The 72,089-nt window shown below is 44.6% G+C and overlaps 1 protein-coding gene across 2 annotated transcripts; it reads right to left on the reverse strand.

Annotated features, from left to right (window-relative positions):
- Positions 1 to 314: 314 nt before the first annotated feature.
- Positions 315 to 48,399, reverse strand: LOC147879628 (uncharacterized). 2 transcript variants are annotated; one of them, XM_087371353.1, is made up of 9 exons: positions 47,390 to 48,399; positions 47,180 to 47,267; positions 46,930 to 47,015; positions 46,651 to 46,729; positions 43,352 to 43,411; positions 35,098 to 35,219; positions 34,884 to 34,955; positions 989 to 1,106; positions 317 to 836 (listed from the first exon to the last, which is right to left on the reverse strand). In XM_087371353.1, the coding sequence occupies exons 1-8, from the start codon at positions 47,710 to 47,712 to the stop codon at positions 1,007 to 1,009; spliced, it is 930 nt and encodes a 309-aa protein (XP_087227479.1). In that variant the 5' UTR covers positions 47,713 to 48,399; the 3' UTR covers positions 317 to 836; positions 989 to 1,006. The 2 variants fall into 2 exon arrangements, with proteins under 2 accessions (XP_087227478.1, XP_087227479.1); XM_087371352.1 differs by having other exon boundaries at positions 315 to 1,106.
- Positions 48,400 to 72,089: the final 23,690 nt, after the last annotated feature.

Raw genomic sequence — 72,089 nt, forward strand, 5'->3', positions numbered from 1 at the left:
GCCAAATGGCACCATTCTATTGGCCTCTCTCATCGATGTCCACAGAGCCACCTCTCAATTCTAGGTCTTGCTAGAGAATAAGAGAAGCACATTTGGAAACACAAATCTGCTTTTTCTTTTCTGTCAAAAGGATCTGAATGTGAAGAACTTATTTGCCTTGGTTTGCTAGATGAACACTTGCTCGCGTCACCGTACTGTGAAGGTTTGAACATGAGCTTGATTCGTGGCCACCCACATCCTGGTTCATAATCAATTTACCAAACACTTTCAAGTCAGCTGTTGAATGTTCAACCATTTGTGCTTTTTATGCATTTTAAGCCCCATGCGCTCCACTCTTGCACTCCTTTGCTGTTGAGAGATAAGGGTCCTGCAAGGAGGCAATTACAGTGGTGTATGTCTTGTTCCAAAATATAAAACCATGCTTCAAAGTCTTGTAACAATGTCTTCAACCACTGAAATGAGATTCTTATTAGTATGACATCTCTTAAGTCAGCAGAGTTTCCTCGGGAATTAATTGCAATGTCGTCATATTTAGAAGATGTTGAAGCTTGAATACCCCAAATGGTGGTCATGAGTTCTCTTAAAATGACATTCAATAATCACAGCCCGCCATCCTTAGACTAAGCTAATTTTTTGCCTTCTCAATTATGCAGGGCAGCACTCTTCATTTACGGTCTTTGAAGCAGCACATGTTCAAGGGCTTTTGGCATGGCAACACAAATGTAAGTTATTGTGAGTCTAGCCTTAATTTCCATGGGGTCATCTTAGAATGCCACATGGTAGCAAGGGTGATAAATCAGTCATTCGGGAAAAAAAATCCACATTAATGCTCCATTCTGCATAAGAGTCAAGGCAAGCATCACATTCTTATGCTCTTAATTGCATAAGGCAAGCATCACATTCTTGATCTCCCTCATCTATATACAAGTTCAAAAGTTAATCCATTGACAAAAAACACCAAAGGAGCTACAGCAGTATGAAGCTGTACATATATCATTCAGCAGCATCAAAGTTTGTAAGATTTGTAACCATCTTCCTCTGTCATGTCTTCATTCCAATTCCCAAGTTGTTTGCCCCCAAATGTAAGCTCTTTGATGCCCACATAACTGCAATGTATGAGACCTGAATTAATCTCTCTCTCTCTCTCTCTCTCTCTCTCTCTCTCTCTCTCTCTCTCTCATACACACACTCCTTGCCAGCGAACAATCTACCATCACACCAAAGGACAGGCCGGCTATGTGTTTTGACATTACGTGTGAAAATTGATACATGTCAAATAAATGTCACAAGCCACAACTAAAAATTGAACCCTTAATACATTCAGTACGTAGTTGAATCCAGAGCCAGTGTTATTAAGGCAAAAACCTTCCCCTAAGGGAAAAAGACGAAAATGGGAAGAAAAGGCAAGATGGGGAGAAGGGGGATAGGGGGAAATGCAAAATTTAGATGAAGGATGGGATGGGGGAGATAAAAAGAAGGGGGATGGGAGGAGGAGGGGCTGAATGTATGGAGTTGGGTTGAAAGAAGGCCAAAAAAAGGCGAGAAAGAGGGGCAAAAGAGGGCAATGGGAGAGATAGGGAAGAGAGGGCAATGACAAATTTAGAAGGGGGAGAAAGAAAGAAGGGGGGCGAGATTGAGGGCTGAATTTATGAAGGGGATGAGATAAAGAGGGGGAAAAGAGAATAATGGGAAGGATAGAAAAGAGAGGGGGAGAAGGGGGATGGGGAAAATGCAAAACTTATCTGAGCAATGAGATGGGGGAGAGAAAAAGAAGGGGGATGGGGGGAGGAGGGGCTGAATTTATGAAGGAGAGTGGCTGAAGAAGGCATAAAAGAGGAGAGAAAGAGGGGGAAAGAGGGCAATGGGACGGATACACTGGCACCACCAATAGTGGCCTTAGTTCAAGGACATCTTGAGCCCCACAAAAAGACAAATGTAGTGAACAAAGACACAGGAGCAAATCACAAGAGGTAACCAATCCATTGTGCAGTTACCTCACCTTGCTACCTGTCAAAAAATTCATAGACATCTGGCTGCCTTTAGGTTCAGTCAGGGCTTCGGGAGTAGCAAAAGGCAGCCAAAAGGCCAGACAGCATGCCACACAAGCATTGACTAGACTGCCACATCAGCAATATGGATGCCACCATAAGACAGACAAGAGCAGCAGTATGTGCCTGCCACATGGCACATATGCAGGCCATAGGGCCAGCAGCAACCCATTCAGGGGCTCTACAGGTGGAACCACATATGTAGCAGCATATGCCATGCCAGCACAGCAGCAATGCAGGCTGCCAACCTTGCCCAGTAGCACGTTGATGTTATGTCGACCATAATTACAAAAGCTAATAGCTTGGTTATGTAAAGGCAGGAGACCATGAAAGCTCGACAATGTTTGCATAGATGGGACATTAATGGACAATGCCACTTATTGGGCCTGTCATAGTATGAAATGGCTAGGTCTAGGGAAAATCCTAGGCCTAGGCAACAAGCTTAGGGTGCATTGGTAATGCCTAAGAGGGCATGGAGTACTAAGTCCCGAAAGAACACATGGCACCATTATGGGTCCCAAGCATCGGGTTAAGAGGACAACTTTACAAAGGTCTAGAAGAGGCTACCAAAAAATGATAATTTCAATGAGGGGAAGATGAAGGGTGGAGTTCGTGGTTGGGAGGAAAGAATGTTTTGAGCCTTCATCTTCTAGATAGCACCGTAACATTTGATGTTTTACTAGTATTAGAGCCTTGGAAAACATTCATGTTCAGTGGTTGCTCATTTACAGCAACGGTTTGCCTTTCCTGCTCGAACATTATAAAATTCATTCCAACCACGATTGGCTCTCTTTTGAGGTTCCTCAGCATCAAAGAAGAATTGCACCATCGAATTCACAGTTGCCTGTGTTCCAGAGAAAGAAAGAAAGAAAGTTTATTAAAGTCTTTGGAAGACCAATGGGTCCATGAGACTGCGGAAATCCTAGTACAAACAAGCTGTGAGGGTGGAGCTACTAAACGAGCATCCACACCAATGCAGAATGCAAAAAAGCAAAATGATAGTACGAAGTACAACATAGTCATGTCAATAGTCGACTACATATCAATCTCATCATCATCATCATCATCATCATCGTCAGGACATCAGGGTGAATGAGGCAATGGAGGCATGAACGGCAGTAGAGTGTTGTCTGCTGTTCACAAGTGTGGCCCTGTGAAGAGGAGGACAGTGCTAGCCATGGTAGTTTGCGGTGCCCAGAAGTACTAATCCCCGTACTCCCTAACTCGATATACAGATACGTGATGATCTGAAATGCCGCATCTAGTTGTAATGGGGATGACCCAAACTCAGCCTAATTGATCTAGTGAGGAATGGATGGCTTACCGTGAATCATCACGCGATAATATAAGAACCTGTAGCCGCTCCACACGAGCCCACTCTATATCCGACAAAGCTAGCCCCCAGCAAGGACTGCCATACATCCCCCCTGGACGGACCAAGGAGTCAAAAAGCAGCCCCTTGGTTCGTGGATCCTCAAAGTGTGAGCCAAAGCACTGCCTCTCAAGTCTGGCCAATGAACCATATCCCCTGCCCAGGTGGGCCTGCATCGTGGGTCTCATAGTGAAGATAGGTCCGGAGAAGACAACCCCAAGATACATGTATGACAAAACTATCTCAACACGTGACCCATCAAACATGAACTGCTCCTGCACATGACGGCTCGAGATGTATTGAAAATCATAACCTTGGTTTTACCAAGGTTGACCCTCAAATCATGAGACTCACAAAAAAACGGAAGTTCGTCAAGGTGTCTCTGGATCCCCTTTGCCGAGGAAGTCAAAAGTGCCACGTCATCTGCATACAGCAATATCCGGATCAGCATGCCAGCAAGAGAGCATCCATGCCCCCCTCCGTGTCTACATCACTATCTCGATCTCGTCAATGTAGAGGCCAAAAGGGGTAGGTGATAAAGGACACCCTTGTTTGACCCCAATAGTGCTCATGATCTCATCTGTCCACCACGACCCTGCTCGGGCGGGACTCTGACTGAGACTCTCTCGTAAAGTGCCATTCTCCTGGTCAACACCCAAATCCTGTAGGCACTGGAGGAGGCAAGCTCTTGGAACCATATCAAATGCATTGCGGAGATCCACAAAGCAACAGTAAAGCCTCTGTTTCCGTGCCCTCGCCTCCTCGATGATACACTTAAGCGAGAGAATGTGATCCATGGTTCCATGATCACGTCGAAAACCAGCCTGTCCTGCTGCTCTACACTCTGCAAATCGACTAACCTCAGAATCAAGCATCGATGCATAAATCTTGGACATGACATATCCAATCATAATGGTCCTGTAATTCTCCGGGCTTATGGGATCCCCTGCCTTGTGGATGGGTGAAATAGTGTTAATCGTCCAGGTGCGTGGAAACCCCAAACAAACAACTTCATTAAAGAGATTTGCAAAGATCGGGGCTAGGAGATTAATCCCATATGCAATGAACTCAATGCATAGCCCCTCATGATCCTTCGCTTGGCCATTATGAAGTTTCATTACGGCATCCTTTACTCCTCCCTTAGTGAAGAGTGTGCAGGATGTGGGACATGGCATATGTGAGAGGTCAGAAACTGGCTGATTTGGGATATCTTATAACGTGCGTGCATAGTTATACCACACCTGAGTGTCAGTGAGTGGTGAGGGAGACCGTCCCTCCTCATTTCGGCGAACGAAATCTAGATTCTTTCTACGTACTAGTCGACAATACTCGCGTGGCGTCTCTAGTTCATTCGAAAGATTCTGTTTGGTTTAGAATCGTTTTTTGTTTCGAATCTGAGCTGCCGGCATAAAGCCTTACACTCATCATCGAACCAACTATTACAAGGTACCATCCCAAGTGGTGGTGGGCGGCGGGTGGAGCAAGTGGTGTGAGGGAAAGCATGAAGGGCAGCCTCGTGTAGTGAGCGGGTGATCAAGGCAGTGTGGATCTCTAATAGGAATATGAAGTCAATCGAAGCGTATACAGAAGGCCTGAGTAAATAGGTGAGAGATCGTGGTCGAAGCGTATGTCATGATAGGTGGAGTAAGGAATCTGTGGGGTGGAAGGTGTCATGCGACGGGGAGTGAAAATACTAAAGAATAGGCAAATATGATTAGCCCTTGGAGGAAGAGATGCTATAGTAAAATCAATGATGTAATCAACAACGCTAGAGCCCCCCCATGTGGAAAGCATGTGAGACCACCTGAGGCGGGCCATCTATCAAAACCATTATAAATAATGAGATCATGCATCCTGCCTAGATCCAATAGCGCATGCCCATAAGATGTGACCGGTCCTCGCCTGTCAGCGGCGACCCATAGCATCTCTGCTCTCTCAAGGTCAACGTCTGGCAGTAGAATGGAATCATTCCTGAAGTCGAGGAGTGGTTCCTAACCGGCGGCTGTCCTCATGTTGAAGTCCCCAACTAGGAGGACTTCCCCGTGGCTCAAGAAGTCAACAATAGACTAATAAAGAGCTGCAAATGTAGATGTCTCAGCCTCATCTCGAATATCTCTAGCAAAGTGGGAGGTCTCGGGAGGGAAGTAGCATATTGCAACAAGCAAATCCCGCATGTCCATGTATCGGATCCAGATCCAAAGAAACCTAGGATGTGCATCTCTCTGCTCTACTGAGATGGTCCCCAAAAGGGTGGATCTATATAGAACTGCTGCTACTCCTGACCCTCGTACTTTCCCTCTGTCCCTCGTCTCATCTCTGAAAGAAAACTCCAATGTGTACCCGCTAACTACTAGTAGTGGGCGCTCTCGACTCTAATGTGTATCTGTGTAAAAGACTATATCGCGACCTGTATAAGATTCCAAGAAGTTCCCTAGTTCTGACAATAAGGTACCATTACAGTTCCAAATGGTGCAGGATAGGGTCTCGGAGATTTGAGTCTCATAGACCCCATCTCCCTATGTGGGAGGAGGGGTTGATGCCCGACAAGGGCCTGTAAGAAGTCGTCAATCCCGCGCCACCGCCCACTTCCCATCCTTGCGGGCCTGATTACGCTACTGCAACAGGGAGCGCCTCTCCTCAACCTGTTGGGGGATGAGGTCCTCATTCATGGAGATCGTTGGCTGATCTCGTAGGACTGACTAACGCCGTAAAGCCGAAAGTTGTGCCTGAGCGTCATGAAACCGTATAATCAAGGGCTGCTGCTCTCAGTTGGGATCTCTCCCCACCCGCCACGCCCTCTCAATCATGTGCTCAGCTATACCTAGAGTAAAAGGGTGCGCCTCTCCTCAACCTGTTGGGGGGTAAGGTCCTCATCCATGGAGATCGCTGGCTGATCTCGTAGGATTGGCGTGTGCAGTAAAGCCGAAAGTCGTGCCTGAGCATCATGGAGCCGTATGATCAGGGGTTGCTCTCGCTTGGGGTCTCTCCCCACCCGCCGCGTCCTCTCGATCATGTGCTCAGCTACACCCAAAGTAGTGGCCACAAAAGCCGTCGCATCTATCATCGGTGTAGACTCAGTGCACGGGATCCCACGGACTTTGATGTTGAGAGCCTTACCGGCTCTCTTCTGTTGCTCCATGATGGTAGCCGAAACGGTTGCCTTTGCAGGTTCCCGTTTGGCCATGTCAACCCATCTGGAAGTCTCCTCAATTACAGATTGCATGCTCGCAATCTGTGCCTCAACAACTGGAGTGCTCCCTAGGATTGTGCATATGGCCATGAACTCTTGCCGGAGCTGCGAGATAATACGTCTGAGTCAATGAATGAGATCAGCCTACTCCCGAGTGGCGCGAGCCTGCTCCTGAATGACGCGGTCCTACTCCTGGGTGAAGTGGACCTGCTCCTGCGCGAAGCGTGTCAGCTCCACCTCGCACACACGGATATTGTGTACCTCCATAAGCAAGGTCTCCCAGGCCTCTAGTGGGTCAGCTCGTCCATGTCCTAGCTGAAACTGGAAGGGTTGTGGCACAAAAGTATGAGGATGAGGCCGAATAGTGGGTGGTGACTGGGTGAGTTGCGTAAGATATGGAGACGACAGTGGCATGGATGAGGCGATCCCAACTGGGTGTGGGAGCACAGGCTAACTGAGAGGGAGGGGAGAGAGAGGTCGAGGCGTAATGCGGAGCACTGTATGACACCTCCAAAGTAGGTGTCATAAGCGGTGAGAGAGTTGTAATGGGAGAGGAAGGGAGGGATGAAATCTGTGACAATCCCCCTATCCCACGGGAGAGGAAAGAGGCCGATGTCATGGGTATGTCATTGGCAGTAACTGTAGCTAAAGATGTACAGGCTGCAGCTGAAACTGAGGCTGAAGCTGAAGATGAGGATGTAACAAGGGCTGAAACTGAAACTGAAGCTGAAGCGGGTGCTGAAGTAGAAGTAGAAGTAGAAGCAAAGCCTAAGGCTGAAGCTGAGGCTAACATCTTTTCTTTGCTATCAACCCCAAGTCCACTTCGATTGTAGCGCGTGTTCACATCCCTGAGTTTTAGTTGTGTTTGCTGTTTTTTTTGGTCGTCTTTCTTGGTTTTGTCCATCTCTTTATCTCGTTCTCCCTTTCCCATTCTTGGACTGACTTCTAGCTGTTTTCCTGTATAGGTCCTAGTGCAAGAGCAGGAGCGGGAGCACGAAGGTGCCCCCCATGGCGGGAGGCAATCCCGAAGCTGGACTCTGGGCCTACGTGGGGGGGGGGATTTGATGAAGAGGCAGGGGCCGCGCGGGGGGGGGGGGGGGGGGGGGGGGGTTGCTGTGTAAAAGCAACAGCAACATGCCGCTGCACGGGGGGGACTGTTAGAAATGGACCAACAGAGGGTACGCACAGCAAAAGATTGATAGAATAGCCCAAGAGCTCTCACAGTGTGTGTGGGGTGTGGAATCACAAACTTCTTAACTTAATGTGCATCACATAGATGTGCAGACTCATCAATAGACAATGAACCAGCCCGATATAGAAACCACCAAAATAACATATTTTCGTCCAAGGCTATGGACATAATACAAAAGAGGTAGATCCAGAGTCCCACTAATGGTGTGGTTCTCTGATCTCTAGACTCCAGCCCGCGTGCTCCACCTCGAGCGTCTGTAGACTTTCTGTCCAGAATGTTCTTCTCCACCTTACTGCCTGGATACAGCCTAGGTGGGCAGCCTCCTATGAGCTAGGTCTGCAGCTTCAAGGTCTCCTCCTCCTCCTGACTATAGAGCCAAAGGTAGCCCTGCTGCTGCTCCTTCTGCTGGTGGACTGGCTGCTCCAGAAGATGTTATTGAGGGCCTGGAGGCCCTCCTTTCATAGGCCCCCAAGGGCTGCTGCAAAAACCGACCAGGCAGCTTCATTCTGGCCGACCAGTCAGCTGCTGGTCCAGCCCTTTGAGGGCTCACAAACCGGGGGCCCTTTGGCCCACTCTTCTAGGGCTTTAGCCCTCCTTTCAAGGCAGGGTCCCAGCCCCCTTTGTCTGCCTATATAACGCCTGGTTGGCTGGCTCCAACCAGCCCAACCAGTCCCTCCATATGGCCACCCCCACTGCTGATCTGCCTCGCCCTGTTGTGCCATCTCCAAGGCCCTGCTGCAGGTCGTACACCTGCCCATAGACCCACCAAACAGTTCACCTCCAGGGCGCCTATCCCCCGGGATACCTTCACCCTCTGGTGCTGCTCCAAACATGCCTCTGACAGGCCAGATCCAGGCTGAACCTCCATATCCCATGAGCTTCGTTTGTTGCAGCCACCATGGCTCCTCCAGGTTCTTCTTTCTTTCTCTGATCTCTGCCCCCATGGTAGGTTAGCTGCGCGGGGGGGGGGGGGGGGGGGGGGGGTAGGCAAGCTGCACGCGGGGGTGGTAGGCTAGCTATGTGGGGGTCCGTGTAAGTGATGATCATAAGAGGCCCGTTTGATTTGGTTGAGAAGTTCTATCAGGCTGACTTGAGCCTTTGTGTTTTACAGATCCAACTCGATGAGGACAAATTTGCAGTGAGGCCCACTGCAAAAATGAGGGTTTCGATCTGTTCACAATTATTTCTTTACCTATTCTATTCACCCATTCGCTTGATTTGCCTAGTCACCTATCGACCCATGGTCGGCCACTCCCACACCCTCTTCTTTGGTGATTCGATTGATTTGTTTGTTCCCTATTGTCAATTCTTTATCCATGTTTACACTATGTTTCTTCCTTGAGCATCCGAAGTGCTTAGAAAGAAGGCCACCCATCTATGCTCCATTAATGCCTTCTTGACCACATGGGTTGTCTTGATGCAGCAACTTGGAGTTCCTCCTATCATACAACATGTTGAAAAAGTATTGGAAGGCAAATTCCTATCTCAACTCCTCTTGGATTTTGAATAGCTCAAGGATACAGTTTAGATTTCTAGGTCATTGAAGGGCACTAGGAAGCTAACGTGCTCACTGAAATGTCTAGTCAACAGGCCTTGCCCCTACATTGTGACGAATTTTCAAAATGAGTGGTGGTTGGAAATAAATACAAATATATATATATCCCAAAATGTTTGGTATGATGAGTGCAAAGCACTTTGCGAAGTGAGTGCTTATTTAATACCAACACTCCAAGATCGAACAAGGAAATAAATTTGAGCCAAGAAATGATCGTGAAAGAGTATCGACATTGGTACTATGGAACCATTGATACGTTCTTGTTCACCATGAACAAGAGCTCATAAGTGTCCTTTATAATATTAATTCCCAAGAAATATGGATGAAGCTTCTAGAAAGGTCACCATGAATAAGAGCTCTTAAGTGTCCTTTATAATACTAACTCCAAGGAATTTTGGATGAAGCTTCTTATCACCTTTGCTATTGAGGATCTTAGCCTTTGGAAAGCTTTTCCGAAAGCACTTTATGATGTTCCTCACTAGCCCATACCCTGACTTATAAGACATACTTTGTATCATCACCTCCATGCTCTTCACCATAGTGCATCTAACAGAGGCTATCAAGAAGTTATACGATGAAAAAGCCAAGGAATAAGAGGGCCCTCAAGGAGAACTCCTCACCATGGGTGGGAATACTTTTGCCAAACTTTAGTCGGACTATTCACAACAAAAGTTTTCCCAATTCTTGCACAAGAAACACCATCATATTCATTAAGTATGGGATCTTGTAGATGTTTGTAACTACCAGGCTATTATGGTGGGCCATTCATGGCTAAGATGTATGGGTCAAATCAAGAGAAGAGATACATGTCAATGAGCATGTTGAATGATTAGGCACGAAATCGACTGGAAAAGCAAATTGCAAACAAGACCAATCCACATTAGATCACATCTTCACCCTTAGAACTCTCATAAAAGAGGCTCATCACATAAAACAAAGAGTTTAATATTGCCTTGCAGACTTTTGGAGACCCTTCAATTGATTTTATATCACATGCGCATGACTCTAAGCTTTGGATATTGCACACAACGTTATATATGTATTCATGGCTTTGTATGAGAGAGTTAAAGGAGGTGAGTAGCACCATTAAAGATGAAGTAGGATGCCATCTATCACCCTCTTTGTCTCTATATTGATGAGTTGGCATCTTTTGTAAACACATCACGAGGTCGAGCATTGACCCTTGCACAATCGCTCATACTTATCTTGCATGTAGATGAGGTGTGTTGATCTCAAATACTTCAGAGGGGTTATTGCTGCACTTAATAGAGTTGTCGGATTTTTCTAAGAGCCAAAACATGGTCATCTTGGGTAAAACCACGTGCCTTGGCTTTAGCATGAGACTTTTACACCTGGAGAGGAGGAAGATAGTCACGGCCTATGAATACATGGGGTGCATTTTTTAAGGCCTCAAGTTTCCCACATAATGTACAACACACGGATGCTTAACTAGAGGTCATGCATCTATATTGAGACTAGAAGGATAGTGGTTCTTAGGCACACTTTTAGACATGAGCATAAATCCAATTTTGTTTGATTATTTGGTTTGACTAGTGGCCCTTTATGTCGATTCTTTTTGGGTAGTTGACCTCAAAGAGTATGAGTGGACTAATTTTAAGTGACTCCAATTAAATTTATTCAAGAATTTCTTGTAGAGAGCTTTTGTGGCCATATGAAATGCTTGCAACGATAAGATTTTCTTTTTACGTCAAGCCACAAGGCAGGGCCCTCACAAGGTCATCGGAAGGCGATGCTGGGGATCGAACTCAACACATCCAACAACAAGAGTCACTCATGTATCCAACAAGTCTACTCACCAATGGGTTGCCCGATTTTGAAAAATTGTAACTACACTACATGTAATTTTGACATACAACCACTTGGAGATTGAAGGTAACTTTGCAAAGACAATTCAGGCTCCCCTCTGCGCCTTGTCTTCATCTTGGCCGTAGACCACGTTGTTGGGCACCCCCTATTTCCTTACTTTTGCATGAAAGTAGTGGAAACTTCAAACAACACAGCCCAAAAGTGGGTTATCAAAGGCAAGGAACGGAGATCCATCAGATGGCCCCTACGCGTCAAGGGCTGGAGTCTTTAATGTCCCTCTCCCTCGCTCTATCTCTCCGTCCCCCTCCCTTGCTCAGCCCACCCATCCTCTCCCGCTCTCCCTCCCCATCTCTACCTCTACATCAATCAGCAAACCCCCTCTCTCCCTCCCCAGCAGCCAGCATGCTACAGTTTAGCAACCCCAATGCTCTCCCAAGCTGAAAGGTGGCTGAGAGGCTGAGTGAATAGCAAGCACGGAGGGGATGCCGCTAAAAGACGGATGGGCTGGTACAGAGGGGAGACGAATATGGGCAAGGGAGCAGCATATGAGCAGGTTGAGCGGGAATCACTTGCAATTGAAAGCTAATTTTCTGAAAAATTTTCCTATCACTAAACCTTTGCGCCTCCTCCCTGCGGTCACCCTCAGCCCACTCTCCCCCCCTACACTTACCCTAAGCCCCCCCCCTTCCGCTCACCCTCAACTTAGCCTTCTTCCATCTCCCTTCCTCCACTCAGCCCCCTCTTCCCTCCTCTCCTCTCCCTCAACTGATCCCCCTTCCCTATCGACTCAATATTATCCGGATTTGTTGTTCCAGATCCCAGCAAATCAAAACAGCACGCTGTTGTTGCACAACTCTGCTTACACTCACCAACGAAGGAAGCACGGACTTCCAAATGGACTGATTGGAGCATGAAACCATGAGCTAGGACGAGAATTTGGTTTCAAACCCAAAGACTTTGACATTTAGACAATTGAGCAGCGTCTTCAATGCTTGCTGGGTCAGCAAGACAATGAGAAGAGGGGAGGAATCATAGGTGGCGATGGCACAATAGCAGCTGCTCTAGTGACTGGGTGATCGGAGACATCTCCCTCCCTCCCCTTTACATACTTGCTCGGGGAACTTTCTAGACTCAGCCGAAACTTCTGGAATGCCCCGTGTAGCTACTTTGCTTAATCGAATTGCCAATAATTTGCCCATAAACGCCTAGGTTGATTCGCACCTCCCACCACCATAAAATCGCCAACTCCTCCATGTCAACTTGAAGCCTCTACCTCTCAACGTAGAGAACCTCAAATATTTTAAAGGACCTAAAGCCACCAATTTATAATGGGGAAGAAAAAAAAAGAAACAAGGATGCTATAATTATGTTCTTGCAAAATCAAAAGATTTCAATCGACTTACATGAATACCCCTTCCTGAAAATCAAGTCATGGAAGCCAACCTTTCCCTTGGGAATAAAGCATATAGTTGGTGAATAAGCCTTAGAGAAACTCGTGAAATTTCAGTATTGGGCTGAGTTCTAACAAGCTTTTCTAAAATAATTTTTACATAAAAATAAGCTAGAAAGAGCATGGGAAGCTTGGGATAATTGTAATAAGGGTAAAGATACTCTAGTCCAATATAGCCAAGAGGTAGTCCTTGAATGGAAGGGCATTGATGAGTTTCAAAAAACAGAGGTTTCATGAGGGGTTTGAAATACAATTATAAGGTTGAGGTGAAAGAAATTCTCCCAAAACTTTTGAAGAAGCTCTCAAGTATGCCCAGATATATGACGATACGATGGGGAGATCTAGAAGTGGAGCTGCAGAACAAACCCGTTTTGTTTCCAGATTCTCCAATTTAAAATGAAGGGGGCAATTTTAAAAGGGGATTTTTGAGGCACACTGCAAGAAACTCCGAATACAAGTTACCCTCTTAGAACAAGGGGATTATGAAAATTCTAGGCAAAAAAACCCTCCCACACATAATTTCTTAAACTACTCTTTAGTCAAGCAATTGAAGTTGCTTGAAAGTCCAAGAGCCCATAATTATGTAGTCTCTCTTACAAAGCTTGGGACACCATGATATATTTGCAAAGGTAGACATTCAAGGCTTTCAAGATGCTTTGGATTTTCAAATTATGCATCTCGATAGAACAGATGTTCTCCTAGGTCAAGAATGGCTTTATACCCTTGGGCATAGCTTGCAGTGGAGTTATTTACACGACTCAATCATCTTTGAAAAACACAGTAGAATCTGCAAGAAAAATGTAGAGTACATCCAATTTTTCATTTAAGTAGGCTTAAAAGGAAATTAGGAAATGCTAATAATCTCATTGGAAATGAAATCATAGTTGAACCCATTGGACCTACAATCTTACAACAATTTTAGATAGACAAAGAAAAAAGGAAAAGACATACAATATATCAAGAATGTCTAGTTAAGTGGAACAATAGGTCTGAAGAGAGTTCAACATGGGAGGGGAGGTGCTGGACAGGGTGCCACAACTGCAAGGGAGGGATTGGAGAGCTGCGTAACTGAGAGGTAGAAGGATGGAGAAAGAAAGAAAGAAAGAAAGTTTATTAAAGTCTTTGGAAGACCGATGGATCTATGAGACTGTGAAAAACCTGATACAATGAGCTGTGGTAATGGAGCTACTAAACAAGCATCCACACCAATGCAGAATGCAAAAAAAAAAAGCAAAATGGCAGTACTAAGTCTTTAGTACAACATAGTCATGTCGATAGTCGATTATATGTATCAATCTCAGCATCAGCATCGACATCATCATAATCATCATCATCAGCACCAGCACCAGCACCAGGACATCAAGATGGATGAGACAGTGGAGACATGAGGTCAGCAAAAGAGCGCTGTCGTCCCCTCAAGGGTGCAGTCCTCGTACATCTCCTGCTCGTAGCTCTGCGTCTAACCAGGGCCAATGTGACCCCCGTCAGTCGAGCACTGATCCTAAATAAGGAGGGGATGTTCCCAAGTATGATCTATGTGTCAACCCTCTGTTTGAGCTGTCGAGTCACAGGCTCCGAGTCACGGTCATGCCGAGGTCTCGTCTCATGGGGGTCTATGTGATCTGGCTGAAAGAACTCCGTGATAGAGCTTTGAGAGGTATCAGGCAAGGAAGAAGTCTGCTCCTGTCTCCGTGCTCGGAGTATCCTCTCGGGGTGTCTAAGCATCTCATGAATGAAACCAACCAAACACCGCTGGTCTGGGTAGGAGAGGAAACAAGCCAAAACCCCATAGCTATCTCTGAAGAGATAGAAGAAACACCCTCAAATCTCATAGTAAACAGGACACCTGAAGATGAAATGCTCCTCTGTCTCAACCTCCTGCATGTCACACAGTGTGCATATGCACCTTGGGTTACCGCTCTGCTCTGCCGCTCTCGATACGGAGTCTGTGTGAAGAGACCCGGAACTGCCAAGAGAGATCCTCAACGAGTAGGGTAGGTGAATCTACGTGTATCCTGGTGGATCAATGAAACCCTCCGCTGTGATATGTAAGAAGTGATCTCTATAGAAGCCCAGCTTCACTAGAAGATCACTCAGGCCCAACCAAGTCCGGAATGTGTGTAGCTGTAGTAGATCCTCACGGATAACCTAGTTGGCCTCATGTGATAGGAGGGGAGAGAACGGAGCATCCATGCTGCATTGGAATGGAGGTAGTCTGTCCATGTGGAGCCCTAGTCCTACAAACCATCTCTCTGTGCGTGCATACCAGCACCTCTAGTCTCCCCCTATTGTAAGTTCCATAGAAGACGACAATGCTAGCCATGGTATCCTGTTGCATCCGGAGGTGTAATCCCCATACTCCCTGACTCAGTACAGATACGTAATGACCTGAAATGTAGCATCTAGCTGTAATGGGGGTGACCCAAACTCCGCCCGAATGATCTGGTAAGGAACAGATGGCTTACCACGGATCATTTGTGATAACATGAGACCCTGTAGCCGCTCCACCCTGGCCCACTCTGTATCCGACAACTCTAGCTCCCAGTATGGACTGTCATACATCCCTACTGGGCGGACCAAGGAGTCAAAAAGCACCCTTTGGTCCGTGGATCCTGAAAGTGAGAGCGGAAGCACTGCCTCTCTAGTCTAGCCAATGAAGCATGTCCTCTGCTCAGGCGTGCATGCATCGTGGGTCTCATAGTGAAGATGTGTCCGAAAAAGACGACCCCAAGATAAGTGTATGATGAACTATCTCAACAGGGGACCAATCAAATGCAAACCGCTCCTCGCGCATGACGAATCGAGATGTATTGAAGATCATAACCTTGGTTTTATCCAAGTTGACCTTCAAATCATGACAACGGGGTAGAAGGTGCTGTGCGGCGGGAGGTAGAAATGCTAAAGAAGAGATAGGTATGATCAGCCCCTGGAGGGAGAGGTGCTACAGTAAAGCCAGTGATGCGAGATGTGAAGGCAGGGGATCTCATGATGTAGTCCACAACACTGAAGCCTCCCCCATGTGGAAAGCACGTGAAGCCACCTGATGCGGGCCATCTGTCAAGACCATTATACATAATGAGATCATGCTTCCTGCCGAGGCCTAATAGGGCCTACCCATAGGATGTGAACGGTCCTCGTCTATCAGTCGAAACTCGTAGCATACCGACCTCCTCCAAGTCAATGTCTGGTAGTAGAGTGGAATCATCCCTGAAGTCGAGGAGTGATGCCTGACGAGCGCCTGTCCTCGCGTTGAAGTCCCCAACTAGGAGGACTTCTCCGCGGCTAGAGAAGTCAACAATGAACTGATAAAGAGCAGCAAATGGGAATGTCTCATCCTCCCCTCGAATATCTCTGGCAAAGCGGGAGGTCACGGGGTGGAAGTAGCAAACTGCAATAAGCAGATCCCGGCTATCCATGTGCCGAATCCAGATCCAGAGAAACCTGGAAAGTGGATCTCTCTGCTCCACTGAGATGGCCCCCAAAATTGTGGATCTGTAAAGGACTGCAACTCGTCCTGACCCTCGTACCCCTCCTATATCCCTCGTCTCATCTCTATAGGCAGACTCCCATGTATACCCACTGACTACTGGTAGTGGGCACTCTCGACTCTGATGTGTCTTTGTATAAAAGACTATGTCATGACCTGTATAGGATTCTGAGAAATTCCCTGGTTCTGACCATAAGGTATCATTATAGTTCCAGATGGTGCAGGATAGGGTCTCTGATATCTGAGTCTCATAGACCCTGTCTCCCTATGTGAGAGGGGAGTTGGGTGCCGGACGGGGGCCTGTAAGGAGTCATCCATCTCGTACTACTGCCCACTTTCCCTCCTTGCGGGCCTGATTCCGCTGCTGCAACAGGAAGCACCTCTCATCACCTTGTAGTGGAGTGAGGTCCTCATCCATGGAGATCGCTGGCTAGTCTCGTAAGACTGACCTACAACGTAAAGCCGAAAGTCGTGCCTGAGCGTCATGGAACTGTATAATAAGGGGCTGCTCTCGGTTGGGGTCCCTCCCTAGCTGCCATGCTCTCTCAATCCTGTGCTCAGCCATCCCTAGAGTAGTGGCCACAAAGGCCGTCGCATCTGCCATCAATGTAGCCTCAGTGCGTGGGATCCCACGTACTCTGATGTTGAGAGCCTTGCTTGCTCTCCTGCTGCTCCAGGAGGGTAGTCAAGACGGTTACCCTTGCAGGTTCCTGTTTGGCTACATTGACCCATCTAGACGTCTCCTCAATGGCAAACTGCATGCTCGCAATCTGTGCCTCCACAACTGGGGTGCTCCCTGGGACTGTGCGTATAGCAGTGACCTCCTGTCAGAGCTGCGAGACCTGCTCTTGGGTGAAGCGTGTCTGCTCCTGTGCAAAGCATGACAGCTCCATCTCGCGCTCTCAAATGCTATGTACCTCCGTCAGCAAGATCTCCCAAGCCTCTGATGGGTCAGCTCGTCTATGCCCTAGCGAAAACTGAAAGGACTGTGGCAAGAAAGTGTGGGCATGAGACTGGAGGCTAGGTGAGGACTGGGTGAGATGGATGTGGTATGGAGATGATAGTGGCCTGAAGAAGGTGATCCCAGCAGGATGTGGGAACGTGGGCTGACTGAGAGGCAAAGGGGAGGAAAAGGTCGAGTCGTGCGGAGCAGTGTATGACCCCTCCAAAGTAGGTGTCATAATCGGGGAGAGAACTGTAGCGGGAGAAGAAGGGAGAGATGGAAGAGATGGTGTCAATGACAACTCCTCGATATCCTAGGGGAGGGTGGAGCAATCGATGCCATGGGTAGGGGTATATCAGTGCCAGTAGCTGAAGCTGTGGATGTAGAGGCTGTGGATGGGGCTGAAAATGAAACTGAGGCTGACGCTAAAGCTGAAGCTAAGGTTGGCACTGAGGCTGATGTAGCTGAGACGGAAGCTGAGACTGAAGCTGAAACTGAAGCTGAAGCTGACGCTGAGGCGAGCCCTGCCTTTGCTTTGCTGTCAACTCCAAGTCCACTGCGGTTGTAGCGTGTGTTTACATCCTCGAGTTTCAATTGTGTCTATTTCTTGTTTTTGTTGTCGTCTTTCTTAGCGGCTTTATCCGTATCGTTGCCACCTTTCCCCATTTCTTTGTTTGGCTGATCCCACGTTCGGTGCAGGTCTTAGTGCAGGAGCGGGAGCGAGAGCAGGAGCATGAGCGCCCCTCCCATGGGGAGAGGCGCACCTAGTCCTAGAGCTGAAAATGGCGGGGAGCAAGAGGGCTAGAAAGGGGGGCAGAAGGGGAATGAAGGCGGGGCTGCAAGGGGCTGCAGGGTGGAGCAGCAAGGAGGGGAGATGGAGCAGCTAGGGGGGAAGGAGAGGTTGGAGCAGAGAGCAGTGGGCGGGGGGGCTGCAAGCAAGAGAGCCGCGGGGGAGGCGGAGCTGCAAGGTGGGCAAGGAGGGAGCCGCACGGGCGGGGAGGAGCTTTGAGGGCGGAGGAGCTACAAAAGGAGGGGGCGGAGCTGCAGGCAGTAGCAGCAAGCAGGAGAGGAGAGGAGAGGAGGGGGCGGAGCTGCAGCGGGCAGCTAGCAGGAGCGGAGAGAAGGGGCGAGTAGGAGCGGGGATGAGGGAGCCGCGCGGGTGTGGAGGGAGCCGCGCGGGTGTGGAGGGAGCTGGGCAGGCAGGCAGGGAGGGAGCTGCAGGGCAGGGCAGCGAACTGGAGCGAAGAGGAGGGGCAAGCAAGAGGGGAGAGGAGGGAGCTGCTGAGGGGCTGCGAGGGCCGAGAGGCAGCCGGGCGGAGGAGCTGCGCGGACGACGTAGGAGCTGCAGCAGGTGGGGGGAGTTGCACAGGAGCTTTGAATGATCGTTGGTAGTTTTCTGGAATTTACATCGACAGCACCTGAAGTGGACCGTCAGAGGCAATGGATAGAATCGTAGAAGTTAAGTTGGTGATGACGGAAGTTGTACATCAAAAGTTGCCGCTAGAAGCAAGACATTGGAAGTCCTAGGATCTTGCAGTCACTTTCAGTACGTACGTTGCACAAGAACATTCGAAGGATTATGTATTGCGGACAATAGAAGTGCACGTCCATAGCAAATGCAGCAGAGGATCGACTAAAAGTCGCAGTGACATCTTCAAAAAGCACGACAAAAGAGAACTAGATGCAGGGCACATCCACTGCGAATCGTGAATAGCACGACAAGAACAACACATCAAAGGAAGTTGATCACTAAAGAATGATGCCATGATGCCAATAATCAGATTGATAAGACAACGATCAAGAGCAAGCAATATTGGAGACACATGGCAAGCAGCAACAACAATCGAAATTCTCATGAGAGAGAGAGAGAAAGAAAGATATATTAACGTCCTCGGAAGACCTCGCGGGTCTATCGGACAAAATACACACACCACAAAACTACAACATCAGTTAGAGACTGAGATTCTATGGGGGAGTACAACAAGTCAGCCCCAGATTATTATAATAGCATAACATAACTACATTCAAGTATTATGTAAGAGTGATCTGAATAACATCAATTTAAGACTGAGAGTCTTTGGGCTTAGGTTTGAACTCTCTTATCAGTGCTTGCCCATCTCGGTAGACCGCCCACTTACCTTCCTTCCTTGCTTCTTTCACTTTGATGAGTTCATTTGCCCGTTGTTTGAGTTGGATCATAGTGAGCTCTTCAAATATCCAAATCCTAGTACCTTTCAGCTTGTTCGTTTGTCTAAGGATCTTGACCCTTGAGCTTTTTTCTTTGAAGTAAATATGTGCCTGGTTACCCTTTCGAGTGATGAAGCTTACGCCATTCTCATCCCAATCGACTTGTGGTACTGCCTTCTTGAGTTGAATGATGTTGCTCTCATCAATGTGTTCCTCTTCCTCTTCCATTCCAAACAGCTAAGACAATTGTCTTGCAATCCTCCAATGCGTAAAATCTTCTTGTTACTTACTATGTTTTGCTGCTCTCTTACCTCAGTATAGAGATCACATTTGTAGATCTTGTTGTGTATTGCTGCTGTTTCTTGTCTCATGGATTTGAGCTGAGTGTTGACCATTTCTTGGACCTTGACTATAAGCTATGGTGTCGGAGCTGCGGTGCTTCATTGCTGTAGGACTTCTTGTATTACCTCTTGTCTGCCTTCATTCTTCATTTCTGAAACTATCTTCTCCAAAGACGCAATGCGGAGCTTTGCATCTCTGAGTTCTTGCTGTAGGAAGTAAATCCATTCATGTGGATCAAGCTTACTTTGAAATTTGTGATAAGTCAAAGTATAGGGGGGAGGCGTCGATGCCATGGAGGCGTAGGATGGCTTCTTGGTGGCTGAAATCGATGAGAAAAGCTTCGTTTTCGGGAACTCCATGTTGAAAAGGACATGCGCAATCAGCGACCCCTTTATTTGAGCTAACACCTCAGACTGAGCCAGGAGCTCAGCTCAGCATGAGGCTGGGTTAGCTGATCAAAATCCCCCCTGTACGGCGAGCTATAAGCAAGCGGCGGTGGAGGGGCTAGTAGGCGGAGGGGGCTAGCGGATGGAGAGGCTAGGCTAGGCTAGCAACTAGCGGATGGAGAGGCTAGCAGGCGTCGGCGGAGAGAGAGAAGGCGGGGAGGTTGAGTGGCGGGAAGGCTGAGCGGCGGACAGGCGAGGCTGAGTGGCGGAAAGGCTGAGCGCCGGAGAGGCGAGGCTGAGCGGGGGAACAGAGAGGCTGCGAGAGAGAGAGAGAGAGAGAGAGAGAGAGAGAGAGAGAGATGTGTGCACTTGAGAGAAAGAGAAGAAAGAAAGAAAGATATATTAATGTCTTCTGGAGGCCTTACAGGCCTATCAGACAAAGGACACAAGGACACTTAACATTTACATCTCATACAAGCCACCATGGGCTGACCCCAGGGGCTAGCTAGGGCCCATGCTAAGTGCTATACTAAAAACCCAAAATCCAAAACTCAAATCTCAAGAGAAAACAAGAGATGTAGTCAACAACGATCCTGGTGCCTTAGCAGTCCTCCGATAAGGATATCTCACATCAACCTTTGTCGAGCCATCTCTCACCATGGTGAGGGGTGTGGCCTCCATAATCTATGTATCTAATGGGCCATATCAAGGGCGACACCTCGACTCTGACGGTCCCCTCTGGTGGGGGGCGTGGGCTCCATAATCTCTATATCTAATGGGCCATATGAAGGGCGATACCAAAGACTCGAGGGGAGGACTGAGAGTGAAGAGGCTAGAGGTGAGGGCTAAGTGAGGAGGCTGAGAGAAGGGGCTAAGGGTGTGCAGAGATGGTAGTAGAGGTGAGGGTTGAGAGTGGAGAGGCTGGAGGTGAGGGCTAAGAGTGGAGAGGCTAGAGGTGAGGGCTGAGAAAAGGGGGTTGAGGGTGGGCTGAGCTGTCCAAGAAGGGGGTTGGGGTGGGTGGAGCTGTAGGGGCTGAGAGGGAGGACACTGTGGAATGAGGGATGAGAGGGTAGCATAGATTGGAGTGAGGGCTGAGAGACAGTAAGCGCACAGAATGGACCAAAACGCGCATATCACCACACCAGATCTTGGAATGTACTGGAACCCATGTTGGAAACAAGGGAATGTATTCCTAAGGCATTTAGAACCTGGCCACATTTCAAGAACACAAAGCACGTTCCGAGTTTCCCTTTCTTCACAAAACTGCATTCCCCTTGTTCCGGAAAGGGAAATGGCATTCCTTGGTTGCTATGCCTTCCACAAACATTAATAAACCTCTCTCTCCATAGATGATGAGCTACCTCTCGAAGATTATAAAGGAGGAGGTGGGAGCCCCCAACAAACTGGTAGTGGTTAGACTAAGCCCAGTAGCGTTCCATTACTGATTTCCTTCCTTGACGGCGCCACCCGTCACCAAATCCAGAGCCACTGCCGCAGGTAAGATCATCTTGTCTAAACCTGGCTGACCAGCGGAGTTATATACCATAGACAGCATACATGTGTCCCATCCGAGGCCACCCGTCACTAGGTCCAAAGTCGCTGTCGGCCGAGATCATCTCATCTAATCCTCGGCTAACCTGTGGAATTGTATACCATAGACAACATACATAAATCCCATCACTCAGATGGCTAGCTGATGGATGGCCCACTACCAGGGACATCTCTCCCTTTTGTCCTTTGCATTTGGGTACTCTCCCACAGAACGATATCATGGTGTATATTATTTTCGTCTCAGATACCAGCCTAGGGGGATGATTGCTTTAGCAACCCCAATTTTATTGTTGTTGGGTTTTTTTCAGTCTCATAGGCCCTTCAGTCTTTTAAAGATGTTATTAAACTTTCTTTCTTTCTTTCTCTCTCTCTCTTCATGTTTTAGAAACATCATGGGAACCTAACTATTTTGCAAAAATCATGTTCACTCATGGCAGAGTTTGAAAAGAGACAACCCCCCCACTCATATTCCTCCAAACTTGGATGTGCCCAGCTCCTTGACATACTACATCTACAATATTATTTTTAATTTTGTTTTCCACATTTTATTTACAAAAATATTGTAGGGGTGCGCTACACATCCTAGCTCCCTTGCACGGGATGTATGACCAAGATAATTTGCTTCTTTCACAAACACTAAGCAGCGACCTCCACAAGGCTGCGCTGCCTCAGCACCCTTTTGTTGCTGTCACAAAGCAGCTCAGGGACCCCAACGCCCTCCTTGTCTCTGTCGCAGGCCAGACTTTAGGCCCCCGAGCCAAGCTGGCTGTTGGCCAGCTTGGGACTACTAAATGCAGTCTCCAGGCCACACCTAGGCCTGGGCGCTGCTGTGCCTAGACCTCTAGGACTGCTCCATGCCCCCTAGGTCTCTCAGCACAGACCTGGGCAACGAACCTGGAAGACAAAGAAACAGCTTCGAATTCAGGGCCAAGTTCAAACAACAGCCAGGACAAATATGTAAGAGGGAGCATTCATTTTCTGTAAACTTATACAAATAGCAGTGAAATGTAAGGCTACTTTTCCACAATGCCTACACGTGGATGTGCAGAGGATATATTGGGGAAGCAGGCTTTGGAAAATGCCATGTCAATCTTCTCGATGGGACACCTCCAAAGGCCACATCAGATGTCCTTTCCAAGCTCAACAAGATATGCCTGACTTTGATTGGCGAAATTGACAGTTTGGATGCCACAAATGTGGCTCTGCTTGCTGAGAAAGCACCCATGGACAAGACACTTGTTGAGATCAAGAAACTGGGGGGGGAATGCAGGAAGAGTGGAGAAAGAGAAGGCTAATAGAGAAGAATGGGCGAAGGAAAAAGCAGGGTGGGACTCCGCAAAAACCAACCTCCAAGACAAGTTGCATACAATGGAAGTCGAGCTGCAGCAACTTAAAGACTGGAAAGTGGCTCCAGAGGGGACAAACAAAGACATGAAGAGCTCAAAACAGAGAATACCAACCTCAAGAAATAAATGGCTGCCATGAAGGCCACTATGCAAGGGAAGCACTCTGAATTTATGCAGCAGCTGGAATGGAAACAAGTGGTACAAAAAAAGTCAATAGCCCCCAAGAAAAGAGGTTTTCTTGGGGGCAGAGCAGCAAGGCCGTTAATGGTTTAGTACGAGGACTACTACTAGTATGATACCCCACTGGCAGATGCCAAAGTTTTGTTCACCAAGATGGGCATGAATCTCACATGTGAATCAGCTTGGAGAGTTGGCAAGACTGACGGACCCACTAGACCACGAGTAATGAAACTTCGGACTGCTATGGACAGGTCTACGCTCATGAGCATGAGGGCAACTTTGAAGGGAACCAGAATATATTTGGACGATGACCTCACACTCCTACAGCAGGAGCACCGAAAGGAGGGATGGTACATGTGATGGCAGCCAACAAGCAAGGAAATGGGCTGGCCGACAGAGATGGTAAAGTGATTATGTGAGAGAGAGTGGAGAGGGAAGGAAAAGAAGAAAGGGAAGAAAGCGAAATGGACAGCCCATGACAGTGCTAGAATCATGGGATGAGTGCACAAACAGATTGAATATGGCGGTACGGAGCTGCCATGGTGCCCTACGATCCAACCCAAGGGGACTTTCCGAGACCTACACTGGCAAAGATATGGTTTTCTTCACCGAGATGCCATTGACAGTGTACACTTGGGAGTCGACCCACAAGAGAGAGATGAGGCGAGACAACAAGATACGAGATTCTGGGGGCGTAGCTGTCGTTTTCAAATCACACCTGAGACCACTCATATCTATGATGCGGAGAGATGAGCATGCACGACATATGTGGACACGAGTCCAGCCACTAGATGCACGGGTGATCTTCATTGTGGTGTGCTATTTCCCCCCCAAATACATCATCCTATGTGCATGAGGTCACTACCAAGGGACACAACCCATATGAGACGATATATGATGACATCACTGAGTTCTCCTAGCAGGGCTACATCCTCCTCCTTGGCAACTTCAATGTAGTACCAGAGCTAGATCCAGCAGAGCTTGGGATAGGGAGGAGCTCAGCGGATGCACCACATGTGACAAGATATGGGCAACATCTTCTTGAGTTGGGAGCTGCCCATGACTTGCTTATATATAACGCCCTCTAGAGATGGCCATCATCTGGCAGGCTCACTTGTTTCCGACATATAGAGGGACAAGCACAATGGACTATCTGATAAGTCCCCTAGCCCTTTATACCACAGATACACGAATTTATTGTGCCTCGTCCCCCACTCAACGCTGACCACTCATACCTAGCTTTTAGCATCTTGGCTACTATGCCAGCCACAAGGAAAGCCCCCTCCCACACCCACTCGTGTCTAGATCTCTTTTGACCATGCTCTCGATCCAGTCTTTGTGAACCACTTGGCCCGTGAGCTTCCGAATTTACTTGGAGACAATGCAAACCTCCCCCGTACCTCAAACACCCTTGTCTCAGTCGTACAGGACATTGCTACCTGATCTCTATCTACAACTCGATCTGCAGCACATGTCCCAGCTCGGAAGATGCCTCGAAACTCTTGGTTCAATGACAAGTGCAGAGAGATGAGATCTCACCTCACACGTGAGCGACCCTCGCACTAAGGACCCCCGAGGCGCACCGTATTTCACGACAATCAACACGTCGTAAGAGGTGAGCTTTCCTCTCACACAGGGTGGATGAGGTGATCTGAGGGGAGACCCTACCATTGGGTGGGGGCTTCTACCTGAGGGTAAGTCGCCTACTCCCATCACAACTGACATTCTAATACATTCACCACCTAATATGTCCTCTATTCCCAGATCCACTACTTGACATTTATTCACTTGATAGAGTGTACAGATTGCATCCATCAGCTCCATAACAGAGAGCTCAGGATCATGAGGGGCTACAGATTGAGCACTTCATGCATGGGTAGGAGGTCCTAGCTTCAATTTTAGCACAGATGTTCAACCACATTGTATGCCCACGGCTTCCCACCTGCTTGGAGTACTGCCACCATTATGCCGATACACAAAGCAAGAGATCCCATGGACACTAGGAACTACCCCACTCTTATGATTGGACACACTTTGGCCAAGATTTACGGGTTGGTATTAGAGAGGGAGATCAGTGACGACTACACAAAGGCACAGGGGCAGTGGGCTCTAGGACACGCAGGAATCTGGAGACAACATTCCACCCTGGACACATCTTCACCTTGCGGGCTATCATTGAAGAGGCGAGGTCAAGATCCCGGAAAGTCTACAGTTGCTTTGTAGACTTCCGGAAGGCCTTCAACATTGTCCCACGATCTCATATGATCGGGAGACTTCAAGAGATGCAAATTCCAAGGGTCATGATTTAAGGAGTGATGAGCCTATACAAGTCCGTCAGAAGGAGAGCACGATCGGATTGAAGCAAAAATGCCCCCTTTCACTGACTCTCTTGGCGCTCTACATTGACGAGATCACATCCTTTATTGACCACCTAGGAGGTAAGGGATCACTGCTAGCTAATTTGAGGATATAGATACTCCGATACACGGATGACATAGTCCTCATATCATTTTCAGTGGAGGAACAGCAGAGACATCTAGAGACCCTAGAAGTGTTTTGTAGAAAGAGAGAGAGAGAGAGAGACTTGACAATCAACATTGGTAAGAGCAAGGTTATGATCTTCAACAACTCACTCGCAGTACCACCGACATAGCTTCACCTACCGAGGTGAGCCACTGGAGATAATGCAATCTTGCGCATAATTGGGGGCAATCTTCAAGGGGAAAGTTTTCACAATGGTCCATGCAGCCAAAGCACAACTCACACAATAATAGGAAGCTTTAGTGCTTTCAAGCGCACTTTCAAGATCCACAGAGGAAGGGCTGGTTTTTCGACACCCTAGTGAGACCGACTGTCTGCAGCACATTTTAGGGGAGTCATCTCTCGGTGACAAATTGGAGGAGATTTGAGCGGCTACATGTGATCATGGGGTCTAGGATGATTCAGAGTAAGCCCTCAATCCTCCATTAGATAGTACAAACATAGTTCGCCACACCACTCCAGATTGATGCCATCTTTCAGACCGTGGCATTCCTCCACAAAGTGTGGGCCTTAACCAACTCGAAACTACTGAGGCTGGCATAGAGTCATCCAGACGGCTAGCAGAGAGCGGGGTCAACACAACCTGTTATGCACATGTGTCCACAAGGTTTGCCAGTCAGGGTATTCCGATGGACCACGTCCACCCCTTTCAGTACAGCATGGATGCAATGCCTGAATTGATCCCAGAGATGAGATTAATCGTATCATACGGTTAGATCTCCTCTAGCTCCATACATCTAGGACTCAAAACCAAGAGTTCCCCACCAAGATCCATCTCTATCACGATCACTTCTTGAGAGTATCGGAGAATGGACTCATCATCATACCCCAGTACCTGGAGGACAGAGGATCGTCTCTCCCCATTGGTCTACATTGCCATCATGTCAACTAGCTCGTCCTCCATTCCTTTAAGTGCTAGAGCTGACTCAAATGCATAGACGTCCATGACATGTCGCTGTGTGCGGTCTATCTCAGCATCTTGCAGCGCGGTCACCTCTTGCTCCTATCTGATTTGTATCAATAGTGTCTCTCTATGCCATCACATATCAATCAGATAGAGCCCAATGCAAACCTGGTCATGGAAGTGGATCAGCTGTGAGAGTGAACCAGAGCCGTGTCCCTCTTGAAAGAGGTAGTGGTATCATCCCTGGACCTCATAGTAGGCTAGGCACGCACACAAGAACTGCTCCTCTGTCTCGACCTCTCCTAGCGTATATACCCTACAGATCTGCCACTCTTTGGGTGTGCCTGCAACTCTCCTTGCCTCAACCCTTAGCTGATGGGACGAGACCGACATCTGCCCAATGGCAATTCTCAGTGCATGTGGGACTTACTTTCTTAGTTTAGTCAACAATGAGTAGGAGAGAAAGTGAGTTAGTCTTTCTCCTTGCTACAGGCCGCATACACACTCTATGCGACATATACGAGGGTCAAAGGAGCACTTTGCTTTTCTGATGCCTTGTGTACTATAAGATGTGAGGCCGTCACTATTGTCTATTCAAAGATGGATTTGGACCCCTCTCTAGCCTCCCAACCCAAAGACAGGTAGCAAGTTTCCTTCACGAGGCCTTACGACACAGACATCAGCTGCTCAAGATGCAGAGATGAGATCATGAGGCCTAGTCGGAGTCCATCCAAAGGGTGATTACTGATTTTTTCAATCAGGTGGCACGGACCAACGGTCCACAAGGAGATCGCACAACCAAGACCCATAAGAGCTAATCTGAGTGTGACAATGGCACTTGTCCGACGATGAGTGATTATGAGGCAGCCACAAAGGACTACTCAAGTCGATTACCACCAGTTCTCCATTGGAGGTTTAATCTCCCAACGATGACGGTCTTTGCCGGAGCCACTCCCCACTAAGACCCTCTTGCAGTCTTGGGTGTGGATGCTCCCTTGTTTAGGACCCCACCCATTTAGGTTTTCTCATTCTATCTCATTTCAGTCTCATAGACCTTTCGATCTTCCCAATCCTTTAATAAACTTTCTTTCTTTCTTTCTCACTCTCTCTCTCTCTCTCAATAAGAGAATTTTTATCACCTCAGACAGATCTCGAAAGAGGACCCAAAAGGGGAAGAAGGTAGGGAGGTATGGTCAAATTCATCAAAGAGGTCTATGAAATAAAGAGTAGAAGCTAAGCAAAGGGAAACAATTTCCATCAATGCAAGAGATGGAGTCATAACAATGGAAGACATTCCGCTGCTTGAAGCATAGATAATGGAAAAGATGTAGATCTACAAGGTCTAATGGCAGAGATGTTGAAATAGGTTTCAGGACTGCTGGGGTCATGTCAGTTGGTATCAAAGCCAACTCCAGAGGTAGGAATCTCTATTGCAAGAATTTTGGACGAATTTTTCTCCAAGTATGCCTCAATTTCGAAATTCATGTTCATGCCTTGCAAGTGACTGTTGGTTTATCGTTTAAGGGAAGTGGTGTTGGATTGGGATGGAAGGAAGAAAAGAGAGAGTAAGAAGGGTGACTTCATTGCAAGATGTGAAGGCTGAGAGAGAGAGAGAGGTGCAGTTAGGAGGAGGTAGTGAGGTCCGAGTAGAGGAGTGCGAAGGGAGTCGTGAGAGAGCGTAGAGCTAAGGCGAACCAAGGGGATCTCGCATGCAACTGGCTGCTCAAGGGACGTGATGGCAAGTAGAGGAGGAGCGCAGTAAGGTGCGCATCAGATCACGATCTAGGATGGGTGCTTTTCAGGGGGGGCCTGGAGGCTTAAAAAAGCACCATTCCTCCAAGTTTGGAGGGTGGGCTTTGAAAAGCAGGGCTTTCCTAAAAGCCTGCTCACCCGTCTATTAAATTCGGCCACTTTGCCTTCTACCCCAATCTGTGGACTACGCATGCTCCAAGCCCCTCTACACCCTCACGTTCGGGAGCCAGATGCATTGTACGGCCCGTTGCAGAAATCCATACGGACAACCGAGAGCGGGAGTCCCAGGTCCAAGAATCCGAGCTGATCGTCAGCTCGACCCAACCTACCTTCTTCATCAGCCAGTCTTTCCCTTCTTCCGTCATTTCCTCACTAGCCAGCTTTCACTTCGTCCCTACCTCCTAGCTCCGAAGCCACCTGATTGTTTCTCTTCTCTAGCCTATCTTCCTTTTCAGATCAGATTTCAATCATGGCTGATTCCGTAGACCCCGGCTTGCGATGGAAGACCAGGATATGAATTATCATGCAGATGATGACCAGGGCCTCTACAATGATTTGATTACGAAGACAGCCTTCAGTGAATTCACCACTGCTCTCAATGAAAAGTTCAAGCGAGTTAATACGAATCAAACGGGGTTGACACAACAACTCCAAGGGATTCACACTTCACTCTCACTTTTGACTAGCACTGTTCAGGCACTCACGCATGTGGATGCTTTGGCTTAAGTGTTAGGTCCGAATATCACTCCAAATCCTTTTCTCGGAGATCAAAAGTCTCGTACCAAGGAGGTGGTTGACACTTGGTTGCACAAGTGGCAAGTACACTTCCAGTTTCACCCTTATCCAGATGACAAGAAGATGCAGCTTGCAGCAGGGTATATGTTAGGGAAGGCTTTATTGTGGTGGAAGGAACTACGACCCAAGCCTATAACATGGATAGAATTCGAAGAGGTCTTCAGGAGGGAGTTTCTAAAGGAGGAGGAAGATTATGATATCGTAGGCAAGCTCAAAGCCCTCGATATGTCCAAGCTGAATCTGACTTTTGAGGTTTATCTTAAGAGGTTTCGGGATTTGCACACCAGAGCTACAAAGATGGATCCAATGACCTTGTTAGGTTTCTTTGTGGATGGTTTGCCTGACTCGTACAAGCTTCGGATTCAGAACAACAAGTATACCACTTTGCAAGAGGCCATGAACTATGTGCGCATCTATGGCCAGCGCAAAGGGAACCACCATTGCCGACACGAGTAGGAAGAACAAGAGGAAGTTCTTCCAGTCTACCACTGGTACCATGGAGTCGAAGTCTATAGACAACGCCTCCAAGAAGAACTCGACTCAGACAAAGAATGGTCGTGCCCATTTCCTCCGCACATTGAAGTTAAAGAAAGAAGGACGTTGCTTCATGTGCAAGGAGCAGGGCCACACTCCGAATGATTGTCCTAAGCACAAGAAACAAATGCAAGCGCCGGGACCAAAGCTCCATGCGGGTCCAGGACCAAAGCTAAGGAAGCTAATCAAGTTTCGATGACAAGGTATTTCTGTAAATGTCATTACCTGCCCACTTTCTTGTAATTGCACTTTTAATAATTCGTTATTTAGTTCCCATGATCTTTTCCGAGTTTATGGAGGAGTAAGGGACCAAAGAGTTCACATTCTCTTTGACCCGGGCAGCTCTCACAATTTTGTTAATTACAAACTTATGCAGAGGATGGGACTCTCCACGATACCTAGCAATCACACCTATGAGGTACAGCTTCCAGCTGGGAAGCAGTTTTGGGATCGCAAGATTGAAGCACTTTCTATCCGGATTCAAGACTACATAGCTGCTCTTACGTGCTATGTCATGCACTTGGAACATGTGGACTTGTTAATCGGAATAGAGTGGTTTAAAACCCATGATATTCGGATTGGATAGAAAGAGCATACACTCTCTTTTTTGGATAAGGACACCCAATATTGTATTCATGTTTTGAAACCTTAAGTTAACTATCAAGGAAGCACCCATTCTTGCATTACCCGATCCTACCCGGCCTTATGTTTTAGAGGCCGATGCGAGGGATTTTGCAATTGGGGCAGCTTTATTCCAAGAGGGCAGACTTGTAGCTCTTGAGAGTGAGAAGCTAGACGACACCCAATATCATTGGCCCACACTAGAAAAAGGACTCTATGTAATTGTGTATGCTCTGAAGGTTTGGAGACACTACTTGTATGATTCGAAGTTTCTTGTATTGACCGATCATCAATCAATCAAGTATGTGTGTGACGGGTCTGAATTGAGGGGAAGAAAGGCTAGATGGGCAGAGTTAATGCAAGATATTGATTTTAAAATGCGTTATCAAAAGGGTTCCATGAATAGTGTGGCGGATGCCTTAAGTCGAGTCAAGTTTGTAAATGCTATGTCATTTACGGAAATATCCTCATACCTATTTCAATCCTTGAGAGGGCTTTGTGCAACTGATAGTCATTGCAATTCTTATTGGCAGAAAGTCCAGGATGGGAGCTCCATGGTTGACCAGGACTCACGGATTGTGCCACCTACGGTACAGGCGGCGGGAGGTCAGTGGATGATTAGGAACAGCTTAAGATATGTGTGCCAGATGTTTCGGATCTTCAAATTCTCTGGGAGTGTCATGATGCTCCTAGTGCTGGACATCCAGGTATACATCAAACTCTATTTTTTGTGAAACATATCTTTTATTGGCCTAAGATGCATGCATTTATTGAAAACTATGTGGTATGTTGCCAAGTTTGTCACGTTACTAAGGCAGAATGCCTTAGAAGCAAGGGTTTATTACAGCCATTGCAAATCCTAGGTAATAAATGTCAAAGTATTTCCATGGATTTTATTACGGGGTTGCCTAGAACGCGCAAGGGTCATGACTCCATTTGGGTCATAGTGGACCGTCTGACAAAAATGGCTAGATTCTTACCTACTAGAACAACTATTTCAGCTGTTCAACTGGCTCACGAGTTTGTGGACCATTTGTTCAAGCTGTATGGTTTGCCGTCTGACATAGTTAGCGACAGAGACTCGGAGTTTGCAAGTAACTTCTGGACACTTGTTTTTGAGAAGTTAGAAACTACTCTAAGTATGAGTTCCTCAAATCATGCACAATCTGATGGCAGTACAGAGAAGGTCAACCAATTGGTTGAAGACATGCTTCGGGCATATGTTTCTAAGAGACAATCTTCATGGAAAGATTATCTCCCTATGATAGAATTTACTGATAAGAGTGCAAAGCATTCGAGTACTAGTTACAGTCCTTTTATGCTTATGTGCGGGTTTCAACCTAAGTCACCAATTATGGTTGGGTTAAAGGAAATCCAAAACGATGCTGCAAAGACATTCTTGCAACACATGCAAGAAATGTTGCAGTTTGCCAAGGAGTCTATTAGAAGTGCCCAAGATTGGGACAGATTTTATGCTAATAGACATCATTCACCTAGAGAGTTCTCTAAAGGAACAATGGTATATTTGCGTATTCCCAAGGAATCCAAAAGCCTAAGTAATGGTTTGGTTCCGAAGTTATACCCCAGATACTGTGGTCCTTTCAAGATTATTAAAAGAATTGGGCCAGTTGCATATAAACTAGAATTGCCTCCTAATGTTAAAGTACATCCAATATTTCATATCAGCCGACTGAAAGAGTTACTGGGTGCAGATGATCAACTTGTTTCTCCTCAAGAAATAATAGAAGTTACAGATTTGACTTTTATTCCACACGAACCTGAGAGTATTCTTGAATTTCGTGAAAGACAGATTCGTAATCGCACTATCACGGAATACAAGATCAAGTGGAAGGATCGTGTTCAGGAGGATGATGCAACATGGGAGACATTACAGAAGCTCCAGAGGACATTCCTGGGTTTTTTAGCGAACTCAAGAGTGAGTTCTTAGAGGAGGGGAAGTAAGTCATGTGCACGGATCGGTATCTAACGTGTACTGGGTACACAAGACTAGCTCAGGTAGCCTAGGGAGACTTAGGGCTAGGCAGGCTTGATTCTTGGGTTGAGTGGGAAGGGTACGAACCAATTAGAGGTCTTCGCCATTTTTGGCGCATTACGCCCGAGTCTATATAAGAGGCCCAGAGGTTCAATTCTCAGAGAGCCGATGGGAGCAAGTCTCGTTCCCAGGTGCTAGGTATGATCTTGGATTGAGTTGCGGACGCGCGCCTACATCATAGCATAGCCCCAGGCTCAGCAGCAGATCCCAGGCTTCACAACGCCACCTGGTGGTATGGGACCCCAGGCTGGTTGGGAACTGGTTGGGAGTTCGTGCCAGTAGCTCAGCTCATGGCTCGGAGGGGACATCTCCTGATTCAAGATCGCATCCCGTAGATGTCATGGTTGGGTGGTGAGCAGCCTGCTCAAATTCCTCACGTTTGGTGTGTTCTTGTGTTTGCTTGCAAGTCAGAGGTTTTAGGAGTGCTAGGGTCGTGTCGATGCACCAAGGGGACGGTATTCTAGAATATATCAGTACTTTCTTCATAAGGTTAAGAAAGAGCTTTGCAGATGCTAATCTTTACAACATGAGGAAAAATGTTGATTCAAAGCTTGATGTGTTATATGGATCTTAGCTTAATAGATGTCACATGCACCCCTACACTTGGGTGCAAAGTGACACGCTGGCTACATCGACAAGTGCGTAATAGTTCCCTAATAGGACATTTTGTCGTATGTTGTGACCCCTTTGTGAGCCCTTGTCCAGGGACAATCAAGCACAAGCTACATAAGTCAGTCTCTCAAGCATAGGTCAAGTCAGAAGATCAGTTCTTGTTCACTGGTACCCACTAGAGAGCAGTAGGTTAGTGTTTCCATCTTAGGGGATTTGTCCTTTATGTGGATGACACGCTTGTAACTGGGACACATGCTCAGCAAATCACGCAGCGCATCAGACGGGGAGTCGGGACAGCGAACGGAGTAAGGTTTGGGGTCTGTTTTAGCAGCTCTTTTCAGTTATCTTTTACAGTTTTACACAACTCACTTCAATCATCTCTCAGCTCTCTTCTAGGATCTATCACTCTTATATTTCACTCTCTCACTCATGCAATAACCCTGCATTCCAGTGGACAGTACAAGCCTCTCCCTTACCTTGCACAAGCGTCCTACATCGTCAGTGTGGACAGCATCAAGGTCTTGGTATTGGTCGGCGTTGCCTCTCAATTCTTTGGGTCTGCTATACGTGTGTACAATGAGCTCTTAAGAAGCGTGTTTCCGTGCTCTCTCGAAGAGTGTTCTTTGTATTTCTCAGTTCTCCAAGTATAAAGCAAATTATCCCCTGATTGGGGGAGTGGGCACAGGGACCCAATCAGTTGTCGGCTCTACTCTCTCTCTACCCTCATCTCCTTTCTCTCTCTATGGTGGATTACGCTAGTTCCTCACTAAAGGTTTAAAGGAGGTCTTGCTGTGAATTACACGATCAGATTACCGTTGCATGTTACACTGGTATCAGAGCTTTGATCTATATCCAGCTTAAATACCACGAGTGTATGGTTGTGTTGAGATCCGGAAAGGACACACAATCAAGCGCCATGAAGGGTCACGAAAAGGATTCACCCTTAAAGACTTTGAAGAGGAGAAAGACTACCAATAAGATCCGCTTCCGCCAAATGCTCAAGAAGTGATGGCGAACCTTCTAGAGTAGAATCAGGTCCTCCTACAACAACTCGAAGAACATTCATCCCACCTAGAAGAAAGCAGAAGACAGCTGGACCAGACAAAACAACGTCTAGAGGAAAAAGAAGTAGAAAAGCCGCTAGAAGAAAGAGGAACCACAAATTGTTCTTGTTGATGCGTAAGAAACGCAAAAATGAGAAGGCACTACGACGCGCACAGCTCGCCCAAGCAGAGAGACAACAAAAGCTAGACCGAGAGACGATGCTTCTCCAACACAAACAGATGTTAGCCGCTATGCAAGTGTAGCAGCCGTCACTGCCGGACAGAAATATATTATTTTGGTGGTTTCTCTATATGGCTGGTTTATTGTCTATTGATGAGTCTACACATCTATGTGATGCACATTAAGTTAAGAAGTTTGTGATTCCACACCCCACACACACTGCGTGAGCTCATGGGCTATTCTATCACTCTTCCGCTATGTGTACCCTCTGCTGGGTTGATTTTTAACAATCTCCCCTCAGCTTGCCAAGACAGTGGGGTGCACCTTGGTGCTTCCCGAGCTTGCAGTGGACGGGTTCACGCCCAGCTTGCGCACACACATCATGCATAAGGCCATCCATTTCACTTTTCAGAAGGGCATGTTTACGCTGAAGTACTCATTAATAAATAAAACCATTTGACAGATGTTGAATTGCAAGATTGTAAACCTTGTTACAGTGACAAACTGAAAGCCTAATCATTAATGTAAGGCTATATGTGCCTATTATTAGCATTCGGTCCCTTCCTTTCACAGAAGAAATGAAAAACTAAAGCAAGAACGAATAGGTAGACAGAATATGCAACAATCATGCATAAAACATAAAGTCATCATCAATTTGGCCCAAAACCCTTTAGAGCACACAATTCCTTTATCACACAACCAGCACAACTACACAAATTCAAAAAATAAGTCTACAGATAGACTCTAACAACGGTTGGGGAGGTAATCATGAGAAAGAACAGGAGGCATACTCTGAGCTCATGGCAGAGAAAGCATTTATAAGGACATCCAATGCAAGAGGGTCGGAGGTTCCCAGATCCGCCCTACAAGGATGGGAAAAAAACTTAGTTAAAGCATGCTTAAATCTGCAATTGATCGTGTAACGAAAAAAGACTATGCCGAATTTAATGGAGATGGTATTTCAGGAGAAACTTTAAAGTCAAATAGCTCCAGTGCAGTTCATACCAGAACCTTCCCCAATTATTCTGAATCTCTAATTCTCCAATATTGTGGAAACGTGCAGGTACAATTTCTTCCTCCACATTCTCATTATAGCTCAAGGTTTGATTTACGGGGACCTTTGTAAGCTGGAAACACAATTGCACAGCATCACACCCTCAAAACACATCTAGGATTTTTGCCCCCAAAAAAAAAACGTCTAGACACATTGTTACAAAACAGTAACAAAAACACACTTCTCATAAATTGAGACAAATTTTAGTTAAACGACTGAAAAAATCTCCCACTTCCTACCCAACAAAGACATGAACAGCATCCCACAAAATAGGTCTTTAAATAATATCAAAATTGAGTATATGGACAATAAATCCACACCCTAATAATCTGGCAGGATTATTTGAGGGACAATATCATTCACATGAAGTGAAAAGGAAACCTAAAAAGGATTAGAATCTACATACTATGCTAATAATTTTCTGAAACCAATTTGTAAATGTTAGATGTCTATTACATACAGATGTGGTGAAAATATACACATATCTGACATGCACTACAATTATTTGGTACAAGTCCTTTAAAAAAAGGTCTGCTGAGTATACTGTAGGCATTGGAGGGGTCTAGGTTTCGTAGATACGCAGGCAGGCATGAAGCATGCAATTGACCTGAATACTTATGACTTCTCAACCACTTGCATGCAATCAATGAGATGATGAGGATGCTGCATGCAGCCTCTAAGTTGATGAGAACTATGCATGTTCCTATGCTCAACCAAAGCATAACATGCAAACCATCCTTCCTTGAGGGATGTGAAATTCCAGTTCTTTCTGGGATTCACTACACTTGTCTATTTTATCCAATACAAAAACTTGCCAAAAATTGTACCTGCAGCATATTACAGCTAAGGTAAGAAACTAAAAAATGGTCTCATGTGCTGCACCAATTCATGTGGACTCTTCCTCTTCACCTCGTGCCCCAGTTGTAGACATCAATAGTTACAGAGATGAGTCCCATGCTCACCCTTCTTGAACCACAATGGACTCTCCTACAACGGTGTAGATTTGTCCTGAATGTGTGCTCCTAGAAGGCCGGCAGAATGCACTGCACACGCACATGCACATGCATGCATGCTCTTGTGCTCACACACACAACTATATTTTGTGGAATCCATGTAAGTTTATATTACAAGAAGCAGTCCCCCAAGAGCGAATATACAATTACAGCATCAGAAGATGTCAATGTAAGACAAGTAAACAGAGGAAACTATCTAAAGAACACACAGACAATCATAGAAAGATTACCTGATGACATCCAAACATAGTAAAACTTTGGAGACTCTATGACTTTCTATCTTTCCATAGAGTCCCAAGTCTCACGTATCAAACCCAATTGAAGAAAAGATCAGACTCGCGCCTCCATGGTAAATCCCAAATAGCCAAAAAAGCTTGCCAAAACAAGCAATAGGAAACCGAGCTCGGAGACACTACTATAGAAAAAGCAAAAAGTCACGACTTGTAGGGCAATGCCAGAAAAGGTGAAGCAAGGATTTCCTTGGAGCCAAATATCTATGACGAGCAGCAGGAACAATATGTCTAAGTGCTAGGAGTTGGTCAAATGGAATAACCCAAGAAGTGAAAAACGTAACAGAATATAGCCGAAGAGGAAGTTTTCAGCTCCAAAGCTACCGCAATCTTTTGCACCCCCACTTGGCATTACAATTCATAGACCAAATTTGATTTGCTAGATGTAAAATCCAAGGTAGAGGCATCAAAACCTCATACAAACCAGCCACTGAGACATCAGCCAACAGTAATGGACCAGAGCTTGAACCCTAGTGTTGTAGAGCCTAATCTATAAGACGGTAGTAAGCTCTAGCTGTGGTACCGGTAAGAAGCATCTGAGAAAGATAATGCTAAAGGGGTCGATAATGCAGCCCCAAACCATACTGCCTAGCTGCTGATGCAAAAGACAATAAAGTACCACCTGCATGAAGCACATCACCCACCAACTGAATCCCTTTGGATGAGATAAAATAAGAGCGTCTAGGTTTCTGCAAGGCAAGGGGACAACCAAACACCTTTGACCGATGCAAACCCTCAGCACACAAGGAATTTCCATCAAGAGAGTTGCAACCATGCCATTTGAGATGAAAAAGAATTTATTTCCAAACATTCTAGAGGCAAAAGGGCAGCCCTTAACTCTGCCATCAATCCCATAATAAAATCCTATTGAGTGGAATGCTAGTTCCCAAAAGCATGAGTAGTTTACTGTGAAAGCAAGTGACGCATCATAGCAGCCCAAGGCTGGTCACCCTCCGAAAATTCCAGCATCATCTTCCCCTTATGTGCCAAATATGTATGCGAACAAAATATCCAGACCACCATGCATCTTTTGCGAATAGAGGTGTTCCATAGAGAATAATCTAATGCTCTTACCTTGTATGGATGGTAAGGGCAATAGCCCCTGGATCTAGGCCTGGCCAGAGGCGCCACATGGAAGAGAGGCTCTAGGCAGCAGGCGACACATGGCAGGGTATCCCAGACAGATGGCACAACATGGTGAGGGCTTGTAGGCAGGTACACGGCCTGCAAACAAGGCTGATACATGGCATGAGATGGCGGGGGAGCCTGCAGGAGCAGTCGACCTTGTAGAGGACTGGTAGGGCTGGTTAAGAGCTAGTCTACCAGGTCGGATCAAGGGTGCAAGAAGGGGCTGGACCGTGTACATACAAGGAGGCATGTGCCCCAGTTTTGTGGGCCAACAGGCCCTTGTTTTGAGCTCCAGAAGGGGCGCATTTAATGGACCAAAGGGGGCAGGTTGACCGACCAGCAAGTCAGCCATTTTAGGTCTGTTGGGTCAGTTGGTTGGCCAGCCCTCTAGGCCTATAAAAGGGAGGGCCTTGTGCCCTCATTCACCATCACTTGGAGCAGCTTTTGAGAAGAAGAAAGGAGCAGCACCAGCAGCAGCAGTTGGGCCTCATCCTGGAGGTGAACCTTGCTGGAGACGTGCAGACTTAGCTCACTCAGAGGGCTGCCCACCTAGGTTCTTACGGCCATTCTTCAAGCCTCAAAAAATCTCCATAAGAATGGACATCAGAGATGCAATATCAGAAGAGCTCTATGTAGGAAACCAAAATTGATTGTACAATACAGAGTCAAGCATGCAGCGGCTAGGTAGCTACCTTCCAATATTCCAGCTTCCTTTTAAGCTTTACAAGCACCCAATCCGTCTATTGGCGGCAAGTGACCATCCATCCCAAAGGATAACCAAGATGGCGAACAAGCTGATTAGGCAACACAATTTCCCTACACTACAACGAGCCATGCCGATTTTTAGCATGCAAGGGCAGAAGCTTTGATTTTTGAAAGTTGAACTGCAAGCCAGCAGCCAATTCATACACGGATAAATCACTCAAGAGTTGCGAAAGATCCTTCTCAGTATTCTTTGGAGTGAAAAAGGAATCATCAGTATCAACTTGTGCAATCATGGGCTTTCTTCCATGTATCTCCAAACCATGCAAGGCATCCAGAGCCACAAGATGTTGTATATATCAAAGCATGGATGAGTAGAACAAAATGCATGCAACTTTACTGTCATAGTACATCGAATACATAACATTCTGCATTTTTTTTCCAAGATAATTACTTCATTAAGTATATATGAAAACCGCGAGAGCAAGCTCAAATGCGGGAGTACATTGTGCAATGCATGAGGAAAAAAACAGCTCCAAATGAGCTAATGAAAAACCAAGGTGGAGGCTGAAAATGCCATCTCAACCCTGAGGGAGACTCAGAGAAGAAAGAAGATCCTCTCCAAACTCTGAAAAAAATAACTCTCTGGCAGTGGCTGGGACTACATGCTCACCCATATGGCCATCAGAGTGTGTACTGTGTCGGTTCAAATACTGGCCATATCCTAGGAAGGGTGAACCTGAATACCCTCCATCGCCTCTGTACACCTGGCTCTCCAAATATGCCAAGCTGCAATGCTAGCTAAAATCTCCCAAGACGTGTCTACTAAGGCATGAGCAGCTCTGAAAGGAGTGAAGGGAACATCCTGGAGGGAACAAGACTCCACTAAATGTCGCCGTACAATCAGAGCTAGATCTAGATCATGTCCCTCGAAAAACACCTGAGGGCCAATAAGAGATAACCAAGCCACTGAACCCTAGGTCAATAGAAAGGTGATGTATGAAAGATGCTGAAAATCCTAGCAACACCTTTCCAGATCGTCCTCGCCTGTCTGCACTCCAAAGGGAATGTTGTACTGACTCAACTGCCATGTACAATCCCTCCATGAATAGAAAGCCAAAAGAAAAGAGTGATCTTTCTATTCCTGAGGGATTTCCAGAGCCTACGCCAGAAGTTTTTCCGCACAACTACGGAAATCTGAAAACTATCCCAATGGGGCGCTCTAGAGGGCCTCCAACATCTACTGTTGAGCTGAAACCTCCGGGCATTTCTAACTGTGTAGCGAAAGAAGGGGAAGCTCTTCTCTCGGTGCCCCTCATCTATCCATTCCCACTCCCCTGGGTCCCACTGCAAGAACCTAATAGGGGAACCACCATACAGCCAGAGTCTCCAAGACCCCAACGCAAGGAGAATAGGACCGGGGTCAAGATACCAATGTGAGTCCCTACCCCACTCCATGAAACTCGCAATCCTAACAGGCTGAAATGCAGCCTCTAAAAGAATATCATCAGAAGACCTGATAAGTCTGCCTCCAGACTGAACATCAAATACGAGGTATCCTCATGTGCATCCTGAGGTGCAATAATCTGTAACGGAATGCCCGTCCCTCAAAACGCTCCCCACCAAGTGGACTCTATGATCGGCATGTCATCTGTGTCAATCCACTTTGGCAGAATGGCTGCCTGTATCTACTGTATCTTGAGTGCACTCCCTCTGAGGTGGCCAATTACTAAAAGTCTCTCATCCTCTGGAAGTCGCATAAAGGCCTGCCAAGCTGTAGAAGCAAGTCCCCTCTCCCATCTATACCACTGCATATAATGTGACACCGCAAGCGGCCTGCCATGGTCATCAAAAATTGAGTCATTCCACATGACTGGCTGCCTGTGAATTTCTTCACGAGAGGTGGGTGAAACTCTGCGAAGTGTGTTTCTGAAGCAGCCCCAAGCTTTCAGAATAGCAGCCATGAGAGGGGAAGGGGGAGATTTGAGATGAGCTGAAGTAAAGATCCATCTGCTGTCCAACCAATCTCCCCCATGAGAAGGGATACAAGATTGAATGCTGCGTGAGAAAAAATCTTTCCACGGCTCCTGTCCAGGCATCAATCCACGTACTACGAACTTGCAGAGCAAGGACATACACTACCAAGTCCAGGTTAAAAATATTGAGACCACCTTCTCGTGTGGGGAGAATGAGGGTCTCCCAAGCCACCCTGGCTACAACATCTGAGGTGCCATCTAAACCGCTCCATAGGAAGTTCCTGATAGGTCTCATGAGCTAAGCGATATAACCTCTAGATCTACACCACCATGAGCAAACGAACTAGGCAGTGGCCAATAATACCTGGTTCACAACCACAACTCTAGATGCAAGGTCAAGTCTGGCTAAACTCCAAAAGATGAGTTTCCTCCTGATACTCTCCAACACAGGAGCGAACTGTGGTGCCGTAGAGATGCCCACCCCAACCTAGCATCCTAGATACCTGACGAAGACTCCCCTCTGAATCCAAGTGAACCCTATGTCATTTCCCCCAGACTGGAGTGTCCTCATCACTGATCCAAAAAACATTGGATTTGTTCCAATTAATGTGTGCACCTGCCGCAATGCAAAACAAATCCAATGCCGTCTAAAATGAAGTCAGTGTCTGTGGAGTGGCATCCAAAAAAACAGCCATATCATCTGCCAACATGGCTAGCCTGTGGCCATTATGCATGGACCAATCCGAAGCCTCCCAAAATGAGAAGATGTTATCAAAGATGCTCCAGCCATACACAAAACCGATCTGCGTATCATGGATAAGATCTGGGAGAAAGGGCTGCAGACGAAGGCTGATAGCTTTAGCTAGGATTTTATACAAGATACACGACGAGGTCATCGGTCTCCACTGAGACACTAAATTCCTGCAACCCCCTTTCGGAATCAAATGAATGAGGCCCTCCGTAAGTGAGTCTGGCATCTCACCCAAGTCCCATACACCCTGCAGGGCTGAGGTAATGTAATCCCCAATCTAATCCCAGAAAGTATTAAAAAATAAGGGGGTAAGTCCACCTAAACCAGGACACTTGCCCTTATGAAGGGCAGAGAGAGCAGTCGGATGGTGCCGGTGGTTGTCGGAGTGCCCCAAAGTCGAGTTGTCTTTCTTGCATTGTAAATTGCCCCGTCCTCGCATTTGGTTTCTCTTCTGGTTTGAATGTCCTTTAGAATAGAATAGAATAGAAAAAAGTGTTGGCATGTGTGCATGTATAGCTCTTGAACTCTACATTAGTGAAGGGTGCATCAAGTGAGACAGTCATATCCCCTATCACCAACCCAGGTAAGTGTCACCAAATAACCACTCTAGCATCATTTGTGGCCTGAGTGTCAGGATCTGCTTTAAGAAGGGAGGCATAGAAATCGGTGGCAACCTGTAAGACGGCATCTGGATGTGTCTGAAGAACTCCGTCTGAATCAACAAGCTGTGAGACACTCTCCCTACTATGTCTAGGGCCAAGAGTAGAGAAGAATTGCTTGTTGACCCTACCTCCCGTCTGAGTCCAAATATGACTCTCTGACATGAAAGGCATACTCTGCTCTCTGATCTAAAAGTGACTGCTGCTGAGCCCTTGTTGCAGCTAGGCACTCCTGAATCCAAGCATCTGTAGGTCTCTTTCTGCTCCTGCCTCTGGAGAGCAGCCAACTGCTAGCAGACACCTATGTCACGCCTGAGGATCTCACCCCTCCTGATACGAGCAACTGAATTGATAAAAGTCGCTAATATCAGAGAGGGCTGCGGCTAAGTCTGAAGGAGAAAGCTGCCCATCCTGCAAATGAGATACCCAAGTCCTCAACACTATCTCTGTGAGGCCCTCCTCTGCATAAAAGGAATCTGAAATCCTAACACTGGCAGAGCGGCCCCTCACATGAGGATCTGAGACCATCAGAACCACTAGAAAATGATCCGAAGTGGACACCCCAGCTGCAATGCAAACAGTACTACCTATGTCCAGAGCCTAATCATCTATCAATCCGTGCATGTATAGGCATCTGCAATCTCTTGTTCGACCAAGAAAACAGGATAGAATGTGGCTGAGTGTGAAAAGCATCATCGTGCCAAGCATCCCTGCCACTGTACTGAAAAAGGAAGGCATCCCACGCTGCTCTCTCTAGGGAGTGAATGCCACCTTCCCTACCACCCCTTTTGTCTCAGGGCATTTCAACCATGTTGAAATCGCCCCCTATAATCCAATCATCTACAATAGGTGACCAAAAGAGCAGTTCCTTCCAAAAAAGGACACGATCCCCTCTAGAATTGGGTGCTTAAAGGTTTAAAAGACCAACCTTATGTCCACCAATCAAAAGTATAATCCACTGAGCTCTGAAAGGGACTATGACCCGGTGTCCAATCACCAAGGGGAGTATAGAAGAAGAAACAGAGATGCAAGTACCTCCCCTGGAGCCCAAGGCGGATGACCAAAAAGTATGGCCTGAAAGAAGCTTACCCAACTTGGCACAATCCCTGACATCTAATTTGTGTTTCTGAATCATCAAAATGTCCATGGGATCAGATGCTTGTGGCGGCGGTGAGGTACACCCCCAAGGCCCTGAACGTTCCAATTGACAATCCTCATCTACGAGAGGAGATCGGATGGAAGATCCTACCCGACCTGGTAGCATAGAAAACCCTCTCCTGCAAAAAGTTCCTCCTATCAAGAGGAGGGAAGTCAACTGGGGATAGCACACCCACATCTGCTGAGGGGGAAACTCTGTCCACGGATGTCTGAAAAATGTGCTCCCCACCGAGAGAGCCATAAACTATTCTACAATCATCAAAAAAGTACAATGGTGGCTTATATACCTGCCCTTCACAATCTTCTAAACAATTTCACACAGCTAAACTAAGGTACACAAATCCCAGGGATGAGCAAGGCTTTTCAGCGCAGTTTCTAGTACAATCTTCACACAATCCTGATTCCTTGCCTCTGATCCCAATTATAATTTGGTTCTGAGAATGAAGAAACAATAGAAGGAAACACTTCAAATTCTGGGTATAAATCAGAATCAATTGATTGATACTAAAATATGACAAGTAGAAGTACCTGCATATTCAAGGAGTTGTAACCTCCAAGAGTGCCCAGCAGATACCATGAACGAATGACCTGTATCCATTAGAATAATTTGTTACAACAAGGGGTGGATTGCACACACTCTGTGAAATACACGAACAGTGAAACTATCACATGTAGAACATCCACAGCGTGCAACATATATTCAAGGAAACACACATCCGACTCAAACAACCAAAAGCACTCTCCTACGACCAACAAATGAATCAAAAACTCTAGTTACACCGCCCCTCTGGTAACTCCGCACCAACACCGCATGTATTTCAGCTACTTTCCAAATTATCTCCTATAATCCGACATACGATATGATATATGATCTGGTATGTGCTTCCTCGCTTTAATCTTTGTATTACATGTAATGAACTGTCATGGCATGAGATTGATGCTCTAACATCCCCCTCTCAATCTCATGCCTGAAGAGAGAGAGACTGATCAGCCCAAGTGCATAACAATACTGCTCAAAAAGTATTTCGAGGCAATGGTTTAGTCAGGATGTCAGCTATCATTTCTCTCCCAGGTACATAGTTCAATGAAACGTTTCAGAACGTTGAAACGTGAAACGTTTTGAAACGTTTCAAAAAAATAGGTGAAGTTTCAAAAAACCAGATTGTGTTTTTTTGGTCTAAAACATATAAATTTTATGCCTGCATACATTTGGTATGCCAAAACTGTGCAAAACTAGCTAAAAACATAGAAAAAGACTTGACAAAAAGCCTATAATGGCCAATGGTAGAATAGATTATAGACTCCAGATTAGAAAGCTCAATCAAGCCTTCAACTTTATCAACAAGCCTATAATGGCCAATGCTAGAAATTAGAATAGAGTCTAGATTACAAAGCTCAATTAAGCCTTTAAATTTTAGAAATTAGATTTCAGTTGAGTAGATACTAGATAGGTCGCAAAAAATCAGATTTCAGATTACAATTTACAAGCTAAACCTACAGTACCCTAGCCACGTTTTATTGAACATGAAACGTTTCGAAACGTGCTGCACGTTTCGAAACGTTTCAAATTCAATGAAACGCGTTTCATTGTGACTATGCCCAGGTATATGCTTGGTAATGAGCTCCCTTTGTTGACACCATGATGTATGAAAGAAGTATGTCCTTGGTTCTTCCATGCATGACCAGGTTCTCACTGAGTGCTACATCCTTTCATATCACAATGCAGTACAGTAGGCTAATCGAGGAATATCCCCAGATCCAGGGGTACGTTTTGGAGCCAGACAGGCTCACGAGCTGAAATGGATGACGCTATGTATTTCGATTCAGTGCTGACATAGCAACCTCTTGCTGTTGGTGGCTGATCCAAGCAATGGCACTTTTGCTAACAGTGGAACAACACCATTTGTAGAGAAATCTCTTCTTATCTGTTCCAAATTTGCATCTGTGTACCCACTTGATTCCAAAGGTAACTGTCTTTTGTAAAGTAAGCCATACTCTTTTGTGTCTTGATATATGGCAGGATCCTTTTACCCTGATGCCAATGCTCTAGCAGATTAGAATTGTATGAATTGATTGTTATGACAGCATAGCCAAAAATCTGGGTGGCAGCACATCATTGTAGATAATAAGCTGCTGATTAGACTACAATATGGATATCTCTCCATGCTTCTATGTTCATCGCGACACAAATAGCTTGGTCAGGTTTGCTTTTACCTCCATAGGTGTATGCATTGCATTAAATCTTTCATCTCAGACCTCTCAAGCATGTCAATGATTTATTTGTCTTGGCTGATATATATGAGCCTGCTTATCGAACGTGGACTTTCAGCTCAAGAACATTGTGCAATGGCCCTAAATCAGTCCTTGCAAATTCTGAACCCTAGTGACTTGATTCTTATTGGGCCAACATAAATCAGCGTGGACTAGTTCCAATATTTCATTTGTTTTTCTTGCATTACCACCAAAGTTTTGCAATGTTGCTTACCTAATGCACATGATTCTGTCTGGACTGTAATACCTATCACTACACCTTTTGAGCCATCTCTGTTGTCCTCAGATTAGCATGATCCAATCTTGTATGCCATAAACCTGTGTTACTTTCACCCGTGGTTGTCAACACCACATTTTCACCACACTAGGATTACTTAGCTCATATAAATGACCTCTGCATATAACTGTTGCAATTAGTGTGCCTTGCAAGGTATCCTTAATAATGCATCATTCATTAGTATACTTAATTGCACCCATGTCTGTAATCCTGGCCGCTGACAGTAAATCCCCTTGGAATTTGGGGGATGTAGAACTCCTGGAAATCTACAAATATTTTCATCCTGCTACATCATGCTCAATATCATGACAGAGATGCACTATCCACCTGATTATGCTTGGAATGCAACTCACAAACCAGATTTTTGAAAACTAACACGTTGTGAGATGCCAAAGCTGATCAAACACCTATTAAAATAAGTTCTTCATGTAGAAATTACAGATTCAAGTCAACAGAGCTACAAGTTTTGCTTTAGCCTCCTCAATCACATTGGCTGCCTGCAACTGCTTTAACTGACACTCAAGATCAGCCAATTTCTTCATGGCATAGTGGCGAGTCCCCTACCGGGACCTTTTTGCTGCTGCTTGATGATTGCATTTTGCTCGACTTCTAATTGCTACCTTCTAGCCCTTGTTATTGCATCTTGGAGCCATGTAGCTTTGCATTTGCTTGGCAATAGACATAAATCTTCATGATACCTAACCCCTTTATTGCTTCTTCTAAAAGCTGTTTTGTCTTCGTCTCATTTTTTTCCCCTCTTTGTATATTCCAATCCTCCTCGCAACCATATTGACAAGATGTGTTCACCTTTAACTCCAATGCAAAGCTCGTCTTTCTTCCAAAGTCGAGGCATACATAGGGTCCATTGCACAAGGAAATCCATGACATGAAACTACCAACCAATCTTCTACCATGCTGGCTTCTGGTCGTGCTTATCCTTACAACACTTTCATGAAAGACTCGAAGTAGAACATCCATCGACTCTGCATGGTTGCTGTATATGCCAATTGATCCACTAGATAGACAACTAGATGCAATTGGATACCCAAAATGCTTGATTAAAATGCCTTCTCAATCAAACCCCTCAATTCTCATTGGCTCGATTGATGACTTTGCAATCTCCTTTGACAATATCTACCCACAATATCCTCAAAATATTCAGAAACGAAATTGAATATTTGAAACACAACCAATGCAGCTTCACTGGGGATCATGATTTTGGGATGCACACCTCCAATGCGTGGTATGTTCAAAAAATGTGGAAAAAAACGACACTTACACTACCAATAATATCTATATCCTTCTGTGAGGGAGAGTTGTAAAGCTCCACCCATATATACGAATCGATAGCATCAAACCTGCACGATTGAAAATCCGTGACTCAGTAGAAAGTAACTAGATCCGTACAAATATGGAAGTTGGAAGAGGGTATCAAACCGTGCCAATAAAATGCATGCCTATAAGGTACACACTGAATAAAAAGCCAAGACCGTATTAGCGTCAAACTTTTGCTGAATGTAATATTTGCAACCGTATATGACATAATTAAAACACGTACTCTTTGAAAGCCACCTTCATTGGAATTGCAGACCCAGTTTTAGGTTGCAACATATCTCCCTGCTTTTTCCGGATCCTGTCCTCAACCTGCAGAGGTAGGCTCTGCATTAAATTATACTTTCGTTTTGATGGTAAGAACAGCCGACTTAGTCCTTGAGGACCATTCAGAGAGACGAAATTTTACACTCGTTCTCAAGCTCTTCCAATTGACGGAAAAAACAAACTTCTCAAGAAGAGCTCTGCGACTATACGCGTTTCTGCATCTCTTCTGGGTCGTCCAGGGTGTCCCCGAGAATGTCTTCGAGCTCTCTATCATGTTTGGTAGCCTGCTCCACAAACCTGCCACAACTTCATACATTAGCCTCCGCAGTTGCAAACCCTTGAAGCATCAGGTCTCCATTTTCAAGGAACCGATCGCTCAAATCGTTGTCTAACACATAACAGGGGATGGATATACATACGATTCCAAGCTCGAAAGCCTGTCGGTGTTTTCATCTTCTCCTTGTATCTTCTTTTCCCGTGCTTTCTGTTGTCGCCTCTCTCTAGCGCCGCCTGCGGTCTTACTCTGGACATTAGCTTCCGCGACAACCAATCTCCTCGGAACTCTGCGGCTTCCATACCAATGGAATGAGGCGGGTGACAACTTCCCGCGTGAAATTTCGGATGGTAATACAAGTACAGTATGCACGTGAGGGAGGGAAGCGATGGTGTAACGATTGCAAGCTGGAATGGTGCAGGCGGAAGACGATGAGGAGAGCATGATGCTCCACGAGCTGTTGCTCATTCGCTCGCGCAAATCATTGGTAATTCAAACTCGCTCTTCTTCCACCGCTCGTTGGAGTTCTGGACTCTCTCTGTTGGTTCCTTCGGCCTCGCTAATTCGCACCAATGCAACGCCGAGCTCAGAAATGTTTTGAGCGCCTTTGTCGCCAATCAGACGAGTCTCTCGTCGCTCATTGCAGTTCCAATTTTCAGCTTCCTTCGTTTCTGGGTCTGGTGCTTGTGGCCAGCAGCTCCAGTTCCGCGATGCTCCACCTTTGGCTTTCTTCTTTCTTTCTTTCAACAGACAGCTCTTTGAGACCAAACCATCGGAGCTCACGCACCCGCCTCTCAACGAAATCACCTCAGTTCCGCGATGCTTCACCTTTGGCTTTCTTCTTCCTTTCTTTCAACAGACCCAGAAAAACCTCACGTCAGAAAATCGTAAGTACTCCCACTGCTGCTGTCAAACGCTCGCAATGAGGCAGGAGATGCAGGGCGTGGAGAAGCTTCTCCAAATGCTTTGATTGTGCGGCGATTGAACGATTGAATGGCGGGTGAAGATGTCCGTTCGCGTTAACGATTCTGCTCTGTATTCAAAAGCAATGATCTCAAGGCAGGCAACCTGTTCAGTGTCAAACAATTCTACAATCAACCTCTACACATTCTCAGACCCTTCACACACATAGCTTGGACACATGGTATGTGTCCCGTTTCAAGTTTGCCTGCCAGATTTCCGCTTGCCTAAGCGGTCCTCCATGGCAGCATTCCATTGGTTGCCGGATGCTTGCTGACCCTTACCTGCCTGTGTACTCCGATTGCAAGGGTCGGGCAAGGTTTGGCATTCTGATAGCCTTCCGTTTGCCACCTCAGTTGGAAACTACCTGAACTGCTTGTAAAACCTCTCTCATGTGCCCAGGGTGAGAGAGCATGGCTTCACACCTCATAACAAAATCCGACAGTCCACGCTCATTCACACCACCCACCAACCATGTTCCAGTACACTACCAAGAAGGGGCCCGGACATTAACACAAAAGATTTGTGCCCCTCCAATGAGGCCTCCCACTCCAAGGCCGACTCCATTCTAGCATTAACTCGTCCATCATGATGTCTGCCCAACGATGGTTTTTTAACGAAAAGAAAGTGCCAATGACCAAGAGCACCTTGAAAACACAGGTGATTGGCCAAAATGCCACATCTTAGGTAACCCATGGAAGGGCTCGAAGAGGACAAGACTTGGACTCCACGTAGGATTGGAATGTTTTGTCATGGGCAGTGTGTGAGTGTGTGTGTGTGTGTGTGTGTGTAATGAGATGCCCATCCATCGCTAAAAACCTCGTCTTTTATTGGTTGTCACACTAAGGCTGGGTTCATACCACCAACTCCAAAAGGTGGTGTGAAGGCCTAGTTGACCCAAATAAGAGGGATGGACATTGACACAATATGTTTGTTTCCACCTATGAAACCCACCCACTCCATGGCCAACTTCTCCAACCACTACACGATGGACCCATTCCATCTCCTCCAACTGCTACACCAATTACACATTGGTGACATAGATTAGTAGCCTAATGACTGTCAAATCGGGCAAGGCCTTTGTTGAATGAGTTTTAAGTTTTCCAAAATAAGAATGGTGTGCTACATGACTTCCGGCGGTACAGCCTTCATGTTGGTGTACTTCTTGCAAAATAGTCCTAATATTAAAGAAGAAGTGAGATTAATGCTTCTTCCTACTTGGATGTGAGGTCATTAGTGATCTAGAATGGTTTAGGGTCTTCACCATGTTTTGCAAGGTTCACTTCCTTTACCTTAGCGAGACCATCAAAGCCTTGATGATTACCTTCCTTTGCTGTCCTCTTAGCTTGCTCAAAAGTATCTTTTAGTCTTGGACCATATGTGCCTTGTAGTGAGGGGGGGACATGGCATAAATCTGCCTTGTCCTGTTCATCATCCTCTTTCGACACCTCTTTGGGAGGCTATTGTTCTTGATTGGGGCCTCCTTACTCTTAGCCTTGGTGGTTTTGGCCTTTGGGGGCTGTTCCGTTTTTGCATTGATAGATCATTTAGGGGCCATAGCTCCGTTTAGTCATCAACCCCAATTCAATGAGAATTTGTGATGAGCGACTCTGATATACATAGACAATGCAGGTTGGATTTCACCCTTCCTAACTTTAGAAGCCTGAGCATGTTGATCATATTGAGTGGTACGGTCACGTCTTGCAACATTTTACTGGGGTAGCAATTCGTGTTTCCCACCTCATATCTATGGTTCCAATTGTGAGAGAATTTGGGTTTTGGGGGTGGAGCATACCAATGGTCGTCCTGGTCCTCTCTAACGTTCCTCTCATTAGATGCTTGGAATACATTAACTAAAATTGATCATTGTTAGTATCAAACTCAGCCGCAAACAAAATTCCTAGATAGACCAACCAACTTTGGCTCTTCAAATCCGTAGAAGTACATGTCACCATCTTCCTTTAGTTGTTGCAAGGAAGGGTCTTCTTCAAACATCTGTTGCTTTAGTTGTGGATCCCTCTACCAACAAAGAGCTCTAGGCACCTTCTTCTTCCACCTTTTCGGGCACATGCAAGGACTTAGACACTTGGGTAGCTACCCGGTGTCTTGGATGGACTATATTGGTTCTTTGCTTGCCTTGAGTCGTTGCTCAAACTTCTCTTGGTACTCATGCATCAAGTTCTTACTTCAATGAGGCATTGTTTTCTACCAGGGGGTTAGGGTATCCACCTTGTCACTTGAGTGTTGTGACCTTACCATGGGTCATGGCCCTCCCCGTTCCTTAATTTCTTCATGCGAGTGATTTGATCATGCCATCATTTGAGGAACTACCATCGGAGAAGGATGTTGTCAATAAAGTGGCCATGTCTTTATTTACACCACTCTAGATGGTCACCTTATTGTGTCACTTCCCAACTTTAGTATCAACCTTGGTACTTACTTGTGAGATTTTAGTTTCCTCTGTAGCTATGACACGCTAGCCTTGTCCCTTTTGGCTTGCTTGAGCTTTAGCATGCACTATGTGATTGTGTCTAAGGAAACTGAGGATACCTAGCCTCTCTTAATGCTCAATAAATTAAGGCTTGTAGTCTTAGGGTCAGCATGGTGTTTAAGGGTTCATTCGAACCCCCAAATCAAATACAACTGTTGCAATAAGACACGTAATTCTCACAACTCACATTGCTGCTACAAACTTAACTATGAACAGAATAGGAAATGAAATGCACTCCATAAACATTACTGCGAGTATAGCAAGGCATAAGATCAAAAATAGCAAGTATATTCATTACTGATTTCAAATGCAACAGTCCTCATTAGATTTCTCATGCATTAGGACAATCGACATACAACTACTCATCATCATCTTTCCCACTAATGTGAGATGTATATCGACCCATTTGAATACGAATTGGAGAATTGAGGAGATGCACCTGTATCTAAAATCACTTAAGTACACATATATATATATATATCTGTATTATGAACTAAATATATACACACATATTCTACTATGTATCTTAGCACACTCAATGGATACCCACCAACCAGTGTGATCAATAGACTTTCTAATGGAATAGAAGTAAACCACCTTCATGAGGTAACACCTCCCCAATCCAAGACCATGCGGTTAATAGAGTGAAGAGCTTGGTGCAATACCAAGGTTCAAACTACTCCCATACATAGATGTTTGCAATTTTCCCAAATGAAGCTATTGTAACCAGGATTTATTTAAAAGTTGAAAAACTATGCAAAAAGGAAATGCATAAGCTAAACTTGAAATAATGGCATGCTATGTTAAAAAACATAGTTACAATAAGAAGGCTGTGTTGAAAAGCACAAGGGAATCTAAGAAACTTTGTGAGATAAATTGTCAATAGGAATAGAGACTTCAACTGTTCTGGAGATAGTAGTTGGGAAATCATCTTTCTTTTCAAAAATCTACAACGCCGGGTTTGCAAGGATAGGTTCATGCATGGTTGTGGCTAGAACAGTGGTCTCAATATCTATCATGGTCTTTGGAAAAGAAGAAATCACCTCAGTTTTAGCAGCATGACAAACTTTATCTATATGACTATCCAACAACATTTCTTCAGCCTTTTTCAAAGGCATACCCTCATGTATATGTGCATGTAAAAGTGATCCGTTGGCCTTTTGCAAAGGCACACCCTCATGTATATCTGCATGTAAAAGTGTTTGGTTGGAAGTTTATACCACCACTTATGTAACAGCTTGCTACTTTATTATAGCACTTTCTCAGGGTTTTCAAACGAGAGGGAATAAGCATGAAACTATATTTGTTACATCATTCACTACAATCAAAACAGTGTTAGAAAGAATGGGAGATGAAGAAGGACTTGGAGCACTCATAGACTTCTACTCCCGTGGGGTTTTCTTATCATATTCTAGGTAGAAAGAATCTCCCAACTCTAAAATTGATGCAAAACAAAGCACAGATTCGGTAACTTCCACATCATAGAGGTCTTTTTTTAATAATTTTAATTTGCCCAATAGCATGTCTAAATCCTTAGTCCTCAAGCAGTCTCCAAAGATATGAGAAAGTGTCTATGTCAGTTTACCCTTAATCTACTACCACATGCTTTTCATATAGGCCTTCAATTGTCCTTGTATATCTTGAAACTCGTGAGAATTGACAAACCTAGCCTCCACCTCAATGGTGTCATCATCAACTATTGACTTGATCTGATCCATTACTCCTAAATCAATCACCCTATCTTGAAGCAATAAGTTAAGAGTACAGTTCTGATTTTGGTCCATAATCTACTCTAATTGCTTAGAAACAACACTCTTTAAATCAGTCAATCAAGTCTGCACATTCTGTACCATAGTACTCTAGTAGAGAGATCTTGCAGTCATTGAATTTTCTCCTCAATAACCCTTTTTTGCTCTTGCAATGTCTTCAAAGAGAACTAAGCCTCTTCAATCTTCAATTGAAACTCCTCTCTAATATCTTTAGCCCTCTTTTCCAAGGACTCTCTCTCTTGAACCCATTTGGCTTTATCCTCTATCAGTGTCTAGATTTCTGTTTGCAGTCTAGTAATTTTATTGTGCATATAATTCTTAAATTTTTATGGCCTAGTCTATAGGGCTGATAATACTTCTTTCCGTGGCTAATTCATCAATCACCTCATTTATATGATGTAGCTTACCCTTTTGTTGAGTATGAAATTGTGAGTGTAAAGAAAATGTATAGTGCACCTGAGAGAGCGCACCATTAGCCTAAGCCACAGAAATATTTGAAGTAGCATGAGGAGATTCTGGAGTGCCCTATACCTATTCTCGTGCACCTATAGTCAACTTTTGTGATTCCACAAAATCATCCACTAACTTGGTATCTGGAGAAGGTATGTGGATGATCTGCTTAGAATCCATAACTGGTTTCTCGAGAAAGATCTAAAGAAGAGCCTAGCTACTAGTTCCTTAGAGAGGGGTTTAGGCTCCTCTATATTGATATCTTTCTCACCTAGACACAATTGGGCATCCAAGTTACTCTGGAGAAGATACGTGGATGATCTGATTAGGATCCATAATAGGTTTCTCAAAAAGCTTTTCATGAAGAGCGTCAGCTAATACTGGTTCCTCAAAGAGGATTTTAGGCTCCTCTATTTTGACATCTTTCTCACTTAGAGACAACTAGGCATTCAAGTTATGCTAGAGAAGGTATATGGATGATCTGCATGGGATCCATAACTTGTTTCTCAAAAATCTTTGCAGGAAGAGCCTCAGCTATTGTTTTCTTAGAAAGGGGTTTAGGCTCCTATATTTTGACATTTTTCTCACCTGAAGACAACTAGATATCTGAGTTACTCTTGAGTAGTCCCATAATGCTTAAACCATAATTTCATGGGCTTTTTAGCACCAGGGTTGAGGACACTTGGGCATGGAGTTGAAGGTAAAATATCATCCACCATCTAAGTCAGCTTATAGGATTCATCCAACTCCTCATGAGTGTAGCCGACTTTCAAGAACTCCAACCTTTCCTGAAATGGCAAAGGTATTCTTAGTGGATTTTGAGGTTGCTCTACCAAGTCAATAGGAGGTTGAGGATGCATAAGCATGTTTGCATAAACATGTATGCATTAGCATGTATGCATAAACAATGTAGCTAACATCTATCTCGGTTTAGACTAGGTGACACTTCTCCATTTCTCTTTTCCCAAGACCTCACCCATGAATTCTAGAGTGCACCCATCTTAGCCCAATTATATTGTTGCCCTCTCTTAGCTGAATAGAGCATGGAATAGTTGGCCTCATACATATAATCATTCTTCATTAAGAACAAGACTCGCTCCATGAACCAAAGAAGCTCCTTTTGCCTCTCGCTTTTAGTTCTTAAGCATGTAATATAGTCGAGATGTCTGTGGCAAAAAAAGGGCTTCATGTGAAATCCATTCACTAGTGACATTACCATGTAGATCCACAATCCAAACCATTCCCTGTTTCAGGTCTTGCACAATACGATATGGCCCTGCATACTAGAGCTTCAGATTGCTTGGAAAGCACCCCAACTTAGAATTATACACTAGGACGAGGTCTCCCTTCTTGAAAATCTTGGACTTTATGTTCTGGTTCACCCATGCAATTCTATGTTCCTGGATCACCTACATAATATACTGACTCTGGATCCGGTCTTCTTCTAAATAGAGTAACTGATCTTGCTAGATTTGAACAGAAACCTTAAGATTAATCTTCTCTGTTAAGACTCATGTTCTCTGCTACAATCTATAAACTTGAAGAGATGAACTCCATCGGTACAATGGCCTCTAGTCCATAAACTAGTCACCTCATTCCGATGGTGATCTTGAGAGCAGTTCTATATGCCCACACAATATAATCTAGTTTTGTGTCCAAATCCCTTCTGTTCTTAGACAGCATCAACTTCATGATCCTCTTCATTATTTTGTTAGTGCTTTTTGCCAACTCGTTTACTTGTTAATGATACATAAAATGGACATTTTATGTATCATCATAGGCACATGTGTAAGCTCCTTTGATGGTTTTCTTGAGAAATTGCCCACCCTAACCAAAGACCAATTCAATAGCTGGTTCTTGAAGTTATAGCTATGTTGCCTATTTTTACATATTACAGGAGGAGGTCTCTAATGACCAGCGCATTGGCAAATAGAAGGAGATCTATGACAGCCACTACACTGGTTCTTGGAGTTATATATTTGTGTACCAAGGAAAATGTATTTTCTTGTGCAACCAAGCAAAATGCAATTAATGATATGGACCTTGAGGGGTCCCCTTTAGAGGCAAGGGCCATATCGACATTCCATATCTGTCCAGTGGCATCTTGGATATTGTATAATCCATGTCGATATGGCCTTTTCCCCTAGAGGCGACCCCTCAAGGGCCATATCATCAATTTCATTTTTTGAAAGTTTAATTGTATTTTTCTAGATGTATCTCCATGCAACCACAAAGGTGGGTTGTTGGAGCTATTTTAGCACTATTTTGGTCCTAAACCAAGGAAATTGTAGTCCTACTTTATTGGTATATTAGTCCTTGTTGCAGTAAATATAAATGAGGGCAAAAGTATTCCGAGCCACCGTAGTGATTGGAGGCCCGATGGTGCCATCCAAATAATCAACTCCAATTCATTGACTGGAAGTTAAGCCACTGTACATCTACATCCAATAATAGGTTATATAAAAATTAACAACTTATACTGAGCAAAAACTAAACAGAGGATCTTACATTTATAAAAACTCGCAATTATAAACTCGCCAATTGCTGAGAGCCTTAAAGGCCAAAAGATTACAACTAGCGACCATAACCATTCAAATATAAAAGTTAACTACAGTGCATATTGAAAGCCTCAAATTCAAACAAAAAGATATTACATAAATGTAATAAAAACTCAACAATTGTTGAGAGCTTTAGAGACCAAAACATTAAATCTAGTGAGCCAAAAGATCGCTGAGAGCCTTAAAGGCCAAAAGATTACATCCAGCCATTGCTGTGAGTGGTTATGAGCCTCGTCTGACCAAAAGGAAATTTGTACAACTCAGTATTAAAGTTTTTTAGGGAGCCAAAGGAGGAGACGATGGAGAGGCCAAAGACAATGCACATTGCCAGGACTCATATTACGGCCTTCCCAACAAGTCAAGAGTACTCTACTATGAAAATACTAAGGCCTTCGTCGACATTTAGGGGGAATCCATATAGCACGACCATAAAGAGGCCAGATGTGAGCATGTCATCTAAGGTGGTGAAATGCAGATATGGGGGGAATCGACTGTGGGAATGAAGGGTCTCCACTAGTGCCAACATTTCTACTCCAGGTGATCAGTGCAATGCAATCACCTTATATGATAAGGCAGATAACATTGGGATCATAGTGCATCCAGGGGGGGTGGTAGTAGGCATGGTGAAGATGAGTGGGTGAGCAACAGATGAGCAGGGGAGAAGATGAGTGATGAGAGTTGGAGGAGGGAGTGTGGAGCAAATTAGAGCAGGGGCGGAAAAGAGCTAGAGGAAGAGTGTGGAGCAAAGTAGTAGAGCAAGGGCAGATGAGAGCAATGTAGTAAAATGCCAAATGCCACAGATCTTATATATTATAAAGTTTAAGCCACCAGGGCGGTGGCTAGAGCCCGGGGTTTCATCCGTATTAATTGCAGGCCACCGTGGTGGAATCTTAGGTGGCACCCCAGACGGCCTGATTATCATGAAGCAGACGCCCGGTGGTGGGTGAGTAGGCCACTACGGTGGTTAGTAATTAACTGCTAGCTCATGAAATCTTAGCCACGACAGACGTGGTTGATGAGAGCCACCACCACTGGGTAGTAATTCCCACAAAAGTAAATCATGAAGCCTAATGACCTCTAATCACTCATTACCAAGAACTCTAGTACTCTACTAAGCATGAAAGCCCGGTGACTGGTAATTTTTACTGCACTCGTAGTGATCATGCATGCTTAAGCCCACTGGTGGTGGGTGAGTAGGCCACAATAGTGGCTGGTAATTAACTACCAGCCCAGTGGAATCGTAGCCACGATAGATGTGGCTGATGAGAGCCACCACCATCGGGTAGTAATTCCCACAAAAGTAAAGCATGAAGCCTCATCACCTCTAATCACTCATTACCAGGCACTCTAGTACTCTACTGAGCATGCAAGCCCAATGACTAGTAATTTTTATTGTACTCTTAGTGATCATGCATGCTTAAGCCTGGTGGTGGGTGAGTAGGCCACTGTGGTGGCTGGTAATTAACTGCCAAACCAATGGAATCTTAGCCACGACAGAGGTGGTTGACAAGAGCCATCACCGAGTAGTAATTCCCACAAAAGTAAATCATGAAGCCTAATCACCTCTAATCACTCATTACCAAGCACTCTAGTACTCTGTTGAGCATGCAAGCCCGTGGTGATTGGTAATTTTTACTGCACTTGTAGTAATCCTACATGCTTAAGCCCAGTGGTGGGTGAGCAGGCCAATGTGGTGGGCTGGTAATTAACTACTAGCCCAATGGAATCTTAGCCATGACAGACGTGGTTGATGAGAGCCACAACCACTAGCAATAATTACCACAAAAGTAAATTATGAATTCTAATCACTTATTACCATGCACTCTAGTACTCTACTGAGCATGCAAGCCCAATGACTAGTAATTTATTGCACTCTTAGTGATCATGCATGCAAGCCTGATGGTGGTAACTGGAAGGTGAGTAATTACGGTCCTCTGCGGTGGTTGGTAATTAACTACCAGCCCGATGGATCTTAGCTGCCACCATAGACGTGGCTGGGAATCTTAGATGCACCACCTCCAATCACTCATTACCATTCAAGGTAGTCCTGCCTTCTTGAGTTAATCAAAATTCGGGCCAACCACTGTGGTGGCTCTCACCTTGACAGTGTAGCTAGGCTACAAACTTAAGCCTCCGTTATTCCATTCCCTTAACTATTTCATCTTCTATCCCTCTCAACCGTTTCTTTCTCCCTTGCACTCAGAGTGCAAACTCAAGCCTCCACTATTCCATTTCCTTCATTGTTTCATCTTCTATCCCTCTCAATCATTTCTATCTCCCTTGCACTCTTCCTGCAATTTCTATCCCCTCTCGTAATGGACCCTACACAGTCTAGGAGCTCCTCACACAATCTTTCCTCCCCCTATGCAACACAGTGCAAGAGCCTCTCCTCTCCTGATCTTGAAATCGTCACATATGGGAGCTAATCTCTCGCTCTTCAAAAGCCCAATTTGGATACTCTCAAAAACTTCACTAGGTTGGTATAGGAGGTGAGCGTGAAGGAGGGGCAACTAGTCTGTCAAGGTCAGAAGATTACCATCATTGAAAGCATGATTGAAAATGCACTAGGCATTCTTGGAGGCAATTTCCAAGCACACTTCTGTGAGAAGCAGTGGAAGAGACAGGATATTCTAGATGTATGCCCCAATGCTCAGATTAGTAAAGATGGTGGAGTCAAGCTTTCATGTATCTTTCTCAAGCACAATCTCCAAGAGCATGATTACCAACCTGAACAATTGCATGGATGGAAAATCTCAATTGTCATCTCAGACCATTGGAGTTGCAATGCACCTGATGACATCTACCCTCTGAAGGGATTTTTGAGCAATATGATAAGAAGATGTCTCAGAAGGTGAATTTTCTATTAGATAAAGCCACCGATGCAGCAAAGGCAACACAACTTGAGAAAATTCTCAGGGAGGGTGCAGAAGCCAAGGTAGAGGAGGCACAAGCAAGGGCCTTGCAAGCACAAGAGCAAGCTAAGGCCACTGCAAAAATGGTCAACATGGAAAGGCATAGAACAGAAGAAGTAGAGAAGCGAATCAAGGAGCTCCAAGATAGGCTTGAAGAAGTGAGAAGTGATGGTGACATCGCGGACAAGGAGCTAGCAATGATGCGAAAGGAGCTTGAAGATCAGAGAGTGAAAAAGAAGGGTCTTTACAAACGGCTTTGCAACATGCAGAACAAATTGAACATTGAAAAAGACCAGATGATGGAGGAGCTGAAAGGGAGAATGCAAAAACTAGAAAAGGTGATGCAGGAATTGCGAGAGAGAATCAAGGCCAGGAAGGATGGGCAAAGAGCAGCTGGGGTGGAGAAGACAATGAGGCAGCTCTCTAGGCGAGGAAGGATACAGAGAGAAGCCACGGTGGAGCAAGTTGTAGCAGCCATGGTGAGGGTTGTTTTTTTAAAACATTGTTGGAAGTTCAAAGAGTAAGCTACAAAACCTTGCAACAAGATTATGATAGGGTTGTGCATGAGCTTGTTGTGGCTTTTGATAGTTTTGAGCAGTATTCCATCATCCTGAGAGATTTCCAAACTAGAGTGGAAGTCTTGGAAATGGCCCATGTTGATGTTTTTTAGCAATTTAAGTAGCTTCAACAGATGCTGAGGGATTCAGATGAAGCTTTTGCATAGAGTGAGCAAACAGTGGAGGAGATAAAGGGGAACATTCGTAGCCTTAGGATGAGGGAGGAAGGAATCAAGAAGAAACTTCATCATTACAGAGCAAGATTGTGGTATTGACGGCCGTAATAGCTAAATTGGATGCCTATTTTGCTATGCAGAAGGGTCGGAAATGCATGGTCTGCCATACCCCCATCATAGATGACTGCATGATCTGATGGCCTACGTGCTACCACCTTGTGCACATTTTTTGATTTGGGATGTTTGTGCATGCAAGATCGCTACGTAGAGAATCCCATTTGCCATTGCCTAGGTCATGGATAGATCAAATGTGCCTACCTGCTACAGCTATCTATGATGACAAAGTAGATGCTGCAGCTCAATTTGCCATTTGAGCAAAAAATGCAAAAGACAAGGAGCTCAAATTGAAGAAGGCCAAGACTGAGGAAAGACGATGAATATAAATTTTCCTGGCTATTGTTTTTCCTACTCCTTTAAGGTACTTGTCAAGATCATAATGTAGCTTTCTTTTGGCAAGAGATGATGGAGGCACGAAGTTGTATAGAGCGCAAATACAAGGAGGAAGAGGACCCCAAGCGAAAGGAGGAGTTACTATGGGTGTACAAGTCGACAGAGACAAGTAAGCAGTGTGTGATTCGAGTGTGTGAAGAGGTCTATGATAGTTCATCAGACTGGCCTAAAGAGATGGGAGATGCTTGCTTTAGAGAGGTTGATAGGATAGTTGGGAGTTTGGAATCTATTTGAGCCACAAAATGTCATCGTATTTTTGAAAAAATAAAAATCTTGGAGGCATTTCTTGGACATGTGAACTTTCTCAACTTGTCATCATCCATGATCTATGGTGCTCGTAATACCTGATTTTGTGTCTACCTGCTTCCATGTTAGTACTTAAATGTTTTAAGTAGCACGATGGTTGAAATCTGACAGTTAAACATAACCAGTCTAAAGGGGACTATTTTAGCATAGCACTATGCAACAAAATTTAGGATAGCACGATAGTAGTGTAGGATAAGTGATCGCCAGTGCAGTGGGTTGTTGCACTAGGATATTAACAGCCACTAGCATTGTGGTTTGCTTATATTATTACAAGATGAATGGATTTGTGGATGTGTGGACTCGTTATGGGATTTAATAAAACTAGTGCGTTGGTTGTAGGGATATACAAAAAACAAGGATGGGATTTACTGTTTGGGATTTACGAAGACAATTTAATAAAACCAGCATGGTGGTTGTTTGGGATATACTAAAAAGCATGGGATTTATCATTTGGGATTTACAAAAACAAGTCCATTGGCTAGTTTGGGATTTACTAAAAGCACCAATCAGTTGATAAAAGGGAGGGATTGGGTGGGTAAATGGGACTTGGGATATCAATTTTTTGGATATAAATCTCTATTGATGGTTCCGTATTCTAATTTAGGCTCTTCATGCTTGTCGCTTAACTTGAGACTCCACCCCATTATCATCAACTCAACAGCTCCGCCCATAGTCTCAAATACATTTTCCATTTTCTAGGATAAGTGGAATATTGTTTCCTTGCAATGAGACTACATTTTCTTGGTACTATCTCAGTCGTCCTCGTCCACCACTCCAAGACACCCCAAGAAGTGCTCATGTGTGTCTAAATCCAATTTCAAGACACTCTTACCATTCTTTCATTGTGGCATAGGTTGCATCTGGAACTTAACAGCTCTTACTAGATGAGAGTACACAAATGTTTGTGGACTCTTATGCAGTAGTTCGTAATTGCGACCTCTCTTGGATGTTTTTTTGTACCAAAAAGCTTCGACTACCACATCCCACTTCTCATAGATTGCTCCCCAATTATCCTTAAATTCTTCCTCAACCTTGTGCTTAGGTTTTGTGCACTCCAACAAAAAGTATGGGTCATCTTCCTCCTCCCTAGAGGTAGCGACAACTGCAATGTTATCACCCTCTTCCAGACAGACAGTGAGGTCATCAAAACTCTCCCCAAACTATGGTGAGTCTTTTGTCTCTCCATTTTTTGTCACTCCATCTAAACGTAGAGGGAAAACTTGAACTTGCTCCCATGTCTTCACAGTTGCAATGTTCTCACAATCGTCATGAACCCCTATTATGCTCGCACTATAGAAACAAGAAAGTTTTCTTGTTTTAATCAATTGGTTTTTTGAAAAGCCCCATATGTTGTGCAGACCACGAACCCCTTCAATTTTCTTGCAATTGTGTCGGCTTCTCCTTTGTATGTCATAGAACACTCTACGTACTACACTATTCTTAAGGCTTTGTTTACTATATGTTGAATGCGTGCATGTGGAGAGGTTGGCTGTAAGCCATGTCACAGCATCATGGGCATCATTGAGTTTTTCTTGAGGGCATGTTAATTGGTGTTTAAATAGAGCTTACTTAATAACACCACCGCATCCATGATGTTCACCCACCACAGCTAGACCTAAAGAAATTCCACATCATGTCTAGACTGCCGGTCAGGAATTTGAACCTTGAGACAAAGTAGAATACACAGGATGATTTAAATTGAGAGGCAGCACCATCTTACCACACCCAATGTTGTTTTATATTCTCTCCATGGGGATTTTCCATTTTTAGCCATTCCCAATGCAGTAGAAAAGCATGTTGTACAAATAAGGTGTCATGTTCCCTATCATCTAAAATTAGAAATGGTATATGCATTGCACTGACTTGGACTCCTGTGAGTCAGCAAGCAGGTTGGCATCAGGCGTAGAAGAATCAAGCAAATGAATGTACGTGATATGCACAAGAATTATTATCTGCTTGTTGTACTAGGGAGAACTTTGTATCTCATCTTGTTCTTGAAATGAATATTTTCAACAAAATCTATTATAGATGACTTCACCAATTAGACTTGGGTCTATGGTCTTAAGGCAAAATCAGAAGTGTTTATGCATTTCAAACACTTTGTGGCTATGGTTGAGAATGAGACAGGACTCAAGGTGCAGACACTTCGCACAGATAGAGGGGGGGAGTATATGTCTCATGAGTTTGAGGCATTTTTGAAGGAGAAAGGCATCAAGCATTAGCTTACAATGAGGCTTACACCTCAGCAAAATGGTAAAGCTGAGCACAAGAATCACACTCTTATGGAGATGGATAGATGCATGCTTACCAGTAAAATGTTGCCTCACAGGTTTTGGCTCGAAGGCCTCATGTGTGCAAACTATGTTTTGAATCGGGCTTCCACAAAAGCTTTGAAGACAATCACTCCCTATGAGGTGGGCATGGGAGAAAGCCTTCAGTGGATCACTTTAGAGTATTTGGTTGTGTTGCATATGCCCACATGTCTGTGGAGTTTTAACATAAGTTGTCAGATAAGGCACTTCAATGCATTTTTGTTCGGTACAGTGCACAAAGCAAAGGCTATTGTCTCTACAATCCGGCTTCTCACAAGATTTTTGTGAGTAGCGATGTTATATCTTAAAAAAATTCAGCACATACACATGCTGAATTTACAATTCCCGCTTCTTCAGATGATGTTTTTGAGGGGATGCTTCCTTTAGCATTTGGTTCCCCACCTAAGGCTCATGCTGAAAATTAGAATTTACTGCAACCTCCTCCTCATCCACATGCCCCGATTCAAGCACAGGATGATTTTGTACCTCCATAGGGTGTGGATGAAGTTGTCAGGCAAGAGATTCAAGAGATACATGCACCCAAAACAGTCTTGAATTGGTTGCTACAGACTCTCAGAGAGAGTAGGCTTGAGGCACCTTTGCCTGGTAGGACTCGTAGTGTAGTAAGGCACGCAGGGGGGGCTCTCTCAGTTGAGATAGCTTATGCATGTACTCTTCCTGATGAAGAAGAACCTGAGTCTTTCGAAGAAGCAAAGGATAATGTGCATTGGTGGATGCATGCCATGCACAATGAATTGCAACCCATTGAGAAAAATCAGACTTGGGATGTTGTAGATTTTCCACCAGGTAAGCATGCCATTGGTAGCAAATGGGTTTTCAAAGTGAAAATGAAGCCAGATGGGTCCATTGAAGGCTACAAAGCAAGGATGGTTGCCAAAGGCTATGCACATAAGAAGGGCATAGATTATGAGGAGACTTTTGCTCCTACATCCCGCATGACCACCATAAGGTCAGTTATTGCCATGACTGCAAATTTTGTTTAGAATGTCCATCAGTTGGACATAAAAACAGATTTCCTTAATGGGGACTTGTAGGAAGAGGTTTATGTCAAACAACCTCCTGGATTTGAAAATTTTGGTAATGCACTTCAGGTTTGCAAGCTAAACAAAGCTTTATATGGGCTGAAATAAGCCCCACGTGCATGGTATGCCAAAATTGATGCATTCCTGGTAAGTAAGGGGTTACATAATAGTCCCATGGAAAGCACCCTCTACATTAGGAAGGATGGGGGGGATATTTTGGTCATCATTATTTATGTAGATGACATGCTGCTCACATGGTCAATTGAGGAAATAATTGTAGATTTCAAAGTTGAGTTGAAAGATGAATTTAACATGACATATTTGGGCATGTTAAATTTTTATTTGGGGATCCAGTTTATACAAGACAAGCGTGGCATCGTTATGTCTCAATCCAAGTATGTGCAAAAGCTCTTGGATAGGTTCAACATGCATGATTGTAATCCTATAGCCACTCCCATGGAGCCGGGGCTGAAGCTTACTATGTATAATGCAAGTGAATCAGTGTATGTCACACTTTACAGCCAGGTTGTTGGATGCCTCATCTATTTGTGCAATACAAGGCCCAAAATTTAGTATGCAGTATCTCAGGTGAGCAGGTATATGTACAGCCCAAAGACAACACATTGGCAGGATGTAAAATGCATCTTTCATTATTTGCAAGGCACAAAGTCTTATGGCTTGATGTTTCCCAGGGGGGCTAACTTGCAGATGCATGCTTACAGTGACTCAGATTAAGCTGGAGGCTATGATACTAGGCATCCCACTAGTGGTAATTGTTTCTATTTGGGCAAAGCTTGCATTTCTTAGCGAAGCAAGAAGCAATCTACAGTGGCTACTTCCTCATTTGAAGCTGAGTACAGGGAAGCTTTCATAGCGATAGTTGAATGTGTTTGGCTGCAACGTTTGTTCACTGATCTTCATCTCTTATTGGAGGGTCCTTCTCCAATTCTCACTGATAATCAGAGTGCTATAGTAGTGGCAAAGAATCCTGTGTTTCATGCTGGCATGAAGCACATTGAGGTTCATTATTATTATGTCAGAGAGAAGCTGCATGTAGGGGAGATCAGTATGATCTATGTGTCAACACATGACAATGTTGCATACATCTTCACCAAAGCACTTCCACGTGAGAAGTTTGATGCATTTCGTAGTGCTCTAACCTTATCTCCTTTTGGTGATTGATCACTACCTTGTATACCACATTGGCACTGCAGGGGGGTGTTAGAATTATTATCATATTCTAGGTAGTGTCCAATGTATTGTAATAAGTAGGTTAGGGGATCTTTTCCCTCTATGAGGTTTTTCCTTCTAACCACAGTCTAATCCCTAACTACGGCTAGTGGATAGGATAGGGTTTTGTCACTTAGACAAAACCCCTCACTTATCTTTTGTACACACTTCATTTTAGTCCACTATTTAGTACACTTATGTTCTGCTCACTCTCTCTCTTGCTCATCACTCTTGCTCTCCATTCTGCTCACACAAGTGTATCCTTTAACTACAAATTCAATGAGAATCCATTGGGTGCTTTGAAGCTCTGACCCCTAAGCTATTTTCTTGGTTATGAATCTGAGTATGACTCTACAGAGCTTGATTTGGGAGAGCGATACATTTGGCCAAGTGCCCGAAATTATGCCAAATTTAACCATGAACTCAATGAGAATCGCTCGATGTGCTCCTCAAGTGGCAATCAAAAGAAGAAAACAATAAAGGGGAAGCCCCCTTTGACTCTAGATCAAGAGCTCCTTTCTCACAAGTCGCCTAAATACTTATATGATAGAGAATACTCTCTATGAGTAGATCATGCTAAACACTTATCTGAACACATGTTTGTGAATCCGAGTCCGTGTTGACCGAAGAGAGAGAAAAGGACATTGAAGCCTCCTCCCCTAGGTTTGTTCTTGATCGCGTCTACAAAATCTTCTTGGGAGAGATGATTTTCAATACTTTGGGTGATAAAGGTTTGATAGTATGAGATATAGATGTTTAGATGATGAACTTGAGCAAAGTCTAGGAACCCAAGAATATTCATATTTGCATGGACATATAAGGATCTTAAAGGGTCTACGTATCAAAGGTGGAGCATCACATTCCCCAAAACCCAACGTTAAGCTAGTCTTGCAATCCTAGGTGAGCATGATGGGGCAAGAGTTGTTATAAAGAGGGCACTCACACATGAATAGTTGAGGAAAATAGTGACACCACCCGTTCACAATCCCTTGGACTCTGTTGTCTCACTCCCTAGCACACATCCTTGTAGTGGTACTCCCTTGCACTCATCCATGTTGCAACTTCCATCCCCTCATGCAACTTCTCCCTCTCACAATGGATCCCTTGGGGTGGTACGAATTCCAAAACTCACCATCCAACCCCTCCACCACAAGGGATCCCTCTAACTTGCCATCTAGCCCCTCCTCCCTAATGGATCCCTCCATGAGTCCATTGACCAACCTCTTCACTATCCTTTTCCCTAATGCGAAAAACCTAATCAATTCCATCAAGTTGGGAACCTCAATAGCTCTACCATCAGAATTCACTATTGTCCATAAACCATGTAAAGTCTCCTATAAGGACAAGCCCATTAACCAACCTCTTCTCTATCATTTTCCCTAATGTGAGAAACCTAATCAAAGTCCATCAAGAAGGAAGCCTCAATAGCTCTACATCAAATTTCACTACTATACACCATTACCTCTTCACAAGGTCCTCATCTTAGGGATTTTAGTCTATGAACTCACTCAAAAAAGGCACATTAAAACTGACAATCCATCAAGGGCCATCAAATTAACCATTTAAGGAACCATCAATTATAAGATATGAGACACCTGCCAAGTCAACAACTCTTGATCAAAAGGTCTGCAAAAGAAAGTGATCCAACACATGAATTCATCATTGACAACACACAACTACTTCAACTCACCACCTATTCATTTCATTCGATATTAGATTGACCCAAATCAAGCAAGGCTCAATTGAAGTATGACATGGCTATTTGAGGAATCAAAGGGCCCCGTGATTTTAAAGCCTCATTACTCCATTTGGCTCGATGACATTCAATTATTTTTTTGATTTCCTGCTACCAGGAGTTTGTTAGAAGTTCAGTTGTCTCAAATCGATTCAATGACTTGTCATCACAGACTCACTAGTAGTCTCCTTCCACGACACAAGGTTTTCTCATGTCCTTTTTAGCCTTTTCATTGACACCCATAATTCCATTTTGAGAGCCTCCCTAGTTGAAAGTTCCTCAAAGAAAGCTGCATCACTCATGCTTTCATTGCCCAACCATCTGAACAACAAGTCAAGAGACACCATGCAGAAAGACATTTTCAAATCTACTATGAGAATGAAGTAGAGGGAAGTTTTTCCCTGTGATATTGCATGAGAGGAGAGAGAAAGATATGTGTGTGTGTGTGTACATACATACATACATACATACATACATGCATGCATGCATGCATACATACATACATACATATACATATACATATACATATACATACATACATACATACATACATACATACATACATAATTCAAATACCTTTTTGGCTTGTCAAAAGTAGGCCTTAGTGAAGATTTAAATTTTTAGATGCCAAAAATAATTTAGCTGATTTTCTTCATGTCTCCTTCGTTAGAAATTGTGTGATTGGTGCGTGTGGATTGTTTTCAAGTTGCTCACCATCTGTATTGTTCTCTCTTCATGTTTATGCAAACGAAGGGCATTTGCAAATGAAGGGCATATGTTCTCTGCGGAACTACTTCCTTCTTTGTTTCACATTTCCTAATAGTGAATTGTGCGTTGGTTCACATTTCCTACTAGCGAATTGTGCAGTTCCAGCTTCATGTCAGTGTGGCCTCTGTGCCTTTCTTCTATGGCCTCTTTAACACCAGTCCATGAATGTCAAATTGCAAGGATTTTGCGGCTGAGAGGATTGTGAGTTTGTTGATGCATTCAATGAAATGCACAAACCTTGGAGAAGTCTTCGCTGGAAATTCAGTTTTCAATGTAGGGATTTTACTGCAGAGATTCACCATGCATGCCAGGCTTTAGTGAGGGAGGTGTTGCATGATTTCTTTGTTGTGAGGGTTTAGCGAGGGTGGTGTTGTGGCGATTATATTTGCAAGCAATTATATTTGGCATGCATGGAAGGAAACCAGGAGGTGATTATATCTGCAAGCATTGCTGCAGATTCTATTACTTTGTTGCCTCTTGGTTTTCGTCATCCTTGGTCGGCCATGCTAGCCTTGCATAACATTTATGAGGAAACATGCGTTGAAATGAACATGCAACTATTACATAATTCAATCTCCTTAGTTGGTTGGCAATTGTCTTCAATTGTCTATCGTGGAATAGCGTCATACCCTAGTAGTAGCTGAATAGTAGATTGATAGTATTGTTCTCTTGCACTTTGAAAAATTTTAAGACTCCATATAATTTATTTTTGGGATGGCATGTGAACAATAATCATGGATCATGCCATCTTCCTTGCTGACAGATTGAAGTAATCATTGTAGTTTTTTGAACTATACGCGATGTCTATCGTTGGAATGACAAAGAGGTGTTTGTGTTTCTGTATTAATGCAATTCATGTTAATTATTAAGGTGTAGATGTTTGCAAACTCAAGGTAGGACACATACACAAACCTAAACGACCTTAATCCATTGGGTTCATGAACCCTATGCACTCTAGCACAACTGCAAGACACACGTTCATCATTTATGGGTATTCGGCTGTCCAAACCTTGTCCACCCGCCTACCGAACGTAGGGGAAACTCAATCCAGGTAGCAAACATGGAATATTTGTTGGCTATGCACCCAACAACCGTGATTACAAGGGATCTCATAGCGTGGTCATCATAAAAGTCGAGGGAAAGGGAAGTGCGATAGACCAGATAATTGTTGCTGATGGTCCATGAGAGGAAGACCGTGCTAGTGACTTGATAATGAAGAACACCTTGGGCTTCTACGACTTCACAATTCTTATAGAGATCCCCGACGTGGAGGCAAGATAGATGAGCTTCAGCAAGTGTTCATGACACAAGTCTCGAAACTTAGCTATGGTCAAAGAGTATGTTTTCTTTGCCTTGTGGTTTCCACTAACAACGACTTGTGTTTTTTACAGGTTACAGATGTGCTCCATTTCACCAACCTCACATGCAACTTGTGGAGTTCTAGTGTGGCACCTACGGGGGAGCACGTGTGAATCACAATCATGGGCATCTTTACTACTACACTTGTGATTCAGTCTAGTTCATTGCAAAAGTTACACAGTTGAAAGGCCGTATCTACACTCGTGGCAGTCCAGATGTGACAGTCACAATTCCTAGCATTCAAGTGGACACTTTGCTAGAGTTGCAAACACCTTTCTTGGATTTGTATGCTGAAAGTGTTTTGCATGTACGCTCCATACTCCTTGGAATCAAACCAAGTGGAAGCTTCATAATAAATAGCTCTAGTCACTTGGTGGCATTTGAGCCCAATGCTTGATTTAATTGTATCACAGTGTACTCTTCTAATACATATCACTACCTTTTTGTTGATTCAAATCTAGTACAAGTGTTTTTTTCTTTCATTGCTCTGCTCAACCATAGCTGTGGCAATTCGTATGGGCCAACATGCAAGCTTAAGACACTGTGAAGTACATTGTGTTTACGAAAGCACATCCAAGAAATTGCACCATTTTAGTATTCTTGCTTGAATGTTTCCCATCACATGTATGAGCAACTATTGGAAGTGCTTTACAACCCCATTTTCCTTGACTTGCCCAACATGAAATCACCGTGGGAAAAATTGCTTGCTAAATTATTTTGATGCATCCAGACATCCCAAGCCTTGATTTTGTGAGACTCATTCTTAAGAATTCAGACAATGAGAATAGACTTTTGACCTTTATAGAAGCCATGCCTCAAGCAACTATAAAAGGTACTTAGCCATGGGCATGCAACCCAACACAACCAACACAACCAATGCAAAGTAACGCCATCAACTTGTACTTGAAAAGAATCAACAATACACCTTCACTTCCTTATATTGCAGTACCTTGGAGTTCAAGACGAAGATGCATTGCACTTCCCAAATAACAATTTTATTCATGGTTCAGCATGAGTTTATTCCAACGAGTAGTTTGTCGCATGGCCATGTATGCAAATTGTGCCATGGCCAAATTTGTACGGGCAAAGTACCAAGATATGCCTCCTAAAACATGCCGTTGCATGTGCAACATAAATACACAAGCATGCTCAATACTTTAGAAAGTCCGTTGATTGTAATCCGAATACCTTTTGCTCGAATTCGCGAGCTGACCTATGAGGGGCCATATGGTCTCCATGGTGTAGTCGTTAATGTCTTTGCTACATCGATAGAACGCATCACACTCTCCCACGTTTCCTTAGTGATAGCTTGACAATTTTTGTTGCACTGAAGTGCAAGCTAGAGTTGGCTCATAGCTACATGACTAGGGCCCATGCTAACCTTTAGAGTGCTTGATGAGCTTTTGGAAACACCATTCTACAAAGAGCACAATGTCACACTAAACCCTCTCTAGACTAATAACATCAAGGCCACAACGGATGAGGCTAATGCACACCAACTAAGCCAAAGTTTAATCCAAACACCAGAAGATGAAAATCCAATAGATACACTAGTGCATGGCATCTACATGACACAACAAGTGGTCAACTACTAGGACAAGACAATCAATGTCTCACGATCTAAGGATTTCAGCCCGTTGAGAATTTTCAACGATAAACACTTTGAACAACTCGCATTTCCAACATTGTTCTATGGTTGGCCATGCCAATACAACTTTCCCTTGTGCACTTCCTATCAACAAATTGTGCATTGGGAGCTCACTAACAAAGACATGCGATTTGCACTATCAATAGAGAACTTCATTTTCAAGACAATAAAAGTCCTTGTAGCACAAGTACTGTCATCGTCATGGGTGCGCATGTGCAAGAGGTAATTGCAAGGCCTCAGAATACATGCAAAAGATGCAGCAAAAGACACAAACATAGAGCGTCTCCTTCAGTTGCACGTTTGATTGTGTGACTTTGCATGCCTTTGCACTTCGTCTGACTACAAGCACAAGCTCAAGAAGAACCGTTTCTACGTTCTTCTTGACTTTCTCAGCCGCAGAAAAGAATTGGGGCCCCTTGGTTTCTTGCTTGCGTTCAGTGAACCCATTGCCTGCACCACCGATCTCTCTTTCAACGACACGACTTGTGCAAACTCAAATGCTTCGTGACCTCATGACAACTACAAGATACTACATGCACAAGTTTCAAGCAATGAAACATCTCCTAAAACAAGAAACCACAATCTTAGGAAAAATAGTTGACTTCTTCTTTGTGACCGAGTTCCAGAACAGAGGGAGTTAGCATGATCATGGCCTCATATGGATTGAGGGTGCCCTAATATACGGTAAGTCTTCTGATTGCGACATTGTGACATTTGTGGACAAGCACATGTCCATCAACATTTCAAAGCTTGCCCTGGAGAACAAAGACATACAATGGCAAAAGCATAAGAAGACATGCAAAATAAGAGGAAATGCATGCCACTTTCATTTTCCATGGCCTCCCATGAGATCAACAAAAATATTAACTCCCTTTGAAGAACCCATATGTTCTGGCACACAAAAATCCAACTACAAAAGAATACACCTTTTCATGGAGGAAAAATCTATCGAGACACTTGACTTTGATAGCTTCTTAGATGCGCTATCCGTAACGAAAGAAGACTACATCACATTGCAGCATCACACAACTAACAAATTTTTTATGCAGGCATCCAATAGACATCTACACCAATAGTTTCAATGTCACTCTTTTAGCATTCTGGGGGCTAGCACATATATTCAATCTGTGACCAACCCTCATGGAGCATTGTAATGTACTTCGTACATGACAAAAGTGGACCGCACTATAGTAGAGGCTGTCAAGCAAGCACTATCTCAATGTTTGCAAGCAAATGCTCCAGCAAATGACCACATATGAAAGATTGGCAATGTTATCCTGAACACGTAGCAGATCAGCTCCCAACAAGTAGTGTACCTAGCACTGTCATTGCCATTGACAAGCACTACAAGGGAATTTAGCTACATAAACATAAGCCCCCCTTGAAGACTGCATAGTTCTGCTCAAACGGCGTTTTGAATTGGAGAAGATGGACCCCTAGAGCACATATGTTTTCTTTCCCACATAATTAGAAGGTACACAAACAAAACCCCACTTTAACAAACCTATGCTTGGCTGAGTATGCTAGCATGTACACCGTGGGTGCATGTGCCACAGAAAAATGCAAATGGCAAAAAATTGTACAGTTCAATAACTACAACAAAATCGAAGACCTTGAGAATCATTACAGAGAGCTTGTCCTTTTATACTTGCCATTCATCGTCGAAGAGCCCTGCACAAATGATTCTTTTCCCACATGGCACAACTTGCACAACTAGGCCTTTTCTTTCACTATTTTGGTCACTACTATAGAAGGTGGACCAAACTACACCTTGGCCTCTGTAACGCATCATAGTCATTGCTATTGCTTTGATCCTATCTTTGACATCTTGGGCTAACAAAATTCTTCTTCCAATAGTTCAACCAAGACCATAATGATCCCAAGCTTTTTTGAGAAATCTTCTTGATGCCTTTTAGGAGCAATCTTGATCTCCTTCTAACACTTTAGCCATAATGAAGACTCATTACATTGATGTTGTTAACTTGACAAAACAATAGGAAGCATACAATCACACTAGGTGATCTAAGGAAATCTCTTGGATTTGGATGGACATCAACTTGA

Source organism: Dipteris shenzhenensis, chromosome 33 (genome assembly GCF_047967505.1).
Source record: "Dipteris shenzhenensis isolate YYH24624 ecotype China chromosome 33, Dip_SZ_1.0, whole genome shotgun sequence".
In the NCBI taxonomy this organism is placed as follows: Eukaryota; Viridiplantae; Streptophyta; class Polypodiopsida; order Gleicheniales; family Dipteridaceae; genus Dipteris; species Dipteris shenzhenensis.

Bases quoted from the DNA above. Each gene is read 5' to 3' on its own strand.
- LOC147879628 (XM_087371352.1), bottom strand. From the start codon at position 47,712: ATGAGCAACAGCTCGTGGAGCATCATGCTCTCCTCATCGTCTTCCGCC. The intron at 47,016-47,179 runs GTATAGTCGCAG...CTACCTCTGCAG, and splicing joins CAGAAGAGATGCAGAAACGC to GTTGAGGACAGGATCCGGAA. The intron at 34,956-35,097 runs GTATGAACTGCA...CCATCCTTGTAG, and splicing joins AATAATTGGGGAAGGTTCTG to GGCGGATCTGGGAACCTCCG.